The sequence below is a fragment of the Engystomops pustulosus genome, chromosome 6 (genome assembly GCF_040894005.1).
Source record: "Engystomops pustulosus chromosome 6, aEngPut4.maternal, whole genome shotgun sequence".
In the NCBI taxonomy this organism is placed as follows: Eukaryota; Metazoa; Chordata; class Amphibia; order Anura; family Leptodactylidae; genus Engystomops; species Engystomops pustulosus.
This window is the reverse complement of record NC_092416.1, coordinates 158,096,482-158,161,275: the sequence shown is the minus strand read 5'-3', so window position 1 is coordinate 158,161,275 and position 64,794 is coordinate 158,096,482. Positions and strand designations below refer to the sequence as shown.

Genomic DNA, 64,794 nt, shown 5'->3' with positions numbered 1-64,794 from the left:
ATCAATTGCACGCTCAGCGCACAAGGACCACAACCCCAGCTCCACTTTGCTGCCAACCTCCTAGTAAATGGCGAACGAAGATGTGGCCCTAGACCAGGGGTCAGGAACCTTTTTGGCTGAGAGCGCCATAAGCGCCAAATATTTTAAAACATAATTCTGCGAGAGCCGTACAATATGTTTAACGGGACACTGACAGAACAATGGCTCCAGCAGTCATTAGTGTAGCAAGGAGTGTCCCCTCCCCCCTGTAGTAAGCCGCCATTGGACCAAAACAATGGTAATTCCCAGTAAAATATAGGATAGATAATTTCCATTCGAGCTTGTCCCTATACAGACGCCAACCGCTGCAGAACATCCATATACAGACGCCAACCGCTGCAGAACATCCCCATACATGAGCCAACCGCTGCAGAACATCCATATACAGACGCCAACCGCTGCAGAACATCCCCATACATGAGCCAACCGCTGCAGAACATCCCCATACACATGCCAACCGCTGCAGAACATCCCCATACACATGCCAACCGCTGCAGAACATCCCTATACATGAGCCAACCGCTGCAGAACATCCCCATACACATGCCAACCGCTGCAGAACATCCCCATACACATGCCAACCGCTGCAGAACATCCCTATACATGAGCCAACCGCTGCAGAACATCCCTACACATGCCAACCGCTGCAGAACATCCCTATACATGAGCCAACCGCTGCAGAACATCCCTACACATGCCAACCGCTGCAGAACATCCCTACACATGCCAACCGCTGCAGAACATCCCTACACCTGCCAACCGCTGCAGAACATCCCTATACACATGCCAACCGCTGCATAACATCCCTATACACATGCCAACCGCTGCAGAACATCCCTATACATGCCAACCGCTGCAGAACATCCCCATACACATGCCAACCGCTGCAGAACATCCCCATACACATGCCAACCGCTGCAGAACATCCCTACACATGCCAACCGCTGCAGAACATCCCTATACACGAGTCAACCGCTGCATAACATCCCTATACACATGCCAACCGCTGCAGAACATCCCTATACACATGCCAACCGCTGCAGAACATCCCCATACACATGCCAACCGCTGCAGAACATCCCCATACACATGCCAACCGCTGCAGAACATCCCCATACACATGCCAACTGCTGCAGAACATCCCTACACATGCCAACTGCTGCAGAACATCCCTATACATGAGTCAACCGCTGCATAACATCCCTATACACATGCCAACCGCTGCAGAACATCCCTATACACATGCCAACCACTGCAGAACATCCCCATACACATGCCAACCGCTGCAGAACATCCCCATACACATACCAACCGCTGCAGAACATCCCCATACACATGCCAACCGCTGCAGAACATCCCTACACATGCCAACTGCTGCAGAACATCCCTATACATGAGTCAACCGCTGCATAACATCCCTATACACATGCCAACCGCTGCAGAACATCCCTATACACATGCCAACCTCTGCAGAACATCCCTATACATGCCAACCGCTGCAGAACATCCCTATACATGCCAACCGCTGCAGAACATCCCCATACACATGCCAACCGCTGCAGAACATCCCCATACACATGCCAACCACTGCAGAACATCCCTACACATGCCAACCGCTGCAGAACATCCCTATACATGAGCCAACCACTGCAGAACATCCCTATACACATGCCAACCGCTGCAGAACATCCCCATACACATGCCAACCGCTGCAGAACATCCCTACACATGCCAACTGCTGCAGAACATCCCCATACACATGCCAACCTCTGCAGAACATCCCTATACATGCCAACTGCTGCAGAACATCCCCATACACATGCCAACCGCTGCAGAACATCCCTACACATGCCAACCGCTGCAGAACATCCCTATACACATCCCAACCGCTGCAGAACATCCCCATACACATGCCAACTGCTCCAGAACATCCCTATACATGCCAACCGCTGCAGAACATCCCCATACACATGCCAACCGCTGCAGAACATCCCTATACACATGCCAACTGCTGCAGAACATCCCCATACACATGCCAACCGCTGCAGAACATCCCCATACACATGCCAACCGCTGCAGAACATCCCCATACACATGCCAACCGCTGCAGAACATCCCTATACAGACGCCAACCGCTGCAGAACATCCCCATACAGACGCCAACTGCTGCAGAACATCCCTATACACATGCCAACCGCTGCAGAACATCCCCATACAGACGCCAACCGCTGCAGAACATCCTCATACAGACGTCAACCGCTGCAGAACATCTCCATACATGAGCCAACCGCTGCAGAACATTATAATACACACTTATTAAAGTGTCTGTTCCACTTATCTGTGGCTGCTGACTCCTTCTCAGGTGCTGGATGTCTCCCGAGTATGCAGCTCTCTTGGTCTCCTCTGTCTGAATCTCCCGGGCTGCTACATCCAGCGCTGGGATTGGCTGCAGGCAGACAGTCTCCTCCCCTCCCTCTCTCACACATGGAGGAAGCTGCTGCAAGGAGGGAGACAGAGGTGCCGCCCCTGAATTAACCCCGCGTACCCCTGCGCTGCTCTGCCGAATACATCCAGGGGCATACGGCCCCTGGTCTTGGCAGGCATCTTAGCAGTTGCTGCGGCTGTAGTAATGCCCCTGGATAGGAGCCCTGGCTGTGAGCCACATGCGGCCATCAAAAGAGCAACATCTGGCTCGTGAGCCATAGGTTCCTGACCCCTGCCCTAGACCAACCAACTTGGAGACAATGGGGCAGATTTACTTACCCGGTCCTGTCGCAATCCCGCGGTGCTTTGTCAGACGAGGATTCGGGTCTGCCGTGATTCACTAAGGTCGTGTGTCCAAAAATCTATTTTTCTGGCCAGATTGAGGCCCTCCTCCCTGACAGTTGCCTAAATAGACTCTAACTCCACCCCCCAATTAAAATTCCCCCTATCCCTAACACTGTTATTCTCCTCCCCCAATCATAACCACCCACGTATTATCCGTCCCTCCCTGTCCAGCCTGTCTTGCCCGCTCTCCGCCCAGCTAAGCAGGCTCCGCTCTCCCATGACCAGGACAGGGCTGAGACCGAGGGGTGAAATGGCTGCAAGGCAGAAAAAGGGCCTCCTTACCAAACCATAACGAAATAAATACACATACAACTTCTGGTTGGAAAGGTGCTGGTCACTGCTTTATTGAATTCTAGTAACAAAGGTCTGTAAAATATAAACTTTAGTACATAATAAGTACATAATAAAATATACAACACAAAACTCTTTTAATACAGGTACATTTATGTAAAGGGAGGGTTCAAGTACTTGCCAACAGAGCTGAAATCACTTTTTTCTATTTGACAACATCTAAGTATAATAAGAAATCAAAATTGGGGAAAACACCGCTCATAAATAACGCTCAGCGTGCAAGCCACACTTACCATATCCACAAGCCGCTAACCTCCTGGCAAGTGGCAAGAGCAGATGTGGCCACCAACCAACTATATTAACCAAACCATCTGCTGAGGATCACCCCCTGAAGCAGTCTATGATGAACCTTTCTTAAATAAAACCTGACATTACCAAAATCATCACCACCAATTTACCTTATTGCCAAGTGCCTGCCCACCTTACAAAAAACATCCTCATCTCCCTCATTTAAACCTCCCTATGCAAAAGAATCTTAAAGGGAACCCGTCACCCTATTTTCACAAATACAGGTAGTGGCAGGTTCCTATAGAGCTCTAGTAACTATCTGACCTCCTGCTTGTAGCTAAAAGTAGTTCCCCTCAGATCCCCATAAAATCAGAGTTATAATCTTGCCTGGTATCTATGCATCTTTGGAGCGAGTCCACGGGTCGTGGCCTAATATCATGTGACCAGGGTGACATCATCAAAGGTCCTTGAGCTACTTAATATGAAAACTGTACCCCATGTACATATCTGACCACATAAAACAATCACAGCAGCCTCCATGGACTTCTACTCCTCTCCATGCAGCCTGCTGTGATTTCATGTGATAAAATATGCTGTGATTTCATAACATATATGCTTAGAGTACAGTTCCTAATGCAACAAAAGCTATAGGACCTGTGATGATGTCACCCTGGTCACATGACATTATAGCAGCATACAGATATAGGATGGGGAGGAGCTGCTGGATTCAGCCCGAGGAGGCCACGCCCACCTGGACTCGCTGTAGCCATGCTTAGTTACCAGATAAAACTATAAAGTTGAATATATGGGGATCTCAGGGGAATATTTTTTAGCTACAAGCAGGGTGTCAGATAGGTTCCTATAGAGCTCTAGTAACTGTCACTACCTGTATTTGTGAAAATAGTGGTGACGGGTTCCCTTTAAGCTAATTGTATTCCTCCTCCCCGGAAACCTCGACCTTGACCACAAAAGATGGCTGGCCCTTCCCCCTTAAAAAAAACCCTACTGGCTCCTCCCCCAAAATCAAATCCAACTATCATCTGCTACTAAACTCCAACCCGCAAAATTGCTCCTCTCGCCTTTTTTCCACCCTCCCAGCCGTCCTGTCATGACCATGTTCTGCCTACCTGTGGCCAGCTCCATGCTCACATGACTATTGTGAATTATTTTTCTAACAGTGTTGAACCTGATTGCACCACCCCCTCCGCAACTCTGCTCTGGTCCAGCAATAGTTAATCCGCTGTGACCGCTGTGAGTCCCAATCACCAGGAGCAGAGATTCAGCTTGCTCATAAATATCCTGCCACAGTTAATACATTGCTGGTCAAAGTCTCCATTCTAATAAGATTTCACTTAAGATACACTGAGGCAAGTAGGCAGGGCTTTTTGGGGGGTTGGAGTTTTAGGTCTCATTGTCTTTGTCCTCCATGAACTCAGTCTCTTCAGTGTCGGACTGGTGGACCAAGGGCCCACCAGAGAAATTGATTTTGGGGACCCACCTACTGCTACATGGGAATATTAAAAACTTGAGTATAAGTCGAGTTTTTCAGCACAAAGAATGTGCTGAAAAACCTACATCGGCTTATACTTGAGTCTTTAGAAAAACCCATGTAGGGCAGCAGCTACAGGTTAATTCTGGGGGGCAGGGGCTGCAGGCTATATACTGGGGGGCAGAGGCTGCAGGCCATATACTGGGGGGCAGGGGCTGCAGGCTATATACTGGGGGGCGGGGCTGTAGTATATATACTTGCAGGCAGGGGTTACAGGCTATATACTGGGGGGCAGTGGCTTTAGGCAATAGACTGGGGGGCAGGGGTTGCAGGCAGTAGGGACTGCAGGCTATATACTAAGGGGCAGGGTCTATATACTAAAAAATTGTGGGTCCCCTCTCATTTCCCCCCTTTTATTGTGGTCTTTCTCTTTTCCCCCTCTAATTATGGGCCCCTTGTATATATCCCTCTTATTGTGGAATCGCTTTATCCATCCCTCATTATGTATCCCCTTATCTCCCCCTCTCTTATTGTGCGCCCCCTGGCATCTCCCCCTCTCATTGTGGGCCCCCCTGATCTTCTGTACCCCCTTCTCACCCTTCCCTCATTTATGGCCCCTCTCACCTCCCTCCTCTTAATATTGTCCCCTTGTACCTCCCCTTCTTATTGTGGGACCCCTGGTATCTCCCTCTCTCATCTCCCCCTCTTTTTCTAACCCACTCACAACTCCACCTCTCATTTTGGGCTCCCCTATTTTGTTGGCTTCCCCATCTTCTAGGCCCCCTCAAATTTTAGCCTTTTATTGTGGCCCCTCTCATTTCCCTATTTTTAATGAGGCCCCCACTTTTCTCCCCATATTTTTGTGGGCCCACTTATCTACCCCATCATAGTGTATCCCCCTCTCCTCTTTGTTTTTTTTTAAACTATGTTACAAACACCACATACCTCACCTTTCCAGGTTCTCCAGCAGCCCTTCCTCTTCTCTGCTGCTGTGTACAACAGGCCAGCAGGTGATGACGTCATCATATCGCGCCTGCCGATATGGCAGGCATCATCATTGCTTTACACTCCATCGGGCACAGTTAAAGTCCCGAAATGGAAAAAGGGGCGGAGTCGGTGAGGTGAGGAGATGGAGTCGTCATGGAGAGGGGGCAGAGCCAGCAGGTGTCAGAGCCCACCGGGGCTTTCACTGCCACACCGGTGTGTCAGTCCGACCCTGACTATATACAGCTCCCCCAGCAATCACTGTATACAGCCCCCCCCCCTGGTAATCACTATAAAAAGCTCCCCCAGCAATCACTGTATACAGCTCTCTGTGTATAATATAGCCATGTGGGGCTGTGTATAATATAGCCATGTGGGGCTGTATATAAATAACCAGGAGTGGGTTTTGGGATGATAAACTAGGGATTATTTTAGGGTTTAATAGGAGGTAACTCTACAACATTTGAGGTGCCTTGCAAGGGCAGCATATTTTTTAGTGGCAGTTTATCAACATCCAAATTATGTCTAATCATTAACCCCTTCCTGCCGCAGCCCTTTTTCGTTTTTGTGTTTTCATTTTTCACTCCCCACATTCAAAAATCTGTAACTTTTTTATTTTTCCATGTACAGAGCTGTGTGACAGCTTATTTTCTGCGTAACAAATGACACTTCAAAATGGTGGTATTTAATATTCCATGACGTGTACTGGGAAGCGGGAAAAAAATTCCAAATGCAGTGAAATTGGTAAAATAACGCATTTGTGCCGTATTCTTGTGGGCTTGGATTTTACGGATTTCCCTGTACGCCCCAAATGACATGTCTACTTTATTCTTTGGGTCGGTACAATTACGGTGATAACACATTTATATAGGTTTTATAATGTTTTCATACATTTAAAAAAATTAAAACCTCCTGTACAAAAATTTTTGGGGGGATTTTGCCATCTTCTGGCGCTAATAACTTTTTTATTATTTGGTGTACGGAGCTGTGGATGATGTAATTTTTTGTGGATTTTGATGACGTTTACAATTATGTCATTTTTAGGACTGTACAACCTTTTGATCACTTTTTATAGATAAAAGTGCCATTTTCGACTTTGGGGGCGCGATTTTCCGTTATGAAGTTAAACGCAGTGAAAAAACGTTATCATATTTTGATAGATCGGGCATTTTCGGACGCGTTGATACCTAATGTGTTTATGATTTTTACTGTTTATTTATATTTATATCAGTTCTAGGGAAAGGGGGGTGATTAGAATTTTTTATTTTTTTATTATAATTTTTTTTAAACTTTTTTTTATTTTTATTTTTACTATTTTTCAGGCTCCCTAGGGTGCTTTATCCCTAGGGTGTCTGTACGATCCTATCATATACTGCCATACTACAGTATGGCAGTATATGTGGATTTTACTCCTCATTCATTACAATGTGCTGATAGCACATTGTAATGAAAGGGTTAATCCGAAGATGCGCCGCCATCTTTTTGAAACCGCCGGCGCCGATCATGGGTGTTACGGTAAGCCTTTGCTGCAATATGCAGCAAAGACTTACCGGCTATGGAGAGGGCTCGGCGCGTGACCCCTCTCCATGCATCGGGACCTGGCATGTGACGTACTATAACGTCACATGTCGGTGAGGGGTTAAAACTGAAAAGTATACCGAATCCGAGACACCTAGAAACAACCTACACCTAGAAATCACAAATAATAAAATAGCGCTGGACCTGCACTGGATTATTTGTCTGAAACTTTGTCTTACATCAAGACTACATGTGAATGGTAAGAGGTAACCTAGTGGGCAGTAATGTGCCTTACAATAGCTCTAATAATTGTAGAATCATCTCATACCATTAAATATTGTAAAATTGTGGAAATATATTATCCAAAGATATTCAGTGCAAAAAATTCCAATTTAATTATTAGCCTCTTCCTACCCTAAATTATTTAAAGAATAAAGTTTTGATGATCGTAGGATATTTACTGCCAATCCATATAGGGGCGGCTGTAATGACACACAACGTCTGTGGAATAATCATTTTTAGGAGCATCCTGATAAATCCCAGCAGCCCACAATGTTCAACTGCATGACGGCACTGCCCTTCCCCACCCAACTGGCGAATGGGTTGAGAAGTCGAAATTCCTGGATCTGCACCGAGAATTGCTACTTAATCCTGGGTTGTATGCATTTTTGCAGGCGTACAAGCCATGAAAATTATGGCCCATGGTGTATCAATCAATCGTCATCTATACACCATAGTAACAAGTGTACTGAATATTCTAGAACACCAATATGATGACTTCATGCTCTGTCATGGTAACCCATGGCATGGAACCTTTGCTCCGATCATCTCAAAATAAATATGTGATGTCATAGATGATTTGATGACATCACAGCCTCCTATATCCCACTGTCACCCCTTGAAGCAAACCATTACCTTACAGACTCCCAAGGGTGAGGTAATCACGATGCATTCTGCAGCAAAAACCGAAATACGGAGAAGAGCCCAAAGAGATCGGGTTCTATTACAGAGGAGAGGAATTGATGAAGAGCAGGAACCATTATTCAACTTATGGGTAATGGACTGTCCACCAACTGATGTGGACATTGATGATTCAAACATGGCATACAAAAGACTGGATCTGGAGAAGACCCGAAAGACCAAGAGACATGAAATCCTTACACAGAAAAGGAAAATGGAGAACCTGATGGAATCTCACTCTGCCAATGAAGACCTTAACAGGGCCATTCTCAACAGCATGAAAAAACTTGGAGAATTGGTCCCTGCATCAAGGAGGAGGAACAAATACTCAATCCTCAAGAAACTCCGAAATATCAGCTCAGAGTTTGAGATGGAAGAGGTTCTCCAAGTCACACCACAACATGTCTCTTTCACCAGATCCCACAGTCAAGAGACTCCAAACCTACAGAGAGAGGCAGCCAAGAGGAGAATCAGGAACAACAGAGATTGGGTTGTCCAAGGATTGAGAGGTCTCGTCTATGCCAAAGCCATAATTAATGGAAATGGAGCGTTAAGAAGATCCGGGTCACCAGCCATCAACATGTCCTTCAAAGAGAGCAAGAAAGGTTCAGAGATTGTCTCTGCACCCAATGGATCCTTGGAACCAGGTAAGATGGAAATCACTTAGTACAGGCAGTTCCCGGGTTACGTACATGATGGGTTCTGCAGGTTTGTTCTTAAGTTGAATTTGTATGCAAGTCGGAACTGTATACTTTATAATTGTAGCTCAAGGCAAAATTTTTTGGGGTCTGTATGACTATTGGATTTTAAAAATGTTGGGTTGTCATAAGAACCAGGATTAACAATAAATCTTCATTACAGACACCTGTGATAACTGTTATAGCTGTTTATTGTAGTCTAGGACTAAAGTACAATAAATTACCAACATCCAGAGGTCCGTTTGTAACTAGGGGTCGTCTGTAAGTCAGGTTTCTTAAGTAGGGGACCGCCGTGTACTATAAAACTTGGGGACAGAGGGGGGTAGTTTGTTTTATATTATGTATTAGGCCTTTATTAAATTCTAGAGATCTATTAAAAATGCCCTTGTTTCCAATAGCAACCACTCACAAATCAGATTCCATTATTCCAGAGAGTTCTAAATTCTAAAATGGAATCTTAGGTCTGATTTTTATCCTAGTTGCTAGGGGCAACAAGGTTTTGTTTTAACCCCTTAATGCTGAAGCCACTTTTCACCTTCCTGACACGGACCATTTTTAAAAATCTGCCCTGTGTTGCTATAAGTGGTTATAACTTCGAAACGTTTTAACATATCCAAGTGATTTTGAAATTTTTTCCTCATGAAAATCAGATTTTGTTGAAAATGTGGAAAAATTCGCGATTTTCGAAATTCAATATGTTCTACTTTTTCCGTACATAGTCATAACAGCAAAAAAACCTAATAACTAACATTTACCGAATGTCTACTTTATGTGGACATGATTTGTTACACATCCTCTCATTTTTGTAGGAGGTAATGGGGCTTTGAACTTTAGGTGCGATTTTTCACTCACATTTGCATAAAAAACGCAAAATCCTGCTATTGAGGGACCAGCTCAGGTTTCAAGTCACTTTAAGAGGCCAAAATAAAAGTAAAACCCCATAAATTACCCCATTATAGAAACTACACCCCTCAATGTATGTAAAACAACTTTGAAGTTTGTTAACCCTTTAATTGTTTTACAGGGGTTAAAACAAAATCGGATGCAATTTCGAAATTACATTATTTTTGGCTAAATGAATGTTTTTTTCATAAAATGTACAAATTCTCAATGGATAAAATACCAAAACGCTCCACAAAATTTGATTCCCAATTTCTCCTGAGTATAACAATCCCCCATATGTGGTGGTAACCTGCTGTATGGGCACACGCCAGGGCATCGAAGGGAAGCTGCGCCATTCAGAGCAGATTATGCATTGTCTGTAATTTACTGATGAGATTTTATTAACTCTTGAATGTACAGAGGAAAAGAAAATCGTCAATTTTGGTTTTCCTTTCTTTTTGTATCTTTTTGGGGGTTGTACACCGTACAGTAAAAACACGGTCGTCCCCGGTCACCTAGTTGTCCCAAGCTGCATGGATTTACACGGTGGTATCTCTTCCTGCACACAGGATGATTATCATCTACATACAAACTCTCTTCACGCATGCGCGGTCTTACTTCCCCCGATTGGGGATTGACACGGACTGAGAAGCCTGTAAGCCGCATAATCGATGTATTTTAAATAGTTAAAGAACTTAATAGATATGTATATCCTCTGTATACCCCAGACTCTCTTTACTTTATTTGTTTTGCACTTTATTGCACTTAAGCACTTTGCTCCAGGCTTGAGCGATCGGTCTGGGAGCATATGCGAAGCGTTACTGGTAACCATGACTACCATGTGGAGAGTGTGTTACCTCTTAACCTCTTTTCACTTTATATTATGCACTTTATTGATGTACCACTATCAGTACTTTGTATTGTATTGGTATGGAGACACATGTACTATTACTAATATATTCTATTGTAATGTTTTCACGTTGTTAACTTTGTACACACATGTGGAGGTAATTACCTGACAGCCATTTAAGGCGCCAGGCAGATACCTCACTATGCTTGAGAATGTCTTGATTGAATAGACGAAACGTCGCATCATGAAGGTGGAATAAATACACATTTACGGAGTGCTGCTTCAGTATTTTTTCTTTCTTGTACAGTAAAAACACTATATTATCCTTATTCTATAGATCATTACGATTACGGTGATACCTAATTTATATAGTTTTTATATATTTTTACTGGAAAAAAACTAATATAAAGAAAATCTCATTTGTTTTCGTATCGCCATCTTTTTGGAGATATAACTTTATATTTTTGGGTTGACAGAGCTGGTTTAGGGCTAATCTTTTACGAGTTGTCCTTTTCAGTGGTGCCATTTTAGCAAACATAACTATTTTTGATTACTGTTTGGAACATTATTGTGTAGGGATTTTATGAAAAATGCACATTTTTGATGAGTTTTTCGGGTTTCGTTTTTACGGCGTTCACCGAGTCCAATAAGGTTTCTGAGTTATTGTACAGTTTGTTACGGATGCGGCTATACCAAATATGTGGGGTTTTTTGGTAATTTTGAGGGTTTTTTACTTTAGTGTATAGGGAATGTTTGTGTTTAGGGGACTTTTACTTTATTTAATTAATTCTTGTTATTAGAAAAACTTGCCAACTTTCTAACAGGTTGGCTTGAACAAGCGATGCTCTGATAGCTTGTTCAAGCTCTTCTTCACCTAATACAGTGTAATACAAATGTATTTATGTATGTACTGTATGTTATGTGTTACAGCCAGGTCCTGTTACAGCTAGGAGGCAGGACCCAGCTCTGGGAGATGGATCGCGCAGCCACGGGGCACTGGTAGACCCCGGGGCTGCGACCGGAGGATCAGAGCCCCCCTGGTAAGCGTCGAGGGGGGCATCCGATTTACCCGAAATGCCCCTTGCACGCCGCGCTCAAGTGTGACCGTGGCATGTAATGGGTTAACACCCGCAAGCGGTTGAATCTCCGATCGCTGGTGTAAGAGGCGGTTGTCAGCTATAATATACAGCTGACACGCACAGCTTCTGGCGCCGGCTCCGATCAGGATTCGTAATAGTACTTCAAAATGCGGGAGCGCACCTACCGCCAAGCAGTACTATTACGTCAAATGTCGGGAAGGGGTTAAAGTTATTATTAATGTAGTTTCACTATAAGAAGCCTATATGTAAGAATAGATTTTCAGCTTCTTATATAAAAATAAATTGAAGGTGACTTGTGTAATCATAAGGAATCATATTTTATCTCAGCAGATGGAAGCGTTCAGCCAGACTCTGACATAGCGGCCATCCCAGCGGAAGACCTTGCCAGTGCCCGTGCCCAAACCCCAACACAACTTGTTAACAGCATAAGACCTTTCGATGTTAACAATCTTGAGTTTCAGAAAGACCTTGGAAAGGGGGCATATGGAAAGGTAAGTGGCCAAAACATGAATCTACTTTTATTCATCGCACACATCTTTATCAAAAATCAAGTATTTTTCCTTATAATTCTCAATCTGATCTGTTATCATTCTCCTTCAGGTTGTCCTGGCATCAGATCCCATCACTGATGAACTGCTGGCCGTAAAGATCATGTCCAAGAGTAAAATGAAGGACACCATCTCCACAGAACTGGAAGTCCTTAGAATTGGAGCTGAATGTCGCTTCCTGACATCTTTGCGGGGATCTATGGAGACGACCAACAAATACATCATAGCGATGGACTATATGGCCGGAGGAGACCTGTTCGGCCTGATGATGGAATGGATGCCCTTTGACATGCAGACAACAAGGTACATTTCTTATATTGCAGTTAAATTGTTAAAAAAACATCCTAAAAAATCTGGTCTTTGTGGTCCTAGAGAATGGGGCCCAGGAAGGACTACAAAGACATGAGTAGACAATGTCACTGATCTATCATCTACTTTCTTCTCCACAGACCCTTCGCGGCAGAGATGTTCTGCGGACTCCGATATCTTCATGACCACGGCGTCATACACCGGTAAGTCAGACATAAATCTATCCTCTATGATTCCTTATATTACTTACATTATGGGTGATGTTCATTTTTATAAATTCTTTCTTTCCGCAGTGACCTGAAGCCTGAAAATATTCTCCTTGATGACATCGGACACATTAAAATTGCTGACTTCGGCATCTCGGCAATAAATGTGTTTAGGGAAGACACCACCACAGGCGTTGCAGGCAGCACTGGATATATAGCCCCAGAGGTAAGGAACATCATATAACTACTAAGCCATTTTCTATCACAGACCGATCCTCTTAGGGCTGTGCGTGTAGACCCTGCCTTATCTCTCGACTGATGTCTTACAGGTGCTGGATGGGGAGCCGTATAATCATCTTGTGGACTCATTTGCATTTGGCGTCATCCTCTATATGATGAGCGTAGGAGATGAACCATTCTACGGCCAAGGCTCACTGGAGGATTACTACTGGTCACTGCAGGAAGATGTCCCTGATTTTCTCCCGGGAACATGCCCTGATGCCATCGATTTCATCCAAGGGGTGAGTAGTAAGATGAAGAAGGATAACAGTGGGTGTATTATATAGAAATCATACTTTATATTATATCTAATTATTTCTCTAATTTTCCAGCTATTGTGCAAATCTCCATGTGACCGTATAGCAATGACATCGTCCACCAGATCCCACCCGTTCTTTAACACAATTGACTGGGACGACGTGGAGTCCGGCAACGGCCGCCCACCATTCCAATGGGACTTTGTAAGTATCAGACGCATTCAAAGTCTGTTATCAGTTACATATAGACACATGTTTTTAAACATTCAAACCATTATTATTACCTCCACCATATACACAATTATACAGATAAGAAGAAGAAGATACTTAGATATTATTTGTTTTGTGTTTTTACAGGAGTAAATGGCTGATAAAATCCAGCCCGCTCCAGTAACATCCAGGAAGAATCTAATTTATGGCTTCTCTACCGATTGTGACTTTTCAACTGATTGTGACCAGTCTGCCACCATATACTGTAACATTCACATAGATTCGAGCACCAATATTCCAGGGATATATTCCGATCGCCATATATGGGGTCAGGAAGGAATTTTTTCCTCTCATGTGAGGACATGCCAACCAAATGTCCTCAGAGGTTTTTTTCGCCTTCCTCTGGATCGACATAGCAAGTCATTATTAGGTTAAAACTGAAGAACTTCTTTTAACCATACTTGCTATGTAACCATCTACACAGCTCATCTATGATCATGGTGGCAATGACTTTACCTACCGATTGTGACAGAAAGCAGCTACGGCTACTTCACTTACCGGATATGGATTTAAAGAAGAAAGTCAATAAGACCAGACTTCCACCACATAACATTCACATAGATTTGAGCACCAATATTCCAGGGAAATATTCCGATCGCCATATATGGGGTCAGGAAGGAATTTTTTCCTCTCATGTGAGGACATGCCAACCAAATGTCCGCAGAGGTTTTTTTCGCCTTCCTCTGGATCGACATAGCAAGCCATTATTAGGTTAAAACTGAAGAACTTCTTTTAACCATACTTGCTATGTAACCATCTACACAGCTCATCTATGAACATGGTGGCAATGACTTTACCTACAGATTGTGACAGAAGGAAGCTACGGCTACTTCACTTACCTGATATGGGCTTAAAGAAGAAAGTGGATGCTACTTCATCTACCAAATATGGACTCATAGAAAGAAGCGTCTACTACTTCAACCGTCGGTCATGGAACGACTGGAGGAATCTGCTGTTCCTTCACTTGCAGCCATGATAGACACAAGAAAGGGTTCTCTCCCCTTCTTCACCTAACGGTCCTGGACTGACAGAAGGTTGCATCAGCACCTTCATCCAACAGCCATGGCAGACACAAGAAAGGGTTCAATACCCTCCTTCACCTGACGGTCATGGACTGACAGAAGGTTGCATCAGCACCTTCATCCAACAGCCATGGCAGACACAATGGAAGGGTTCAATTCCCTCCTTTACCTACCGGCCATGGACCGAAAGAAGGCAGCATCTGCTCCTTCTGCTACCGGCCATGTGCAGACACTGTGATGGGGTTCCATCCTCACCTGCAGGTTATGGACCAGGAGAAGGATGCAGATGCTCTTTCAACTACTGGCCATAGCAGACACAACGAAGGGGATAATCCCCACATACCGGCCATGGACCAATTGAAGGATGCGGCTTGCTCCTTCATCTACTGGCCATGTGCAGACTTAAAGAAGCGGCTATCCCGCTGATTCACCAAACATTCATGGGCCCACAGAAGGATGCGGCTGCTCCTTCATCTACTGGCCATGGATAGACAGACAAAAGGCCACATGGATCTACATGGTGTTGAAGAAAGAATCCAGGGAAATTTCCATCTAGACAAGTCACACTTAAGATTCCTGCTCTTCTCCTCTCCTTCATGTGTGATCTAGACCTGGATTTCCGAAGCAACTCCAAAGTACAAGCCAAGGCCTCCAGAGAAGAATCCCATCTGCCCTTCTCTATCACTGTGCATAAAATCACAACTTTCTTGCACAAATAAAATACTTTATAACATCTATAAAAGTTTTTGCTCAACTCTTTATATACAAACCTTATTAAATATCCAGATTCCTCCGGGTTGGGGGAGGGGTGTATGACATCAGGATGAAACTATAGAGACATAGAAATGTGGAGCGTGTGGTGCACCGTATAATCTGCTGCCCTTATGGATTTTTATAGAAGACCGACCCACCTTACAGCGTGTGATTCAGAGATAATACATAGGACCACGTTAGGCATCACCCAAAATTAAGACAGAGTCCCAACTTATAATGATTTCCTGCCTGATGGAGACCAAAATGAAACATTCTATTGGACAACAGGAGAATGTAAGACTCTGAAAGACTCTGGACTGTCATATGTAATAGGGTTGTAGGTTATTGCGACATATGAATGGGGTCTCTTATAATGGTGTATTACACAAGAAGCACATGTTTCTTACACTAGATATAACAAAAATAAAGCGTCGTGCATATAATATATAAGTGAGTACAGTATATAATAGAAGAGTGGACACTCACTGTATTTTATTAAATGGATAAGCAATAAAGATGAGCGAGCACTAAAATGCTCGAGTGCTCATTATTCAAGACAAACTTTTCCCGAAGCTCGAGTGCTCGTCTCGAATAACGAGCCCCATTGAAGTCAATGGGAGACTCGAGCATTTTTCACTGAAAGAACAGATTGAAAGAACACAGTGAAGAACACATTGCAGATGTTTCCATACATCTGCAATGTGTTCTTCGCACATTGTTCTTCACATACTATTGTGAAGAACACCCTTGGCCCGCGTGTCTTCCGATAAGTTAGCAGATGTTTGGAACATCTGCAATCTGTTCTTCACTGTGTTCTTTCTGTGCTGTTGGTCCTGCTCCAGCCCCGCTCCGCTCCAGCCTCCGCTTCAGCCCCCGCTCCACTCCTCCATGCCCGCTCCAGCCCCGCTCTGATCCTCCATGCCCGCTCCAGCCCCGATCCGATCCTCCATGCCCGCTCCAGCCCCGCTCTGATCCTCCATGCCCGCTCCAGCCCCGCTCCGATGCTCCGTGATGCCCGCTCCAGCCCCGATGCTCCGTGATGCCCGCTCCAGCCCCGATGCTCCGTGATGCCCACTCCAGCCCCAATGCTCCGTGATGCCCGCTCCAGCCCCGATGCTCCGTGATGCCCGCTCCAGCCCCGATGCTCCGTGATGCCCACTCCAGCTCCAATGCTCCGTGATGCCCGCTCCAGCCCCAATGCTCCGTGATGCCCGCTCCAGCCCCGATGCTCCGTGATTCCCGCTCCAGCCCCGATGCTCCGTGATGACCGCTCCAGCCCCGATGCTCCGTGATGCCCTCTCCAGCCCTGCTCCGTAATGCCCGCTCCTGCCCTGCTCCGTGATGCCCGCTTCAGCCCCACTCCGTGATGCCCGCTCCAGCCCCGCTTCGTGATGCCCGCTCCAGCCCCGCTCTGTGATGCCCACTCCAGCCCCGCTCCTTGATGCCCGCTCTAGCCCTGCTCCGTGATGTCCACTTCACCCCCGCTCCGTGATGCCTGCTCCAGCCCCGCTCCGATCCTCCATGCCCGCTCCGATCCTCCATGTCTGCTCCAGCCCTACTCCGATCCTCCATGCCCGCTCCGATCCTCCATGTCTGCTCCAGCCCCGCTCGGCTCCTCCATGCACACTCCGATCCTCCATGCCTGCTCCAGCTCCGCTCCGCGATGCCCACTCCTCCATGCCCGCTCCAATCCTCCATGCCCGCTCCAGCCCCGCTCCACTTCAGCCTCCGCTCCTGCATGCCTGATCCAGCGTTGGCGCTCGTGTCTTCGGCTAAGTGAGCAGATGTTCTGAACATCTGCAATCTGTTCTTCACTGTATTTTTCACTATTCATCACTTAAATGATCCAGTGTTCACTGTTTTAATTGTATTCTTCACTGTTCTTCACTGCCTTTTCTTAATTAAATGCTCGATCTCGAGCAGGGGAAATACTTGTCCGAGCAATGAGCCGTTCCAAGTACTCTAATACTCGAATGAGCATCAAGCTCGGACGAGTATACTCGCTCATCTCTAATAAGCACCATATATAAGTGAGGACACAATAGAAAAAGAAAAAATGCTGTGTATATAAGAACAATGGGGGGGGGGGGGCAGAGAAGGCACATGAATCTTCCCCCTGCATGCCAATTTTTGGCTTTCTATATCCCACACCTCAGAGAACAGGCGGGGTGCAGGGCTCACGGAGGGCGTACTGGGGCATGAACGCCTTGTCCTCCACATTTAGTGAATATAGGCAAAGGGCCGACAGCAGGGAGGATTTTAAGACTGGAGTTAAAAAAAACGCCACCTCCCTCCCCCATTGTGTTTTGGACCTTTTTTTACCTCCTGACCAGTTTGGCTTTGGGCTAATCCCAAGGTTGCTACCCAGGTGTAATAATAGCTGTGTAAATAGTTATTTCACTACCACTTTTAATTCCCCAGTCTACAGCCCTTGAGATTTCCATGTTTTCATGAAAGAATTACTATACTGTGTTCTATTCAGTTGTGATTCATGAGATTCAGAAGAAAAAAAATCAGAATAATTTATTCATATATTATTATGTGGAAGTGGCTCATCGGAGTCCGATTTTTGTTTTCTGAATCTCATGAACCCCTACTGGACAGTACTATCCAGGTTACAGGACAGTGTGCAGCCATCACCACTATAGGCGTACCATCTAGCCCAGTGGTGGCGAACCTATGGCCCTGGTGCCAGAGATGGCACTCGGAGGCATCTCTGTGGGCACACGGGCTGTCTCCCAGGCACAGAGTTTGCCAGACATGGTATCTTCCTGCAGTCTCAGGCACTCCAAGTAGGGCCCTGCTATTTTAAAGTGACCCATCCTGTGCTGCTTGGTCCTTTTCAAAGAGTGAGGAGGTGTGGACAGGGTGGGATTGGAGCTCAAAGATTCTGGTAGCAATAAGTTTGTTACTGTCTAAATTGCCGTGTTGGCACTTTGGGAAAAGCGAGTGGTTTTTGGGTCTCATTTTGGGCACTCGATCTCTAAAAGGTTTGCCATCACTGATCTAGCCTATCTCAGGTAATTCCCCACCAATTGGGACCCGGGACACCTGTGGGATAGTCCACCTGATTTGACTCCTCTTACTACTCTATGGGAGCGCGATCTCTCTTTTTTGAGTAATTCCTTCCTACATAGTATAATACCCCCATTAGTGCCTCCCCCCCACATTGTGATAGCAGCTCTGTGTCTAGGCTCGCTGTAGCATGTGCATTACATGTGCTGTACTGTGCAGGCTGCAGAGCCATGTCCTGCTTTCTGAGGCTGCTTTTAATCCACAAATATTAGCATAACTGAGGTTGGGGTCTCCTACAATATAAAGATTATACCTGCAGCTAAGTTTGTCAGCTTCTCTCATTTCAGCAGACCGAGTATTTTTTTTTTTTCACTAGAAAGACTGAAGGCATGAACTACCCGTATCTTTAAGTAAACGCATTGGCACCTTAATGCCGCAGTAAACCCCTTACCAACCAACTTATGAATAAAACAGATTACAACTCTTGCTGGGTGTAAAAAGGTTGCAGCTTTATTATCTCCATACAACAAAGCCAAAGGCTTAAGACACTTGAAATTTTAATTGTTGTCCTTGAGCTCGGCCACTGTATGCCAGCTGCACTCCCAGCTGGCAAGTCAGCCAGCCGAGCCTTTCCAACACATTTCTCCCTTTCCGCCAGATGCGACTTAAGAGATAAACAAGAAAACATTGTAAATTCACATAAACAACAATAAATATAACACAGGGAGGGAGGGAGGGTGGGCCGCTTCGATGCCGACTCTGCCAAGAGGTAGGAAACAGGGGCTTATAATACCCCACGTAAACTAGGCGGGGGGAACAGGGTGAGGTAGCAGAGGGGGAAGGATGGTACCCCAAAATAAGCCCGCCTCCCTCACCCTTAGCATTAAGGTAGGAACGGCCAATATAAACTCTTATTCCCCAAAAATAGCCACAGCCTTCGTTCCCAGGGCACCTTCCTTAATTAGTCAGGGGTACCCTCCAATACGGAAGCTGCCTTGTATACAGCACATACCTATTACACACAAATATAATATGTACTTGCATAGATGTAGCTTATACCTATTACACACTTATATAATATACACTCACATACATATATTACATACAGCACATTCCTAATACACACCCATATAATATATACTCACATAGATGCAGCATATACCTATTACACATGTATATAATATATATATATACACTCACCGGCCACATTATTAGGTACACCATGCTAGTAACGGGTTGGACCCCCTTTTGCCTTCAGAACTGCCTCAATTCTTCGTGGCATAGATTCAACAAGGTGCTGGAAGCATTCCTCAGAGATTTTGGTCCATATTGACATGATGGCATCACACAGTTGCCGCAGATTTGTCGGCTGCACATCCATGATGCGAATCTCCCGTTCCACCACATCCCAAAGATGCTCTATTGGATTGAGATCTGGTGACTGTGGAGGCCATTTGAGTACAGTGACCTCATTGTCATGTTCAAGAAACCAGTCTGAGATGATTCCAGCTTTATGACATGGCGCATTATCCTGCTGAAAGTAGCCATCAGATGTTACAGGGTACATTGTGCTCATAAAGGGATGGACATGGTCAGCAACAATACTCAGGTTGGCTTTGGCGTTGCAACGATGCTCAATTGGTAACAAGGGGCCCAAAGAGTGCCAAGAAAATATTCCCCACACCATGACACCACCACCACCAGCCTGAACCGTTGATACAAGGCAGGATGGATCCATGCTTTCATGTTGTTGACGCCAAATTCTGACCCTACCATCCGAATGTCGCAGCAGAAATCGAGACTCATCAGACCAGGCAACGTTTTTCCAATCTTCTACTGTCCAATTTCGATGAGCTTGTGCAAATTGAAGCCTCAGTTTCCTGTTCTTAGCTGAAAGGAGTGGCACCTGGTGTGGTCTTCTGCTGCTGTAGCCCATCTGCCTCAAAGTTCGACGTACTGTTCGACATGTTTCACCAGCAAGCTGGCTTCATCAGCTTGCTGGCCAGCCCTACCCCTGATGAAGCCAGCTTGCTGGTGAAACATGTCGGGGGGCTAAAGTGCAACTTTTTAACTAGCAGCTAGGTTAGGCTCTGAGCTAGTTTATACATTAACAACTACGAATAGTGACCTATCAGGGACAGTGTAGCATTCTATCTAGACACTTAATCAGTATCGTCTTTCTACAGTGTAGAGCTCAGGTCTCAACATATGACCAACCAATATCTATCTCTAGAGGACTAACAACTATAGTCATACTTTGCAATCTAATAATACTCCTCCAAGATACTCTGATGGTATAAACATGTAGTACTGTAGTGTCTGGCAGCAGATACACACTTACTACCATACCTCAGTAGGAGCTCTCACAGAGATATAAATATACTGCCAATATAGCAGGGATATCTGTTCTTTGAGCACTACAACACTGATATCCCAGTCATTGTTCATACTCTATTTGCCGTTCATAAGAGTTTGACCTACAACTCATGAACGCTCCATTTATGACTCAATGAGCCTACCCTACTGTGTTTTTAACACATCTTCCTTTTGAGCACTTGGTAGCAACGCTACTAAACAATATATTCTCTTAATCCTGAGACTAATAAACGCTAAGTTTTATTATGTGTTAATAATATATTTTTTGTCCGGATATGGGTATCTTTGTCTGCCAATAGCAGTATTGTATTCTTCCGATTACCCATAAGAGATTCATAAGAACTGAACTAATTAAAATAGGCATCAAAGCAAACATAGAAAGAAACAAAGAGATCAATAATACCTGTAAAAAAATAGCAACCTTAGAAGCCCAACACAAAAGAACTTACCTTTATGGAACCTACAAGGAGTTATTAGCAGCTAGAGATCACCTGCGTAATTTATACCTCAACACGTATTCACACTCCCTAAAAAGAATGAAAATAAAGTTCTACTCACAAGACCAAAAAGCTGGAGCAGTGTTAGCCAAAAAACTTAAAAAAGAGCCCTAAAATCCAAAATCCCGTTAATATCCCATCCCCATACTAGGGAAACAATAATGGGGCAGATTTACTTACCCGGCCCATTCGCGATCCAGCGGTGCGTTCTCTGCGCTGGATTCGGGTCCGGCCAGGATTTATGAAGGTAGTTCCTCCGCCGTCCACCAGGTGGCGCTGCTGCGCTGAAAAGCATCTCAACGCGCCGGAATACACCGAGCTGGACCAAGTGAAGGTAAGCGCTTCCCAAGCGACACATTTTCGGTTTTTAAATGCGGCGGGTTTTCCGAATACGTCGGGTTTTCGTTCGGCCACGCCCCCCAATTTCCGTCGCGCGCATGCCGGCGCCGATCCCAATCCGATCGCGTGCGCCAAAATCCCGGGGCAATTCAGGTACAATCGGTGCAAAATAGGAAATATTCGGGTAACACGTCGGGAAACCGCGAATCGGGCCCTTAGTAAATGACCCCCAATGTCTCCAAGAGGTATTTCCGAAGCTTTTGCGGCATACTATAAGAATTTATACAATCTAAAAGAAGATCCCACCAATCCCATTCCCACTAAAGAAACCATCTCCAACTTCCTCCAAAAAATCTCCCTACCAAACATATCAGCAGAACAACTTTAAGTCTCTAAACAAACCCTTTACACCAGAAGAGATACTAAAAACAATAAAATCATTTCCCTCGGCTAAAACACCTGGCCCGGATGGCCGTCCAGGAGAATATTATAAAAAATTTGCCCCCTCCTTACTTCCCCAATTAACGAACCTGTTTGGACTCGCTTTAGACAAAGGAGAATTCCCTAGCGAAATGTTATCGGCCCTGATTGTTACCATCCCCAAAGAAGGGAAATCCCCCGACAAGACAACCAATTACAGACCGATTTCATTATTAAACCATGATATCAAAATATATGCCAAAATGATATCTAACAGATTAAAACCTATCATCCCATCCTTGATCCATCCCGACCAGGCCGGATTCACACACGGCAGACAAGTACCTGACAATACAAGGAGGATAATCAATGCCCTTCAGCACTGCGAAATTAACAAAACACAAGCCCTATTACTTACTGTCGACGCCGAAAGGGCGTTCGACAGAGTAAACTGGGACTACGCTTTGTTGTATTGGACAAGTTTGGTAGTAAGGGTAATATATATAATGCAATAAAAGCAATCTATTCAAATCCCATAGCCCAAGTTTTCACAAATGGAATACTTTCCTCTTCCTTCAAGTTATCAAATGGAACTCGTCAGGGATGCCCCTTCTCACCTTTACTTTTTATTTTAACCTTTGAACCCTTGGCGGAATATATAAGGCAAAACCAGGAGATAAAGGGGATAAAAATGGGACAACTAGATAATGTAATCTCACTATTCGCAGACGATATTATCTTAGCTAAAACTGACCCTTCCATTTCGTTACCCAATACCGTACAAGCTCTAGAAGAATTCGGAAGAGTCTCTTTCTATAAAATTAACAAGACAAAATCCCAGGCCCTTCCCTTTAACCTACCCAGGGCCGGCTCCAGGTATCAGTAGGCCCATGGGCGAAAGAGCCTCAGGGGGCCCCTTTGCAGTGAACTCACGTGCCAGCATTAAAAATTCAAAAACTAAAAAACAGTCTCTTGTTCCCTGAAATATTCCCCAGTTTATTATCCAAAACAGCCGTGTCACGGTCAGGGCAGTTTTGAGGTCATTTAACCAACAGGGCGAACCTAAAAAAGTGTGCCCCTCCACTCTGCCAAGTAATAAAACTGAAACTTCAACTCAGCTGCTGCAGAACCTCATAATACACACCTCAGCTGCAGCAGAACCTTATATACACACCTCAGTTGCAGCAGAACCTCATATACACACTTCAGCTGCTGCACAACCTCATAATATACATCACTGCTGCTGCAGAACCTCATAATACACACCTCAGCTGCAGCAGAACCTTATATACACACCTCAGTTGCAGCAGAACCTCATATACACACTTCAGCTGTTGCACAACCTCATAATACACATCACTGCTGCTGCAGAACCTCATAATACACACCTCAGCTGCTGCGGAACCTCATAATACACACCTCAGCTTCTGCGGAACCTCATAATACACACCTCAACTGCTGCAGAACCTCATAATACACACCTCAGCTGCTGGGGAACCTCATAATACACACCAGAACTACTGCGGAACCTCATAATACACAACTGAGCTGCTGCGGAACCTCATAATACACACCTGAGCTGCTGCGGAACCTCATAATACACACCTGAGCTGCTGCGGAACCTATAATACATAATACACATCGCTGCTTACACAGAACCCTCTCTGCTTCTCATGTACATTTGAGATGATTAATATCATTCACACATCCACACATGCAGCAAGACATATATACATGCAGACAGCTACAGAGACATGCATACAGCTACATGTACATGCAGATAGATACAGAGACATGCATACAGCTACAGGTACATGCAGATAGATACAGAGACATGCATACAGCTTCAGGTGCATGCAGATAAATACAGAGACATGCATAAAGATGGAGGCAAACACACACACACTGACAGACAGATACATGCAGACAGATACAGATACACATGCAGGCAAACACATCATTACACATATAATACACTCACTATATACACATCCATACATGTCACATACCATCACACCCTGTGGTGTCTGCAGCAGCCCTGGCATCACACAGAGGAGTCTTCAGGCTTCTCCTCCTCCTCCACCTCTTCCTCCCGATTATTTCAGCTTTACTGCAGCAGAAGAGGTGATGGGGGGAGGGTTTAACCCATAATGTGCTGCACCACACAGGCAGCTCTGCAGCCTCTGCCTGTGCTGTGTCTTGTCTGAGTGGGGGAGGAACAGTGCAGGACAAAGCTCAATGACAGGAAGTAATGATTGAAGATGTGCACAGCGTGTGTGGGCCCCCGGCAGCTCTCTGGGCCCCGGCACTTGCCCAGGTATGCCGGGTGCTGGAGCCGGGCCTGAACCTACCTCAACCAATCCTAGCCCAATTAAAACAATCTCTTACTTAGGGGTAAACATCACATTTCCAACTTCTCAGCTTTTCCAACATAACTACGTCCCCCTACTAACCACTATTGACAAGGTATTGGAAGCATACTCCAAAAATATACTCTCATGGTGTGGAAGAATAGCGACATACAAAATGATGATTCTGCCCCGTTACCTTTTTATATTTAGAGTACTCAACATCCCTATCCCAAAATCCTTTTTTCAAAAAGTACATGCACAATTAGCTAAATTCATATGGCAGGGCAAAAAAAACAGAATTGCCCGGAAAATTATGTCCAGGGAAAAATTAGCAGGAGGACTGGGCCTCGCTGACATGGAAAAATATTATTTTGCCGTTCTTCTAGACCAGACATATTATTGGTGGGGTGATGCTTCCAGAAATTGGTGTCAACAAGAATCATTTCTCAACAATAACTACCCACTTGCTTTTAGACTATATAATGGTCTATGGGGTCTAAACACACCTAATACCAAGATCCTCACTATCAAAGCAACAGATAAAGCGTGGCAGGAGTTGTTACAAAAAAAGATAGTGGGGGTCATTTACTAAGGGCCCGATTCACGTTTTCCCGCCGTGTTACCCGAATATTTCCGATTTACGCCGATTTCTCCTAAATTGGCCCGGGTTTTTTGGTGCGCGATCGGATTGGGGCGCATCGGCGCTGCCATGCGCGCGACGGAAATCGGGGGCGTGGCCGAACGAAAACCCGACGTATTCAGAAAAACTGCCGCATTTAAAAACGGGTAATGTGTCGCTTGGGACGCACTTATCTTCACTTGGTCCGGCTCAGTGAATTTCAGGGCATTCGGATGCTTTTCAGCGCAACAGCGCCACCTGGTGGACGGCGGAGGAACTACCTTAATAAATCCAGGCCGGACCCGAATCTCGCGCCGCTGGATCGCGAATGGGCCGGGTAAGTAAATCTGCCCCAGTGTCAGCCACACCCTCCCTCTCAGCAGAATCCCTCTGGAGTATATCGGCTCTAAAGCCCATAACCTAAACCTGACTAGCTGGACAAACAAAGGCATACACTCCCTTCAAGATCTATGGGGACACAAAAGCATCATGTCTTTCCAAGAACTCTCAGTAAGATATGGCCTTACAGGGACGGAAACACATTCATACCTAAGGATACGTAGTATTCTAAAAGAGGCTAGCTCTATCACGCCAAACTTTACTAAACTACCTGGACAACAGGTCTTCCAAAAACAAAGGAATCTCCTTTTTCTACAAACTTCTACAAGAAGAAGACAAGCAGGAGAAAATTGCACCCAAGATCAAATGGGAAAGAGACTGTCGAGCTTCAATCTACTCTTCGTTCAGATGCATCTCACATCAGGAAACGGCAATTGAAACATTACTGAGATGGTACTTCACACCTTCCCGACTGAGTACCATCTACCCGAATTCATCTCCGCTGTGTTGGCGTGGATGTGGGTGTAGGAGAACCTTACTCCACGTGCTGTGGGATTGCCCCTATATTTCACCACTATGGGATGCAATGACAGTGGTGAAATATACAAAAAAGCTACCACATTATCCCCGCAACAAGCGTTACTCATGATCAACTTACATGAGATCGACAAAAAACATCAAACACTTCCAGCTGTCAACTAAATTGATAATAACTAGACATTGGAAGGATCCTGTATGTCCAACAGTAGACGAAGTGATTAGGCAAATCAAAACCACGTGTGCTTATGAAAAGGCCTTGGCTATTCAACACAACACATTGGGGCAGATTGAGGCCCCTTCTCCACTGGCGTTTTTCACGCGCGAGTTCTGCGCGTGCATTTGACGCTCAGAACTCGCATTGCACTCTGTCCCATTGTATTCAATGGGTCTTTCTCCATTAGCGTTGTTTTTGACGCGCGTGCTTGCGTTCGTTTGCACGCGCGTCAAAATCGCAGCATGCTCTATTTTTGCGAGTCACGCGCAATTTTCACGCCCCATTCAAGTCTATGGAGATGCATCAAGAACGCATTGCACTCGCAATCATTGCAAGTGCAATGCGAGTGCAATGCGTTTTAAACGTAAGGGTTGCTAGGTGACCAGAATAACAGTATTTCCCCTGCTCGCGAACGATCATTTAATTAAAAAAACACAGTGAAGAACAGTGAAGAATAGAATAAAAACAGTGAACACAGTGAACACAGTGAACACAGGATCATTTAAGATAAAAACACAGTGCAGAACACAGTGCAGAATAGATTACAGATGTTCGGCACATCTGCTTACTTGTCGGGAGATACGCGCGGAACGGCGCGAACAAAATAGCATGTGAAGAACAATATATATGTGTGAAGAACACATTGCAGATGTATTTAAACATCTGCAATGTGTTCTTCACACACATATATATTGTTCTTCACATGCTATTTTGTTCGCGCCGTTCCGCGCGTATCTCCCGACAAGTAAGCAGATGTGCCGAACATCTGTAATCTATTCTGCACTGTGTTCTGCACTGTGTTTTTATCTTAAATGATCCTGTGTTCACTGTGTTCACTGTGTTCACTGTTTTTATTCTATTCTTCACTGTTCTTCACATCTGCTAAATTGTCGGGAGATAATATACGCGCGGAACAGTGAAGAATAGATCGCAGATGTTTGCAAATTATCAGAAGACATTATTTTTCAATTAAATAACACATTTTAATCCCAAACCATGGTCCCTTTGAAAAATGCTCGAGTCTCCCATTGAATCGCGCCTCAAAAATGCGCCGAAAACGCAAAAAAAACGCAAATTACTCCAAGGAAAAATGGAACAAAAACGCAGCCAAAACGTCAGTTTTTCACGCATTGCACCCTGACGTGAAACGCAACGCTAGTGTGCAAGAGGCCTTACTTACTCGGTCCATTCGCGATCCAGGTGCGCGTTCTCTGCGGTGGATTCGGGTCCGGACGGGATTCATCAAGGTAGTTCCTCCGCCGTCCACCAGGTGGCGCTGTTGCGCTGAAGAGCATCGGAATGCACTGGAATACACCGGCCTATCCTGGATGAAGGTGAGTGCAAGCTCCGCAACACTTTCGGTTTTTTAAATGCGGCGGTTTTTCCGAATCCGTCGGGTTTTCGTTCGGCCAGACCCCTCGTTTTCCGTCGCGTGCATGCCAGCGCCAATGCGGCAAAATCCGATCGCGTGCGCCAAAAACCCGGGGCAATACAGGGAAATCGGCGCAAATCGGAAATATCCGGGTAACACGTCGGGAAAACGCGAATCGGGCCCTTAGTAAATGACCCCCATTATGTTGGTGGTGGAATAGTATTGCTTCTTTAACTGCTTTATTTTGGGGAATTTTTGGGATAATTCATGAAATTGTGATATGATGGTGAAATATTCAACATTTCTTAGTCCTTACGATGTACAAGGGCATTGCATACATCCAAGCATGGCCAGCGCCAGCACTGGGTGTACCTGGGCAAGAGTCGGGGCGCCGGGCTCATGGGGGGCCCACATAAGGCTGTACATAAGGAATCCATAGGGGTGAGGGGGCTTGATCTAAGGAATCCTAAGGGGCTGACGGGGGCTGTATATAAAATAACCTAAGGGGGCTGTATATAAAATAACCATGAGGGGGGCTATTTGGTATGATAAATTAGGGAATATTTTAAGGAATCGGAGACTGTTTTAGTTTTTAATGCCACCACATGAGTTCACTGCAAAAGGGCCCACTGATGCCCTGACGCCCAGGGGCCTACGGAGACCTGGAGCTGACCCTGCATCTAAGGTAAACCCGGCCAACACACAGTATTTCTTAAAGTTGGCTAAATGTTCGATCTCAAGGACCCAGAGCTGAGAAGATTTACTAGGTAACTTTGTGATGGATTTAGGGCAGTAAAAATTTTGTGTTGCATCTTCATCCCACTCCAAAAGGAATGGCATTAACTTTCGGCAGGACTTTTAAAAGCTCCTTCAACTGGAACTCATAGAGCTCTTTACTTAGGAATAAAATAGTGTCACTTAGTTTAGTTGATCAGGTGTTAGTGTTATCTTAAAGTTAGGTAACCCAAATTTTTCTAAAAGTCTCATTTTGCAATCTTTACTGAGATGTGTAATGGTAAAGGATTTGCCATTTCCTTGTTTCTGGAGGCCACCACCCACCCAGAGGTCACCACTGCCTATATAATAGCCTGGCACTGCCAGTATACACCACATCTACCATACCTACTACATCATAGAGATGAAGATGAGCCCCATTCAGGCCTCCTTCCTCGGGGTCTTCCTCTGCCTTGTTGCCCTCAGAATAACATCAGGTGGTAAGTCATAAAGACTAAACGCTAGATCTAATGCCATCATATAGATATTATATATAATGTATATTACTGAGTATGTTCACTACGACCATGACCTAAAGACACAATGCTAGACTCAATAGGAAGAGTCACAATGATAGACAAAGGTGAAGCAGAGCTTAGATCTTTCCACACCTAAAACTGCAGACAGTGATAGGAGGCTATCCTCGAGAGTTGTTTAACAACCTGCAGGGTCGGAATGAACCACAAAGAACCAGAGGATGCTCAAGGTGGTTTGGGCCCTGGTAATGGTCCCCAGAGTTCCAGTATAAAACAAGGAAATTTAGAGACTACAGGTTCTACTTGCTAGAAGTTATTGATTGGATGACACCTAAGCCATTTCACCTTCTGGGCCTAAGGAAACCCAGGCAGACACTCATGATCAGAGTTGTAGGATGCTGTAGGATTCAACCAGAAGCCTGCTACAACTTTATAAAGAGGGGAGTGGCGGTGGAGCTGCTCAGTTCACATAGCTAAGAGTACAGTAGTGTTGCACAATTAGTCTAATTTTGACAATACTGCACAAAAAATGATTAAACAGATATCCAGGGTTGTTCGTGTAACTCTATCAACTCTATTGGAGTGGGAATTATCTTTGAATACTACAATATAACTTTAAGAAGACTGAAGAACAGAGATTCCTCATTATCATATGATGCCGGATGGGATGCCAACGGCCCACCATTAACATCCGAGCTTGGGGCCCACCACTGTACATGTACTGTTACATAATTACTCCATACAAAAAGCAGGATTGTATGAACACAGGATATATAGGATGGTTGAGATGCTGTATGCTGAATATCTGTATAAAGTCAGGGTATCCTGTCCCGCACTATTAATGCCAAACCCGGGGCCAGCCTATCTCAAGGGTCCACCGGTGAATCCACCTGTTCACCTGGGTCTCAGAATGAGCCTGATATTATGTGAGAACAGAGTTTGCTGCGAATTATAGAGGGAAGCTGACACAAGTCGGCAGTAATCAAGTAGAATTTTAATATACAAATGCTAATAAAACAAACATAAAAAAATATAGTATAAAAACCATGGGGGTCTTTTACTGAGGACCCGAATCGTTTTTTTTCATCGGGTTTCCCAAATTTTTCCGATTTGCGCCAAATTGCCCCAGGTTTTTGGCGCACGCGATCGGATTGTAGCGCTTCAGCCACGGAAATCAGGGGGGGGGGGGTGTTTCGGAAAACCCAACAGATTCAGAACAATCGTGGTATTCAAAAGAAAATTGTCGCTTGATGGGCGCTTACCTGCACCAAGAAATAGAAGGTGAACTCCGGCGGACATCAGTGCAGCAGCGACACCTAGTGGATATCGGCGCACGGACCTTAGTGAATCACGGCCAGACCTGAATCAGCGTCGGAGAAACCACTGCTGGTTCGCGACTGGACCGGGTAAGTAAATCTGCCCCCATATGTTTAAAAGAATATATATAAACAACACCCATAAATCTCTATATGTCACTAATATAAAATAATGTTATAACCAACATTCCACCATTATGGAGCAGTGTTACAACAAATTAAATTACATGAATGTTTTGGGGGAAAGAGCTATAACCAATCAGGTGTTCTGGGAGTTCAAGATCCCTGCCCGCCCTCTGTCCACCCCACTCCCCCTCTCTGACACACCCAAACCAGAATGGGGTGGGGGAAACAGAAAAACTGACGGTAAGAGAGAGATTTATGTGCTTTCTCCGCCAGAAAAATAGTTATGGGTCGATTTACTTTTGTAACAGTTTTTGAAAATTGTGATTTTCAATCAAGTACATTTTTCTTTTTAACCATTTTTTTTAGCAACTGAGAAGGATGGAGTCTGTCCTCCAGAAAGGTTCTATAAAAAAATAAATCCAAACGAGGTTTCGCCTCCTCCCTGTAAAAACGATGCTGGATGCCCCGAAAACCAAAAATGCTGTTCAGACAATGGTGCCAGATTCTGCAAGCCGCCTGCTAGAGGTCAGTGTATGTGTGTGATATACAGCCAGAGGTCTACATTGTTATGTTAATAAAATATTAACAGGGCCGAAATAATATAGATTCATTATGTATCATATGTATTCATATGTATTCATTATAGATTCTTCTTCTTCTTTTTTTAATGATTTATCCATGATTTTGTATGTTTGCAGAAAGAGATGGGTCATGCCCCACGAGCCCCACTGTCACCCCAACTTCTGAACGCTCTTCTGACATGTGCACTTCGGACAGTAAGTGCGCTCCCGGGGCTTTGTGTTGCTTTGTGGACAGTGGAAAAAGATGTACACCTGATCTTGGTGGTAGGTTATCATATACAAAAATATTTTACTACCTTTTTCCCACAGTGGTTATTATATACATGATTTTGTTTCCCCATCTGTTAATTATAACAATATTCAAATCAATTATTATGCCGAAAATGCACCAGTGTCTTGAGTGATGACTTCATCAACACTCAAACACTCTCTGGGTGCTGGTGCAAACTATTCCATTTAATAAAAGTAAAAAAAGAGAGACACAGAGGGTGACACTTAGGATAGCCTAGAACAGTGAGAGAGAGTAGGTTGCACATAAAAGAAGAGGGCAGCAGGGTGAGAACAGGGAAAAGCAGAAGCTCTCAAAGAAGGCAAAGGCACAAGTAAACATACTGTACATGCAGTGAAATGTCTAATGAAACATATTTATTGAAAAGAGGCCAACCCCTTTAAGTCCTTTAGGGTTTACTATAAGTGATCACTTTGGGTCTCACTTCTGGGACCCCAGGTATTCACAAAAACAGGGCCTAATGTCAATGAAGTTGGTAGCATTGTGTATTAGTTATCATATTTGATTTGTAGTGGGAAAAATGGGGTCATACAGTAATTTAAAAGTCCTTCCTTCAAAAATGTTTCATCGTCACGGAGGCAACTGAGCAGTGTCCACTGTGAAAGTCATATCAGACACCATCTCTCTCAGATGACCATTGGTAGTTGCCCTGTCATGTGGTATTTCTGATATGGGGCTGATATGGGGCTGCAGTCTAAGCATAGTAATTAATTGACCTGTATCCGTAACTTCTGCACGATGGTGAGGATACAGACGGACAGGTTCTGCTTTCCGAATGTCAAAGTAAGGTCTCAGTACCTGTCTGTGGTCTCAGATCACTAGAACAGAGATGGGCAAAGTGTCCCAATATATCACACCCTTTTACCAACTACCAGCTCCTACTAGGATACATTATATTGGTGGGAATTTGTCTCTTTCATACTGGTCTGATTTAACTATTTTCTTTTTTTCAGAAAAAAAAGGCTCTTGTGTATCGGCCAGTCGATTGTTCTGTTCTAGGCCACAACGTTCACTCTGTTTGAATGACACTGGATGCTCAGGGACATCAAAATGTTGCCGGGTTATGTGCGGTATGATGTGCAAGGTGCCAGCGTAAGGTGAATATTGACAAGATTTAAGACTGTTACTATAAAAAAAGTTTCAAAAAATTACCCTAAGAGTAGCAACAATTTATGCCCAGCTAGAAAGTAAAGAAGCAATTGTCTTTTACAAGTCTCCAAAAATGAGCATAAATGAGGGGATGGAAGTGATAGTTACACTGAGCTGGTAGTGGAAGTCCTCTAGGCGTGGTGGTGGATTCCTGCACTGTATGTAAAGAGCACCCTTGCTGGTGAGGTGGAAATATGGAACACATGGGTGCAGTGTGAACTAGAGCTTAGTTCAAGATGGTGGGTTATTAATCCCCACCTACTAGGAGTAAGTCTTCAAAGACAGTGCGGGGAATTCATTAAGATTGGCATTTAAAACGCCAGTCTTAAAATTCCCCACCACTGGCACTCCAGCGCCTCTATTCACAAATAGGCTCTGCCTCTAGCCTTTTAGTGAATATGGGCACAAACTCCGCCAGTTCCAACCTGTAGACCAGATTGGAACTGGCTGAGTTTTTTGCTCTCTCCCCGAACTATAGTAAATGTGAAGGACCTGGCATTCACGCCCTGACCAGACCTCCACCTACCAAGCTCCTCGCCCATTCTATACCCCACCACACCCAAAGTGGCAAGCGGGTCGTAAACTGGAGGGGAGAGTGAGATTCATATGGTTTTCTGACAGAGAAGCCATAATGAATCTTTCCCAGTGTGTTCTGGCCATAAGAGGAGACAAACTCCTCCTTTAGCAAGCAGAGGATGTATGGAAGTTGTTAAATGTACCACAAAATAATAAAAAATAAAAAATAATCTCATCCTCAAAAAACAAGCCCTCATGTAGATATTGTGATGAAAAAATGGAAAAGTCATGGCTCTCGTATGATGCATGAAAGAAAGACACTTCCGGGCGCCTCTTGTGATTTATCTCCCCCGTAAAGAAAATGGACGACCCACATCCTTGACATCTTCCTTCAGGAAAGAGCCCAGAGATCCGAATGCACATCAGTTAGATAGTCCTACAAAAATTAGCTGGTTCTGTTATACATTTGTCTACTGTATGTGGTAAGTGTGATCCCAGTGTGCAGATAGGGATTAGACCCTGGATTATGATACCCCACAAATTTTATAATTAGATTAAAATTTGTGTTCTGATGGAATACAAAACATAATGGGGGTCATTTACTAAGGGCCCGATTCGTGTTTTCCCGACGTGTTACCCGAATATTTCCGATTTGCGCCGATTTTCCCTGTATTGCCCCGGGATTTTGGCACACGCGATCGGATTGTGGCACATCGGCAACGGCATGCACGCGACGGAAATCGGGGGGCGTGGTCGAACAAAAACCCAACGGATTCGGAAAAGCCGACGCATTTAAAAAATAAAAATTGTTGCGGGACTCGCGCTTACCTTCACCAGGAATAGGCTCATGCATTGCAGCGGACCTCGGGGAACTTCAGCGCAGCAGCGACACCTGGTGGATGTCTAAGGAACTGCCTTAGTGAATACTGGCCGGACCCGAATCCACCGCACAGAACGCGCCGCTGGATTGCGAATGGACCGGGTAAGTAAATATTTTAGATGATGTAGATATTGGGCCATAAATTGCAATGTCTAATCCCCACAAAGCCCTATATAGAAATGTTGGGTATTGTATGCTGGGCTACGTGTGCTTGTAAGCATATAACAATGGCTTCTAAGTTATCTGGTAACTTGTATATTATGTTTTGTGTATTATACTTAATACTCAGTTTTCATTTTTAATTTTTGTTTCTCTTTTTTGATCTAGATAAATCCCTGGACAATGAACAAATATGAATCTGCCTTATTTTACCCAGACCTATGAGTGCCATTTTTATTATTATGATTCTAACTATGTGTTCCCATATGAATCTCTTACCTCTAGTATAACGCATTGTCACGCACCATATTGTAAAATGCTAGATCATTGTGCACCTCCATCCCAATCTAAATATAGAACAACTTCACAGACTGTTACCCACTCTGGACCCTTGTTCTGACATTACATCAATGGACTGTGCTATACCTATGCATTTACATTTGATCCCGGGGGGAACTAAGCAATAGGATTTCTCTCTGAAGCTTTAACATCCAATTGTAACATCCGTGCCAGCGTCTTCCTCTATCCGCAGAATGTGACTTATGATGAGATGATTTTGACTTTGTCATTGCCTGGGCATGTCAAGGTAGAACACAGAGTTCGGTGAACAGGAATAGACCCACAATACCCCTAGCCTGGCCACCACCTAACTAGAAATAAAACACAGACACATTTTATTGATTGGAAAGGTGAATGGTCACAGCTCTTTATTACTAATTTGTAAAACAAGAAACATTCATTAAAACAGCCTGAAGCAGTCTATGATGAATCTTTCTTAAATAAAACCAGACATTACCAAAATCATCACCAACAATTTACCTTATTTCCAGTCTGGTGCCAAGTTCCCGCCCACCTTACAAAAAACATCCTCATCTCCCTAATGTAAATAGCCCTACACAAAAGAATCTTAAGCTAATTGTATTCCTCCTCCCCGGAAACACACAATGTGACCCTAATACAGAGTTAACGAATGGGGAGGGTGGGTGGTTCAATTTTGCTCGTCCACAAAAGATGGCGGGCGCTTCCTGTTCCCCCTTAAAAAACCCCTACTGGCTGCTGCACAAAAATCAAACCCAACTATCATCTGCTACTAAACTCCACCCTCCAAAATTGCTCCTCCCGCCTTTTTTCCATCCTCCCAGCCATCTGTGGGGCAGGGGCTGCATGTTATATACTGGGGGTCAGGGTCTGCAGGCTATATACTGGGGGGCAGGGTCTGCAGGCTAAATACTGGGGGGCAGGGGCTGCTGGCTATATACTGGGGGCAGTGGTTACAGGCTATATAGTGGGGAGCAGTGACTACTGGCTATATACTGGGGACAGGGGCTGCAGGCTATATACTGGGGGGACAGGGGCTGCTGGCTATATACTGGGGGCAGGGGTTACAAGCTATATAGTGGGGAGCAGAGGCTGCTGGCTATATACTGGGGGCAGGGGCTGTAGGCCATATACTGGGGGACAGGGGCTGCTGGCTATATACTGGGGGTAGTGGTTATAGGCTATATAGTGGGGAGCAGTGACTACTGGCTATATACTGGGGACAGGGGCTGCAGGCTATATACTGGGGGGACAGGGGCTGCTGGCTATATACTGGGGGCAGGGGTTACAGGCTATATAGTGGGGAGCAGAGGCTGCTGGCTATATACTGGGGGCAGGGGCTGTAGGCCATATACTGGGGGACAGGGGCTGCAGGCTATATACTGGGGGGCAGGGGCTGTAGGATATATACTTGCAGACAGGGGCTACAGGCTATATACTGGGGGGCAGTGGCTTTAGGCAATATACTGGGGGCTGGGGTTGCAGGCAGTATACTGGGGGGCAGGGGCTGCAGGCTATATACTATACTTCCACCATGACCCCCATGTTATTCCTAAGAGGGCCCACACTCTGCCTTTTTAGTTTCTTATCATTTATATACTAGAAGAATAATTGGGATTATTATTGCTCTCCTTGGCAATATTTCTCTCAATCTCTATTTTTGCGGCCTTTATCTGCTTTTTACAGGATTTATTTTTCTCTCTATAATCCTGGAACGCCTCATCGCTACCTTCACATTTTAGCACCTTGAATGCCTTATCTTTCTCGCTTATTGCTTTCCTTACAAGTTAGCCACATAGGCTTTTTCTTGTTCCTCTTATGCTTTTTCCCATAAGGTATGTGTTTCTCACAGGTCTTTTTTTAGAATATTTGTGAAAAAGTCCCATTTTTGGGGGGGCTTTTGTCTTTGAGAACATTGTCCAAGTTTATGCCTATAAGGTCTTCCCTTAGTTGCTGAAAATTTGCCCTCCTGAAGTTTAGAGTGTTCGTTGCCCCTCCAATAACGCTCTTAGTAAAGCGTAATACAAAATCAATGATATTATGATCACTATTCCCCAGGTTCCCCCCAACCTGTAGTTTTGATACCCTATCAGGTCTGTTGGTTAGGATAAGGTCCAGCAGTGCCCCCCCTCTTGTTGGCTCCAGGACAAGCTGCGACAGGTAATTGTCTTTTGTTGTTGACAAGAACCTGCTACCTTTGAATGACCTGCAGGTTTCTGCCCCCAGTCAATATCTGGGTAATTGAAGTCCCCCATGATAATTACTTCACCATGCTTTGAAGCCACATCCATTTCACTTATTAACATTTCCTCTGCTGCCTCCATTATATTTGGAGCCTTAAAACAAACCCCTAGTAATATTTTATTATACTTTTTCGCCCTTTTATCTCCACTCATAGGGACTCCACATTTGCATTAGTGTCAGCAATGTCATCTTGCAGGACGGGCTTCAGGCAAGAATTCACATATAAACAAACCGCTCCACCTTTTTTATTTATACGATCCTTTCTAAAAAGACTATAACCATCTATAGTAACAGCCCAGTCATAGCTACTGTCCAGCCATGTCTCGCTGATACCCACTATATCATATTTGCGCTCCAACATTAAGAGTTCCAGTTCCTCCAATTTGTTTGTGAGGCTTCTGGCATTTGTGTACATGCACTTTATATGGTTTGCCCTGTCCATATTCCTTTTGTTCTTATTCCCCAATCTCATTCCAGCCCCCCTTCCTCCCCCATGGACTATGACTCTTCTCAGTTCCCTATCTACACTGTCTTTTTGCCCTGCACAAGTGTAGTTGCCCTCCCCCCAGGTCTCTAGTTTAAACACTCCTCCAACCTTCTGGCCATTTTTCCCCCAAAACAGCTGCACCCTCCCCATTGAGGTGCAGCCCATCCCTACTGTAGAGCCTGTAGCCGACAGCAAAGTCAGCCCCGTTCTCCATGAACCCAAAACCCTCCTTCTTACACCAACTTTTGAGCCACTTATTTACCTCCCTGATCTCCTGCTGGCTCTCTGGTGTGGCACGTGGTACAGGTAGTATTTCGGAACAAAAATACATTTGAGGTCCTTGCCCTGAGCTTATGGGCTAAATCCCTGAAATCATTTCTTAAGGACCTTCCACCTACCTCTTACTTTGTCATTGGTGCCAATGTGGACCATGACCGCTGGTTCCTCACCAGCCCCTCCCAGTAATCTGTCAACCCGATCCGCAACATGCCGAACCCGAGCACCCGGCAAACAACACACTGTTCGGTATGCACGGTCTTTGTGCCCCTAATAATCGAATCTCCCACTACCAGTACCTGTCTGACCTTGCCTGTACTCCCACGTCTTGCTGCAGCATTGCTACCCGAGAGCTGATATCCCCCTCATCCGCCAGCCTGGCAAACTTATTGGGGTGCACCAGATCAGGACTAGACTCCCTACAACTCTTCCCTCTACCCCGCCTTCTACATGTTACCCAACTTGCTGCCCCCTCACTCTGCACCTCCATACTTCCCTCCCCACACCCATCTTCCCCAAAGAGTTTGTGCTCCAGGAGCAGCAAACTTCGCTCCATATTGTCAATTGCCTGCAGCCTTGACACTTGCTCATTTAGATTCGGATTGATCTTCAAAAGTTTATTTGTCACACTAAGCAGCAAGATCTGGCTGCAAAATCCTTTTGGGTCAATGGAACCTAAAAATTCCCAGCCAGTGTTCCATGTTGGCACTTGCCAAGCCTTAAGCTGCATTGCTGCTGCAATCTGACGCAAGCAGGGGCATTGAGCTTAAAATGGCCATTGACAAGCTTAGAATGGCCGTTGTGGGACTGTGTATGATATAACCATGTGATGCAGTGTATAATATAGCAATTTGGGGCTGTATATAATTTAACCATTTGGAGCTGTACATAATATAACCATTTGGGCAATATATAATATGACCATATAGGGCTGTATATAATATAGCCCTGTGGGGCAGTGAATAATATAGCCCTGTGGGGCAACGTATAATATAACCATTTGGGGCTGTGTGTAATATAGCCATGTGGGGCTGTGTGTAATATAGCCATGTGGGGCTGTGTGTAATATAGCCATGTGGGGCAACGTATAATATAACCATTTGGGGTTGTGTATAATATGGCCATGTGGGGCTGTAACCAGCAGTGGGTTTTAGGATGATAAACTAGGGAATATTTTAGGGTTTAATAGGAAGTAACTTTACAACATTTGGGGTGCCTTGCAAGGGCAGCGTATTTTTTAGGGGCAGTTTATTAACATCCAATTTATGTCTAATCATTAAAACTAAAAAACAAAGTATACAGAATCCGAGACACCTAGGAACAACCCCCACCTAGAAATCACCAAGAATAAAATAGCGCTGGACCTGCACTGTATCTGGATTAATTGTCTGAAACTTTGCCTTACATCATGACTACATGTGAATGGTAAGCGGTAACCTAGTGGGCAGTAATGTGCCTTACAATAGCTCTAATAATTGTAGAATCATCTCATACCATTAAATATTGTAAAATTGTAGAAATATATTATCCAAAGATATTCAGAAGTGCAAAACCCTCCTTCCTTTTAGGCCTGCTAAAAATTCCAATTTAATTATTATTATTTTCCTACCCTAAATTATTTAAAGAATAAAGTTTTGATGATCCTTGGATATTTACTGCCAATCCATATAGGGGCGGCTGTAATGACACACAATGGGGCACATTTACTTACCCGATCCTGTCGCAATCCCGCGTTGCGTTGTTCGATGAGGATTTGGGTCTGACACGATTCACTAAGGTAGTGCGCCCAATATCCTGCATCCGTCGCTTCCGTGCTGAGGTCCGCCGAAGTTCACCTTCTTCTTCCTGGTGCATGTGAGTGATGATCTTGCGACACAATCCCCTTTTTAGATTCCGCGGCTTGTCTGAATCCGTCAGGTTGTCTGACAGCCACGCCCCCCAGATTTCTGTCGTATGCAATCTGTTCGCGTGCACCAAAAACCCGGGGCAATTCGGCACAAAGTGTAAATAATCACAAAACCTGACGAAAGTGTGGCGTTCGGACCCTTAGTAAATGTGCCCCAATGTCTGTGGAATAATCATTTTTAGGAGCATCCTGATAAATCCCAGCAGCCAAAAGCACAGCCAGCACTTTGATCTGGCGTAGAACTGCACCATACCAGGCGCGGGGCATCCCTTCCCCACCCAACTGGCGAATGGGTTGAGAAATTCCTGCTACTTAATCCTGGGTTGTATGCCTTTTTGCAGGCGTACAAGCCATGAAAATTATGACCCATCAATCGTCATCTACACTATATATAATATTAGACAAAGTACAGAACTTACTTTTAAAATTTATATGGGCGGGGAAAAAAATCTAGGGTAAGTAAAAAAGTATTATTTGTCCCCATAAAAAAGGGAGGTGTAGGAATGCCAAACTTGAAGTTATCCCATAAGGCCGCTATCTTAGATATGCTAGGTGAATGCTGGGCCCCTTCGGTAGCACATAAGTGGACACAGATTGAAAGTACAGCTACACCAGCAGGTTCTATAAGATTCCTTATGGAAATCTGGGAAGAGGTAACACAGAAAAAAGGTAGAATATCTCTCGAATTAATATTATTTAAAAGTTTGGAAGCAATCATACCAAACTTGAACCTAGTCAAGTGGGTAAATAAAGGATTCAGTGATATAGAGGCATATTTATAATACACTGGCGCTCGTGCGTAGCCCCGCCGCTGCATGTTCACAGCCCGATACATCAAGAGGCTTCCGCACATATGAAAAGTCGCCGGCAGCAGCAAGTGCGCAGGCGCGGGGACAGTAACGCCCGTGCCGACCCTCTCGGGCGCGCCCTCTGCTCGGCTGGCCGCGCCCCCCTTCACGCCCCTTCACGCCCCACTAGCGTGAAGGTGGCGGATCAGGACAAATAATCGCAAAGCTAGCAATAAGCTAGCATTTGCGATTATTTCAGGGCTGGCGTGGCGCAGAGGTCCTGATAAATATGCCCCATAGACTCTATAATGAAGGGGTGGGAAATGAAATCATTTGAGGAGTTGCAAAATGAATGCGGATTAACAAATGATTCCTTTTTTCAATATTTACAGATACAGAATGTGCTAAGGGATATAATAGGGAGACATAGAAGGAGGGGACAGAGGGAACTAGATATATTGAACACGCAAAGCGTGAAGAGGAAAAACTTATCGTATGCATACAATTTTTTAAATGGGGAGACAGAGGAAGAAAATTTGGGATATATGAAAAAATGGGAACAAGATTTAAGAACAGAAATATCCCCAGCACAATGGTATCAATCAAGTATGGAGGTGATAAGACTCCTGCATCAATCACCTAGAACAGTGATGGCGAACCTTTTAGATATAGAGCGCCCAAACTACTACCAAAACCCACTTATATGTTGCAAAATGCCAACCTGACAATTTAAGCAGTAACTTATTGATCCCTGCTGTATCACAGGTTTGAATCGAATTTGTGCCCACAGAAAGGGCTCTGAGTGCCACCTCTGGCACCCGTGCCATAGGTACGCCACCACTGACCTAAAACAACTGGTATCAATAGAAATGGAAATCGATAGAATTACCAAATATTATAGAAGTTATAGAAAGGGTGAATACGCAAATGCACTATGAGATAGTCCTAGCAAATGGATTAAAACAATGGAAAGCTAGGAAAAAGATCGGGTACCCATGGGAGATGAAGACGAATGCTACTCCAATTATTGAATAAAAGAGGGGGAGGGGTTGAAGTATCGATATTAGAATAAGAAACCCCAGGATTGGACCTGATACGTTGCCGGTTCTACACCACAAAAGAATGTACAGGCAGTCCCTGGGTCTGTAGGTTTGTTCTTAAGTTGAATTAGTATGTAAGTCGGAACTGTATACTTTATCATTGTAACCCCAGCCAAATTTTTTTTTGGTCTCTGTGACAACTGGATTTTAAAATTGTTGGATTGTCATTAGAACCAGGATTAACAATAAATCTTCATTACAGACACCTGTGATAACTATTATAGCTAATTATTATAGCCTAAGGCTAAAGTACAGTAAATTGCCAACATCCAGAGGTCCGTTTGTAACTAGGGGTCGTATGTAAGTCAGGTGTTCTTAAGTACCACCTGTATATGTTATGAGTAAATGTAATGTTGTATATATGGAATTTTTGTAAGATGTAAGATCTTGTAAGTCGTAAAAAGGATAATAAAATAAAATAAATAAATACATAAAAATCGTCATCTATACACCATAGTAACACGTGTACTGAATATTCTAGAACACCAATACTATGACCTCATGGTCTGTCATGGTAACCCATGGCATGGAACCTTAGCTCCGAGCATCATAAAATAAATATGTGATGCCATAGATGATTTGATGACATCACCACCTTCTATATCCCACTGTCACCCCTTGAAGCAAACCATTACCTTACAGACTCCCAAGGGTGAGGTAATCACTATGCATTCTGCAGCAAAAACCGAAATACGGAGAAGAGCCCAAAGAGATCGGGTTCTATTACAGAGGAGAGGAATTGATGAAGAGCAGGAACCATTATTCAACTTATGGGTAATGGACTGTCCACCAACTGATGTGGACATTGATGATTCAAACATGGCATACAAAAGACTGGATCTGGAGAAGACCCGAAAGACCAAGAGACATGAAATCCTTACAAAGAAAAGGAAAATGGAGAACCTGATGGAATCTCACTCTGCCAATGAAGACCTTAACAGGGCCATTCTCAACAGCATGAAAAAACTTGGAGAATTGGTCCCTGCTTCAAGGAGGAGGAACAAATACTCAATCCTCAAGAAACTCCGAAATATCAGCTCAGAGTTAGAGATGGAAGAGGTTCTCCAAGTAACACCACAACATGTCTCTTTCACCAGATCCCGCAGTCAAGAGACTCCAAACCTACAGAGAGAGGCAGCCAAGAGGAGAATCAGGAACAACAGAGATTGGGTTGTCCAAGGATTGAGAGGTCTCATCTATGCCAAAGCCATAATTAATGGAAATGGAGCGTTAAGAAGATCCGGGTCACCGGCCATCAACATGTCCTTCAAAGAGAGCAAGAAAGGCTCAGAGATTGTCTCTGCACCCAATGGATCCTTGGAACCAGGTAAGATGGAAATCACTTAGTACAGGCAGTCCCCGGGTTACGCACATGATGGGTTCTGCAGGTTTGTTCTTAAGTTGAATTTGTATGCAACTGTATACTTTATAAATGTAGCTCAAGGCAAATTTTTTTTGGGTATGACTGTATGACTATTGGATTTTAAAAATGTTGGGTTGTCATAAGAACCAGGATTAACAATAAAGCTTAATTACAGACACCTGTGATAACTGTTACAGCTGTTTATTGTAGCCTAAGGCTAAAGTACAGTAAATTACCAATATCCAGAGGTCCGTTTGTAACTAGGGGTCGTCTGTAAGTCAGGTGTTCTTAAGTAGGGGGCCGCCTGTACTATAAAACTAGGGGACAGAGGGGAATAGTTTGTTTTATATTATGTATTAGGCCTTTATTAAATTCTAGAGATCTATTAAAAATTCCCTTGTTTCCAATAGCAACCACTCACAAATCAGATTCCATTATTCCAGAGAGTTCTAAATTCTAAAATGGAATCTTAGGTCTGATTCTTATCCTAGTTGCTAGGGGCAACAAGGTTTTGCTTTAACGCAGAAGCCACTTTTCACCTTCCTGACACGGCCCATTTTTTCAAATCTGCCCTGTGTGACTATAAATGGTTATAACTTCGGAACGCTTTAACTTATCCAAGTGATTTTGAAATTGTTTTCTCGTGACACTTTGTACTTCATGTTAATTGAAAAATTTTTGTGGCATGTGTTGTTTTTATGAGAAAATCAGATATCTGGGGAAAATTTGGAAAAATTAGCGATTTTCGAAATTCAATATGTTCTTTTTTCCGAACATAGTCATAACAGCAAAAAAAACTTAATAACTAACATTCACCGAATGTCTACTTTATGTGGACATGGTTTTTTATGCATCCTCTTATTTTTTGTAGGATGTAATGGGGCTTTGAACGTTAGGTGCGATTTTTCACTCACATTTTCATAAAAAAACGCAAAATCCTGCTTTTGAGGGACCAGCTAAGGTTTCAAGTCACTTTAACAGACCTAAATAAAAGTAAAACCCCATAAATTACTCCATTATAGAAACTACACCCCTTAACGTATGTAAAACAACTTTTATGAAGTCTGTTAACCATTTAACTGTTTTACAGGGGTTAAAACAAAATCAATATCGAAATTAAATTTTCATAAAATGTACAAATTCTCAGTGGATAAAATACCAAAATGCTCCACAAAATACTGTAATATAAAGAAAATCTCATTTGTTTTCGTATCTCCATCTGTTTGGAGACGTAACTTTAATATTTTTTGGTTGACAGAGCTAGTTTAGGGCTAATCTTTTACATGTTGAGTTGTCCTTTTCAGTGGTACCATTTTGGCACACATAACTTTTTTTTATCACTTTTTGGAACATTTTTGTGTAGGGATTTTATGAAAAATTTACATTTTTGACGAGTTTTTCAGGTTTCGTTTTTACAGCGTTCACCGAGCAGGTTCAATAATGATTCTGAGTTATTGAACAGATTGTGACGGATGTGGCGATACCAAATATCTGGGGGTTTTTTGTAATTTTGAGGGTCTGTTTACTTTATTAGGCGTGTATAGGGAATGTTTGTGTTTAGGGGACTTTCTTTTATTAATTCTTTTTATTAGTTTTACTACTTTCTAACAGGTTGGCTTGAACAAGCGATGCTCTGATCGGTTGTTTAAGCTCTTCTTCACCTAATACAGTGTAATACAGATGTATTACACTGTGTTATATGTTATCCTGCACATGCTCAGTGTGTTACAGCCGGGTCCTGTTACAGCTAGGAGGCAGGACCCGGCTCTGGGAGACGGATCGCGCAGCCACGGGGCACTAGCAGACCCCCGGGCTGTGATTGGAGGAGCTTCTGGCACCGGCTACATTCAGGATTGGTAATAGTACTGCAAAATGCGGGAACGCACCTACCGCCATGCAGTACTATTACGTCAAATGTCGGGAAGGGGTTAAAGTTATTATTAATGTAGTTTCACTATAAGAAGCCTATAAGTAATAACAGATTTTCAGCTTATTATATAAAAATAAATTGAAAGTGACTTTAGTGTAATCATAAGGAATCATATTTTATCTCAGCAGATGGAAGCGTTCAGCCAGACTCTGACATAGCGGCCATCCCAGCGGAAGACCTTGCCAGTGCCCGTGCCCAAACCCCAACACAACTTGTTAACAGCATAAGACCTTTCGATGTTAACAATCTTGAGTTTCAGAAAGACCTTGGAAAGGGGGCATATGGAAAGGTAAGTGGCCAAAACATGAATCTACTTTTATTCATCGCACACATCTTTATCAAAAATCAAGTATTTTTCCTTATAATTCTCAATCTGATCTGTTATCATTCTCCTTCAGGTTGTCCTGGCATCAGATCCCATCACTGATGAACTGCTGGCCGTAAAGATCATGTCCAAGAGTAAAATGAAGGACACCATCTCCACAGAACTGGAAGTCCTTAGAATTGGAGCTGAATGCCGCTTCCTGACATCTTTGCGGGGATCTATGGAGACGACCAACAAATACATCATAGCGATGGACTATATGGCCGGAGGAGACCTGTTCGGCCTGATGATGGAATGGATGCCCTTTGACATGCAGACAACAAGGTACATTTCTTATATTGCAGTTAAATTGTTAAAAAAACATCCTAAAAAATCTGGTCTTTGTGGTCCTAGAGAATGGGGCCCAGGAAGGACTACAAAGACATGAGTAGACAATGTCACTGATCTATCATCTACTTTCTTCTCCACAGACCCTTCGCGGCAGAGATGTTCTGCGGACTCCGATATCTTCATGACCACGGCGTCATACACCGGTAAGTAAAACATAAATCTATCTCCTGTGATTCCTTATATTACTTACATTATGGGTGATGTTCATTTTTATAAATTCTTTCTTTCCGCAGTGACCTGAAGCCTGAAAATATTCTCCTTGATGACATCGGACACATTAAAATTGCTGACTTCGGCATCTCGGCAATAAATGTGTTTAGGGAAGACACCACCACAGGCGTTGCAGGCAGCACAGGATATATAGCCCCAGAGGTAAGGAACATCATATAAACTACTAAGCCATTTTCTACCACAGACCGATCCTCATAGGGCTGTGCGTGTAGACCCTGCCTTATCTCCCGACTGATGTCTTACAGGTGCTGGACGGGGAGCCGTATAATCATCTTGTGGACTCATTTGCATTTGGCGTCATCCTCTATATGATGAGCGTAGGAGATGAACCATTCTACGGCCAAGGCTCACTGGAGGATTACTACTGGTCACTGCAGGAAGATGTCCCTGATTTTCTCCCGGGAACATGCCCTGATGCCATCGATTTCATCCAAGGGGTGAGTAGTAAGATGAAGAAGGATAACAGTGGGTGTATTATACAGAAATCATACATTATATCATATCTAATTATTTCTCTCATTTTCCAGCTATTGTGCAAGTCTCCAAGTGACCGTATAGCAATGACATCGTCCACCAGATCCCACCCGTTCTTTAACACAATTGACTGGGATGACGTGGAGTCCGGCAACGGCCGCCCACCATTCCAATGGGACTTTGTAAGTATCAGACACATTCAAAGTGTGTTCATAACAGTTACATATAGACACGTTTTTAAACATTCAAACCATTATTATCTCCCCCTACACCATACACACAATTATACAGATAATAATAAGAAGATACTTAGATATTATTTGTTTTGTGTTTTTACAGGAGTAAATGGCTGATAAAATCCAGCCCGCTCCAGTAACATCCAGGAAGAATCTAATTTATGGCTTATCTACTGATTGTGACTTTTCAACTGACTGTGACCAGTCTTCCACCATATAACATTCACATAGATTCGAGCACCAATATTCCAGGGATATATTCCGATCGCCATATATGGGGTCAGGAAGGAATTTTTTCCTCTCATGTGAGGACATGCCAACCAAATGTCCTCAGAGGTTTTTTTCGCCTTCCTCTGGATCGACATAGCAAGTCATTATTAGGTTAAAACTGAAGAACTTCTTTTAACCATACTTGCTATGTAACCATCTACACAGCTCATCTATGATCATGGTGGCAATGACTTTACCTACAGATTGTGACAGAAGGAAGCTACGGCTACTTCACTTACCTGATATGGACTTAAAGAAGAAAGTGGATGCTACTTCATCTACCAAATATGGACTCATAGAAAGAAGCGTCTACTACTTCAACCGTCGGTCATGGAACGACTGGAGGAATCTGCTGTTCCTTCACTTGCAGCCATGATAGACACAAGAAAGGGTTCTCTCCCCTTCTTCACCTAACGGTCCTGGACTGACAGAAGGTTGCATCAGCACCTTCATCCAACAGCCATGGCAGACACAAGAAAGGGTTCAATACCCTCCTTCACCTGACGGTCATGGACTGACAGAAGGTTGCATCAGCACCTTCATCCAACAGCCATGACAGACACAATGGAAGGGTTCAATTCCCTCCTTTACCTACCGGCCATGGACCGAAAGAAGGCAGCATCTGCTCCTTCTGCTACAGGCCATGTGCAGACACTGTGATGGGGTTCCATCCTCACCTGCAGGTTATGGACCAGGAGAAGGATGCAGATGCTCCTTCAACTACTGGCCATAGCAGACACAACGAAGGGGATAATCCCCACATACCGGCCATGGACCAAGTGAAGGATGCGGCTTGCTCCTTCATCTACTGGCCATGTGCAGACTTAAAGAAGCGGCTATCCCGCTGATTCACCAAACATTCATGGGCCCACAGAAGGATGCGGCTGCTCCTTCATCTACTGGCCATGGATAGACAGACAGAAGGCCACATGGATCTACATGGTGTTGAAGAAAGAATCCAGGGAAATTTATATCTAGACAAGTCACACTTAAGATTCCTGCTCTTCTCCTCTCCTTCATGTGTGATCTAGACCTGGATTTCCGAAGCAACTCCAAAGTACAAGCCAAGGCCTCCAGAGAAGAATCCCATCTGCCCTTCTCTATTACTGTGCATAAAATCACAACTTTCTTGCACAAATAAAATACTTTATAACATCTATAAAAGTTTTTGCTCAACTCTTTATATACAGACCTTATTAAATATCCGGATTCCTCTGGGTTGGGGGAAGGGTGTGTGACATCAGGATGAAACTATAGAGACATAGAAATGTGGAGTGTGTGGTGCACCGTATAATCTGCTGCCCTTATGGATTTTTATAGAAGACCGACCCACCTTACAGCATGTGATTCAGAGATAATACATAGGACCACGTTAGGCATCACCCAAAATTAAGACAGAGTCACAACTTATAATGAATTCCTGCCTGATGGAGACCAAAATTAAACACTCTATTGGACTTCAACAGGGGAATGTAAGACTATAGAAAGACTCTGGACTGTCATATGTAATAGAGAAAATCAAATAGTTACCCCTAGGGTTGTAGGTTATTGGGACATATAAATTGGGTCTCTTATAATGGTGTATTACACAAGAAGCACATGTTTCTTACACTAGATATAACAAAAATAAAGCGTCGTGCATATAATATATGGGTGAGTACAGTATATAATAGAAGAGTGGACACTCACTGTATTTTATTATATGGATAAGCAACATATATAAGTAAGGACACAATAGAAAAAGAAAAAATGCTGCGTACATAAGAACAATGGAGGGGGGGGGGGGTTGGCAGAGAAGGCACATGAATCTTCGCCCTGCATACCAATCTTTGGCTTTGACTCAAAGGCGCCACTTCCACATAGACAGAATAAGACAGAAAAGCCCTACTGGACAGTACTATCCAGGTTACAGGACAGTGTGCAGCCATCACCACTATAGACGTACCATCTAGCCCAGTGGTTCTCAACCTGTGGTTTGCGACCCCGGCGGGGGTTGAACGACCAAAACACAGGCGATACTATTACGTTTTTGTTGCGATTTGCGGCAAAAACGGAATAAAACGTGTGTAATAAGCACTCACTGCTCCAGGACCTGTCGGCTGCAGGGGAAGTTTGAGGACCTGTGGTGATGTCATCATCACATGACCCTCCACCTTCTCTTCTATACAGTCTCCCGCGGAACAGGACTGCTCTGCTCACAGTGAGAAGAAACTACAACTTGAAGCAGCAGGAGGGGACACCAAAACTGGGGGCAGAAAGGGGGGAACTAGAACTGGGGCAACAAATGGAGGAACCAAAACTGGGGGCAGGAAGGGGAATGAAAACTGGGGGCAGGAAGGGGTGACCAGAACTGGGGGCAGCAGGGGGTGACCAGAACTGGGGGCAGCAGGGGGGGACCAAAACTGGGGGCAGCAGGGGGGGACCAAAACTGGGGGCAGCAAGGGGGGACCAGAACTGGGGGCAGCAGGGGGGGACCAGAACTGGGGGCAGCAGGGGGGGACCAGAACTGGGGGCAGCAGGGGGGGACCAGAACTGGGGGCAGCAGGGGGGGACCAGAACTGGGGGCAGAAAGGGGGGACCAGAACTGGGGGCAGCAGGGGGGGACCAGAACTGGGGGCAGCAGGGGGGGACCAGAACTGGGGGCAGCAGGGGGGGACCAGAACTGGGGGCAGCAGGGGGGGCAGAACTGGGGGCAGCAGGGGGGGCAGAACTGGGGGCAGCAGGGGGGGGCAGAACTGGGGGCAGCAGGGGAGGGCCAGAACTGGGGGCAGCAGGGGAGGGCTAGAACTTGGGGCAGAACTGGGGGCAGCAGGGGAGGACTAGAACTAGGGGCAACAGGGAAGGGCTAGAACTGGGGGCAGTACTGGGGGCAGCAGGGGAGGGCTAGAACTGGGGGGAAGTAGGGAAGGGCTAGAACTGGGGGGGAAGCAGGGAAGGGCTAGAACTGGGGGCAGCAGGGGGGACCAGAACTGGGGGCAGCAGGGGGGGACCAGAACTGGGGGCAGCGGGGGGGGGCAGAACTGGGGGCAGCAGGGGGGGGCAGAACTGGGGGCAGCAGGGGGGGGGCAGAACTGGGGGCAGCAGGGGGGGGGCAGAACTGGGGGCAGCAGGGGGGGGGCAGAACTGGGGGCAGCAGGAGGGGACCAGAACTGGGGGCAGCAGGAGGGGACCAGAACTGGGGGCAGCAGGGGGGGCCAGAACTGGGGGCAGCAGGGGAGGGCCAGAACTGGGGGGGAAGCAGGGAAGGGCTAAATCTGGGGGCAGCAGGGGAGGGCTAGATCTGGGGGCAGCAGGGGAGGGCTAGAACTGGGGGGAAGCAGGGGAGGGCTAGAACTGGGTGCAGCAGGGGAGGGTTAGAACTGGGGGCAGGAGGGAGGGGGAACTAGAACTAGGGGGCAGTATTATATTCTTGTACATAGGGGGCAGTATTATAGTAGTTATATTCCTGTACATAGGAGGCAGTATTTTAGTAGTTATATTATTGTATATAGGGGCAGTATTATAGTAGTTATATTCTTGTACATAGGGGGCAGTATTATAGTAGTTATATTCCTGTACATAGGGGCAGTATTATAGTAGTTATATTCTTGTACGTAGGGGGCAGTATTATAGTAGTTATATTTCTGTACATAGGGGCAGTATTATAGTAGTTATATTCTTGTACATAGGGGGCAGTATTATAGTAGTTATATTCTTGTACATAGGGGGCAGTATTATAGTAGTTATATTCCTGTACATAGGGGCAGTATTATAGTAGTTATATTCCTGTACATAGGGGGCAGTATTATAGTAGTTATATTCTTGTACATAGGGGGCAGTATTATAGTAGTTATGTTCCTGTACATAGGGGCAGTATTATAGTAGTTATATTCCTGTACATAGGGGCAGTATTATAGTAGTTATATTCTTGTACATAGGGGGCAGTATTATAGTAGTTATATTCTTGTACATAGGGGACAGTATTATAGTAGTTATATTCTTGTACAAAGGGGGAAGTATTATAGTAGTTATATTCCTGTACATAGGGGGGCAGTATTATAGTAGTTATATTCTTGTACGTAGGGGGCAGTATTATAGTAGTTATATTCTTGTACATAGGGGGCAGTATTATAGTAGTTATATTCCTGTACATAGGGGGCAGTATTATAGTAGTTATATTCTTGTACATAGGGGGCAGTATTATAGTAGTTATATTCTTGTACGTAGGGGGCAGTATTATAGTTGTTATATTCTTGTACATAGGGGGCAGTATTATAGTAGTTATATTCTTGTACATAGGGGGCAGTATTATAGTAGTTATATTCTTGTACATAGGGGACAGTATTATAGTGGTTATATTCCTGTACATAGGGGGCAGTATTATAGTGGTTATATTCTTGTACATAGGGGGCAATTTTTATTGTAAAAACCAACAAAATACAATTAAACAAAATCATAAATACATTCTTCTGTATACACAATTAGGAATCAAACAAATATAAACTCAGAGTAAATGTAACTTAGAGTCCATAGCTGCTGCTGCTGGAAAGGAAAAAGAAAAATGCAAAATCAATATATATAGAAAATTAAACACCAGATACATTCCTCCATAATTTCCTATTTCTCTGGTCTTTTCTGACTTCCAGTGATTTTATCCACCTTAGCTCAGACAATATTTGGGATACCACAGCCGTGTAGTTATAGTCCTTACTGTGCAGGGACACCCGGGTTCTGGCATGCCAGTAGTAATACTTTATCACTGTTATTATGAGATACATGGTTCCCGGATCTATATCACCATCTGGAGATGGGACGCCATAGATGATGTCCGGGTACTGGAGGAATTGCAGCCTCGGGATGTTCAGCAGGTCAGATACTTCCTTCCAGATCTTCCTCCCTCCCCAGCACTCAGAGATGAAATGCTCCATCGTCTCCTCCTGCTGACACCCCAGAGGACACTTCCTATCTGCCACACTCACAAACTTTAGGTTCCCTCTCACAAATAACCTCCCATGTAGTGACAACCAAGAAATATCAAACAACTTGGGGGGATGTCGCTTCCCATTGAGGAACCTGAGACTTTTCTGCAAGGTGGTGGTCACACAGTCTCTGAGAGCGAGTGGTGAGTGGTAGAAAGCCCCACATATCCTAGTATATAGATCTCTCCTGGTGTTACTGACAATGAAGGACTTCTCCAGCTTCCACATCCTGACACACTTCAGACCATACACCAGATACTGGGGGAGGAAGCCAGGAGTCCATCGGCCCCTCTTGAGACTGCCGCCTCGCACCCAAGACTCTGCAAAAGGCAATATGCAGTCCCTGACACTACTTACCCACAGGAGACCATTGTTTGAGTCCAGGCTACCGAAATTGACTTTCAGAAACATGGAGTCAAAAAAAACCCTTGGATTTAACATATCCAGCCCACCCTCTCTCCTCTGCAGGTAGGTGATCCCTCTTTTAACCGGGTTCAACCTGTTCCCCCATAAAAGCTGGAAGAACAGGCTAAAGAGCCTAGCGGAGAAAGATTCTGGCAAAGGAAAGACGACAGAGACGTAGAGGAAGACAGGGACCAGGTAAGTCTTCATCAGAGTAACCCTTTCTCTATAGGTCAGCCTCCAGTTCTTCCATCGCTGAACCTTTGTATTTCCGGTATCCAACTTCTCTTCCCAATTTAGTTTGGCATTGTCTTCCCTCCCGAATTTAACCCCAAGGATCTTAATATGGGTGGAGGCCTTGGCGAATTGTGGCAGGTCAAAGCCAGGAGCAGTATCCAATGTCCAGAAAGCTTGACTCTTCTCAAGGTTGACCAAAGACCCGGAGGCCTCTGAGTAACTTCTGATGGCTGCAGACAACACCTCCACCTCACGAGGCTCAGATATCACCACAGTCACATCATCCGCGTAGGCGACTACCTTCAAAGGCAAGCAATGGGGGACCGGCGCCCCCTGAAAATCACACCGCTGCAGTGATCGCAGAAACAAGTCTATGGCAAACACATACAGCAGTGGACTCAGGGGGCAGCCCTGTCGCACCCCGGCCTCTACTTCAAAAGTGTCCCCCTGCCAACCATTGATCAGAGGAAAGCTCTTCGCCTCTCTGTACAAAGTTCTCAGCCAATCTATAAATTGTCCCGGAATACCGTACTTTGACAAAGTGGCCCATAGATAATCGTGATCAACCCTGTCAAAGGCTTTAGCCTGGTCCAGACCTACAACATATCTCCCACACCTCAGAGCTTTACATCTCTCAAACATCTCCCTTATCGAGATGACTGCTCCAGAGATGTTCCGCCCTCTTACTGTGCCGTACTGAGAGCCTGCCAACAGTGCCGGGGACAAACAGACTAACCTAGAAAACAGAATTTTTGCCAGAATTTTCCTGTCGACATTCAAGAGGGCGATCGGCCTCCAGTTCTTGATGTCGCTAGGCTCCTTACCTTTGGACAGCAGAATAAGGGAGGACACTCTCATGGATGGAGGCATCAGGTGATTTTCTAGACAATTGGTAAACACATCCACAAGGATCGGGGCTAAGAGGTCTCTGAACTTCTTATAGAATTCACATGTTATACCATCAGGACCTGGTGCCTTCTTCAGATGTAACTTATCAATGGCCTCTTTAACCTCCTCCTCTGTTATTCCTGCTGTCAAAGGAGAAAAGTCCAAATCTCTAGTGTCAGGACCTGGAGTTGCCTCCAAGAATTGAGCCATTTTGTCTTTGTCCAAAACCTTCTTCTGAAATAATTCAGCATAGTACGATCTCACCACCCCCAGGATACCCTCCCGAGATTCCTGTAAAACTCCCTGGGAGTCAGTGAGACCTGTGATCGATTTCTTAGCCACACGTTCCCGGCAACTCTCATATGGATCAGGCGTGACTAAGTTTCCATAGTCACGCTCCACAACCAGGGACGTGTAGCGGCTGTACTGATACTGCTTTATTTCAGATTTCAGTCGGTCTATCTTTTGTTTTTCATCCCCACCCACCGAATAGAGTGACTCCAATTCTTTCCGCAGCTTGAGATACTGGCTGTACTTACTCTTCCCTCTCTTTACTGACAGTCTCTTTAAGAGGGACCGGATCTCCTCCTTGACATCCTCCCACCAGTCAGATGCATGATTATAGAAATACACTCTCTCCAATTCACCCTGTATAAGAGAGTGGACTTGTTCCTGGACAAAAACCTCTTCTAATAGGGCAGAATTTAGTCTCCACAAGCCTCTTCCTATATCTGGCCGTTCAGTATTACCCAAGTAGAAGTATAGGGCCAGGTGATCCGAGTATGGGACAGACTTCTCACTTCTATCCCCAATGACCTCCGTGGGACTCACCAGCGCCAGGTCTATTCTGCTATACCTCCCAGCACAGGAGTAGGTAAATTTGGGTTTTCTACCACCCTGCACAAAGACATCAGATAAACCTGACTGTGTGATCATATCATTTAAGACCTTAGAGTCCCTGGCAAGAGGTCTACCAGTGGGTCTGTCACTCAATGTCCTAGTGGCGTTGAAATCACCCGCCATGATGACTGGGAGAGATGTAAATAAATATGGTTTCACGTCATTAAATAGATTGACTCTGTCAGTCACTGTCTGTGGACCATAGATGTTGATAAGCCGGAGCCTTCTACCTCGGATAGTAACCTCCAACACCAAACATCTTCCCATCGACACCTCGGTTAGTCTGTGAATGGTGACATCGTGGGTATTAAACAGTATGGAGACCTCGGCACATGGCTCCACAGACAGTGACCAGATGGACGGCCCGGAGCCGTCTCTCTGCTTCTTTTAACAAACTAAGACTATTAAGATGAGTCTCCTGTAGGAAAAAGACATCGGCATCGAGATAATGTAGATGTTCATACACCGCATGTCTTGTCCTTCTTGCCCTAATGCTGTTGACATTGCTAGATATTATTTTCAGATTAAAGTTCGCCATTAGAGCTATAACAAGAAGCAGAGAGAGTGTCCCCATCATCATAAATCTGGATCAGATCCCTCCTCTTCACCACCTGTCTCCATGTCTGATTCAGACTCTGGCCCCACCCTATGGGGTCTACGTTTTGAGGGGGGGTCACCATCGGCATCCTCATCATACTCTGCCACCATCCTCTGTAATTCCTTCTCTAGTTCCTCCTCTGCGTCTGACTCTGAGAGGACACTGAATCTATTCACAGTCATGGTCATGTCTGTTCCACTGTCCACTCTGATCTTAGATGACTTGTGAACTGTGGTCCACTCACCCTCAGGCTTCCGGGTGGACCTATCTTTTTTCCTCCTCTTATTAGCAGATGTTGTGGCTGGAGAGGGAATGAGCACTGAGGGTGGTGCAACCTGCTGGACAACTTCCATATCTCCCTCTGTGGTTTGGGTCTGAGGCTGGTCTGGTGTTGGTATAGCATCACTTGACTCTTGGACCTGCTGAGGTTCTGGCGTAGCCTGATCTGACCCTAATAGCAATGCCTCCTCCTCCCCCAGGTCATCTGCCCCTGCCAATAGGTCTTCATCAGGGAAGCTCTTACATATGTTGTGCCAGGCATTGGGACAATCCCTGTGGGCATGCCCGATCTCTCCACACAGGTTACACCTGATGTTTTGGCAGTCCGCACTCACATGGCCGATATCCCCACACAGGCTGCACTTGACCACAGAGCAGTTACTGGCGATGTGACCGACTCTACCACATTTGAAGCATCTACGGGGCTGACCCGGATAGAAACATACTCCCTTCTCCCGGCCAATGAAGAAGGAGTTGGGCAGGTGCTGGGTTATGTTGTTGTACTGTCTTAATTTTACCAGGACCTTCCACCCTCCTGTCCAGATCCCGTCCTCATCCCGGGTCTTGGTGAGCTCTGACATGATGTCACAGTGCCTCTTGAGCCAAATGACAATATCCTGCTGGGGAACAGACTCATTCCAGAAGATGACTGTGACTGTGACTGTACCAAGTTTAGAGATGGGGATGAAGCTGAAATTATTCCACCCCTCTGCATCTCTAAACCTGGGGAAGATGGCCCAAAACCGGTCCAGGTTGCACATCAGCTTAAAGCTCACATCATATCCCTGGCGATCGGGGAGGTTAATTACTGCCAAAATGTCACTTGGCGAGAAACCCATTTGTTCACACAATAGCGATCTGACCACAAACCGCCTGTCAGGTAGGTCCTCCTTGGCCCCTCTGTGCCTAAATCTCACCACATTCCTCCTTTTAAACGCCTGACCGGTGTAATGAGAGCCAGATGAAAATGATGGTGCACCCCGGCTCCAGGCGTTGCCAGAAGAAGACTGGTGAGGGCCCGTACCCTGCTGTGTCTGGGGGCGCTGCGGGGGCTGCTTGGCTCCTGCACTCTGAGGGTCTGCTACCTCAGCAACTAGAGGGGGGAAGTCCTGAGCATCAGACTGTACTACCCCCTCCCCACCATCAGCCTCCATACACTGCTCTGCCTGCTCTATGGCAACATCCCACACAGACTGCGCTTCCCCTGTTGGAACATTATCACACACAATGGTATCAACATTGGTAACAGGAACAGACGCAAATAAATCAGCATTATCACCAACATTGGGGGCAGCAGTATCACAGACAATAGGGGGAGCAGTATCACAGACAGTAGGGTCAAAGGCATTAGGCACTGATGTATGAGCAGTATCAGGCACTGAAGTCCCATCAATGTCAGTACCATCAGTCCCAGCAGAGTCCTGATGATCCTGCTCAGATGCCACAGCGTTACCTTCAGGATCAGGTGCACAGTCCTGCTGCAGTGAGCCGTCATCTGGGACTTGTGGTGCTTTTCCTCCACCACTAGCATCAGGCAGATGTCCACGTTGCACGCTGAATGCTGGGACATGTGGTGTTTCCACTGCTCTAGTGGCATCAGAGGGACGGCTGTGATCCTTTTGCAGATTGCAGGTTGCTGGGACTTGTGGTGCCTCTGCTGTGGGTGGTTGCTGTTTCATGGCTTCATCTCTCTTGTAGAGATCCCTTTGTTGGTACGGGAAAGTCGCAGGCTGGAGTATAGGTTTCCCCTGGGTCTGCTGGACACCACCAGCGCAGGTCTCAGTTGCCGGATTAGATGCTCCTCCATGATGTCTCTGAGCCTGGAAGCGCTCCTGGTTCCTGTAGGTCTCTGCCAGGGGACCCATCTGCTCCAGGACAGCCTCAGTCTGGGCGACATTGTGAGCGAGCTGCTTGGCCAAGGTGGTGAGCTTCTTGTCTAACAGCTCATGTCTCTCCGGGTTTGCTGCCTTCAGCTTGTAGGCACAGTCAATGTTTTTTTGTAGCAGCAGTTTTTGTTCCTTCAGGTTTCCCAGTCTCTTTACCAGTGTTGGGATCTGATCAGCCAGGAGGAGCTCAGGTGCACGCTCAGCCGCTGCATATGGAGTTGCTGCAGGTGCACGCTCAGCCGCTGCATAGGGAGTTGCTGCAGGTGCACGCTCAGCCGCTGCATAGGGAGTTGCTGCAGGTGCACGCTCAGCCGCTGCATAGGGAGTTGCTGCAGGTGCACGCTCAGCCGCTGTACATGGAGGTGCTGCAGGTTGCTTACTGGTGGTAGGTACTGGCACTCTGCTGGGTCCGGGCCTCTGCGCCACTGTTGGGTTCTGGCGCGCTGCCGCTCTTACTGCTGGGGGATGACACTGTCCAGTAGCAGCACTTGTGGCAGCCTGAGGCCTCCCTGCTAATTTGGTCTCGGCCTTGCTGCCTCCACTCCCTTACCTTGTGCGCTCAGAGCGGATCAGTACAGGCTGCTGCAGGTTCTCCAGCAAGGTCTGCTTCTCCAGAGATGTCCTCCTCTGCCTGGCTGATGGAGGTGTACAAGGCACAGGTGAGGCCTGGGCTGGAGGCTTCCTCTGCTCCTGCACAACCTGCTTGCTCCTCTGTCCTGGATGACCCAACATTGTGTTCCCACTCACTGGCTTCTGCTGCACATTCACACTGGTAGGTGACTTCACCAAACTGGAACTTACTACTGCTGCTTCTTTCTTCACAAAATCTTCATTCTTTACTCCACTACTTCTGGCTGAACTGCAGCCGCTGACATGACTTACTGTACCGGAGACTATAGGATTTTCATCCATTAGTTTTGGTGTCTGGGAGTTATTTCCCAGAGAAGGCCTTGGAGCCTGGGCCTTGCATGGGGAAGATCCCCACCCAGGGTGGCCCCGCCCTGGGCTAGCTCCAGACATGAGGAGACCTCAGGAGCTCACACTGCACACAACCTCTCAGCAAGGGGGCAGTATTATAGTGGTTATATTCTTGTACATAGGGGGCAGTATTATAGTAGTTATATTCCTGTACATAGGGGACAGTATTATAGTGGTTATATTCCTGTACATAGGGGGCAGTATTATAGTGGTTATATTCTTGTACATAGGGGGCAGTATTATAGTAGTTATATTCTTGTACATAGGGGGCAGTATTATAGTGGTTATATTCTTGTACATAGGGGGCAGTATTATAGTAGTTATATTCCTGTACATAGGGGACAGTATTATAGTGGTTATATTCCTGTACATAGGGGGCAGTTTTATAGTGGTTATATTCCTGTACATAGGGGGCAGTATTATAGTGGTTATATTCTTGTACATAGGGGGCAGTATTATAGTAGTTATATTCTTGTACATAGGGGGCAGTATTATAGTGGTTATATTCTTGTACATAGGGGGCAGTATTATAGTAGTTATATTCCTGTACATAGGGGACAGTATTATAGTGGTTATATTCCTGTACATAGGGGACAGTATTATAGTGGTTATATTCCTGTACATAGGGGGCAGTATTATAGTGGTTATATTCTTGTACATAGGGGGCAGTATTATAGTAGTTATATTCCTGTACATAGGGGGCAGTATTATAGTAGTTATATTCTTGTACATAGGGGGCAGTATTATAGTAGTTATATTCTTGTACATAGGGGGCAGTATTATAGTAGTTATATTCCTGTACATAGGGGACAGTATTATAGTGGTTATATTCTTGTACATAGGGGGCAGTATTATAGTAGTTATATTCTTGTACATAGGGGGCAGTATTATAGTGGTTATATTCTTGTACATAGGGGGCAGTATTATAGTAGTTATATTCCTGTACATAGGGGACAGTATTATAGTAGTTATATTCTTGTACATAGGGGGCAGTATTATAGTAGTTATATTCTTGTACATAGGGGGCAGTATTATAGTAGTTATATTCTTGTACATAGGGGGCAGTATTATAGTAGTTATATTCCTGTACATAGGGGACAGTATTATAGTGGTTATATTCTTGTACATAGGGGGCAGTATTATAGTAGTTATATTCTTGTACATAGGGGGCAGTATTATAGTGGTTATATTCTTGTACATAGGGGGCAGTATTATAGTAGTTATATTCCTGTACATAGGGGGCAGTATTATAGTAGTTATATTATTGTATATAGGGGCAGTATTATAGTAGTTATATTCTTGTACATAGGGAGCAGTATTATAGTAGTTATATTCTTGTACATAGGGGCAGTATTATAGTCGTTATAGTCTTGTACATGGTTTAAGGTCACCGCAACATGACGAACTGTATTGCGGGGTCACAGCATTAGAAAGGTTGAGAACCATTGATCTAGCCTATCTCAGGTAATCCCCCCCCCCCCTATTGGGACCCGGGACACCTGTGGGATAGAGAGGGAACAGCAATCGCTATATACTGTCCCCCAGCAATAACTATATACAACTCCAGGCTTAAGGAGGCCCTTGGGCAAGTCTCAGCGGGCCCCTGTGCTCCTTACCTCCGAAATTTGCGGCAGAGTAATTCCTTCATACATACTATAATACCCCCATTAGTGCCTCCCCCTCCCCTCACATTGTGATACCAGCTCTGTGTCTAGGCTCGCTGTAGCATGTGCTGTACATGTGCTGTACTGTGCAGGCTGCAGAGCCATGTCCTGCTTTCTGAGGCTGCTTTCCACAAATATTAGCATAACTGAGGTTGGGGTCTCCTACAATATAAAGATTACACCTGCAGTTAAATTTGTCAGCTTCTGTCATGTCAGCAGTCCAAGTAGTTTTTTCCACTATAAAATACAGAAGCTGCCCTGCATACAGCACATACCTATTACACACAAATATAATATATACTCACATAAATACATTACATACAGCATATACCTATTACACATAATATAGACACACTTACATAGTACAGGTAGCAAACAGGTACAGGTTACAGATATCTATCACTCACACGCTTATCCCCTTCACACAAACACTGTATATACACACATACAGATAAAATGTAGGACCTGTAACACCTCCAGACAGTGGGCTCCTGGTGTCACATTGCAGGCACAGGACCTGTAACACCTCCAGACAGTGGGCTCCTGTTGTCACATTGCAGGCACAGGACCTGTAACACCTCCAGACAGTCGGCTCCTGGTGTCACATTGCAGGCACAGGACCTGTAACACCTCCAGACAGTGGGCTCCTGGTGTCACATTGCAGGCACAGGACCTGTCACACCTCCAGACAGTGGGCTCCTGGTGTCACATTGCAGGCACAGGACCTGTAACACCTCTAGACAGTCAGCTCCTGGTGTCATATTGCAGGCACAGGACCTGTAACACCTCTAGACAGTCGGCTCCTGGTGTCACATTGCAGGCACAGGACCTGTAACACCTCCAAACAGTCAGCTCATGGTGTCACATTGCAGGCACAGTACCTGTAACACCTCCAGACAGTCGGCTCCTGGTGTCACATTGCAGGCACAGGACCTGTCACACCTCCAGACAGTGGGCTCCTGGTGTCACATTGCAGGCACAGGACCTGTAACACCTCCAAACAGTTGGCTCATGGTGTCACATTGCAGGCACAGGGCCTGTAACACCTCCAGACAGTCAGCTCCTGGTGTCATATTGCAGGCACAGGACCTGTAACACCTCTAGACAGTCGGCTCCTGGTGTCACATTGCAGGCACAGGACCTGTAACACCTCCAAACAGTCAGCTCATGGTGTCACATTGCAGGCACAGTACCTGTAACACCTCCAGACAGTCGGCTCCTGGTGTCACATTGCAGGCACAGGACCTGTCACACCTCCAGACAGTGGGCTCCTGGTGTCACATTGCAGGCACAGGACCTGTAACACCTCCAAACAGTTGGCTCATGGTGTCACATTGCAGGCACAGGGCCTGTAACACCTCCAGACAGTCAGCTCCTGGTGTCATATTGCAGGCACAGGACCTGTAACACCTCTAGACAGTCGGCTCCTGGTGTCACATTGCAGGCACAGGGCCTGTCACACGTGTTCCAGGCTCCTGGGGTCTTATGGTGCCAGAAAGAGCAGAGTACAGGCCACTTCTTGGCAGCGGCACAGACGGCCCGGGCTGGTGGGCGCAGCCTCCATCGTGAAAGAAGGAAGCAGCTAAAGGGAGGGGATACCAGCAGGTGGAACTTTCCAACGCTGCAGCACAGGTACTGCTCCCTGCAGAATTATTACATTCAACTCCCCCTCCTCGAGTGGGCCCTCCCAGCAGCTGTGGGTCCCGGCACTTGCCCGTGTATGCCGGGTGCTGGCGCCGGGCCTGATACAACCTCCCCAGTAATCACTATATACAGCGGTCCCCACAGTAGTCACTAAATACAGCGCCCTCAGCAATCACTATATACAGTGATAGGGATATTTTATGCAGGGCCCCAACAGCCCTCTTGACTTTTGTAAGTCCTAATTAACCCATGGTTGTCCTGGTACCAGGAACTTTAACACAAACTAAGACATGTCAATCTCTCTCTTAGTGTATGTAAAAATCTTCCCTCGTTTAATAATCAAAATGCATAATATATAACAGACAGAAGAATCATCAAAGGGGCGTGAATAGTATACTGCAAACCTATTGGTCATCAGCACATTCTGGGAAAAAAAGTTAATTAATTGTGCTCAGTTCTCAGAGACCTTGTACACAGATATTGTTTATACTAATTTCCTCTGCCAGAAGGTGATAAGTGGCTCCAGAATCAAAATATCATGCAGCATCGAGGACAGACTGGCTTCTCATTACATGTCAAAGGGTATTAGCTGACAGGCGAGCAAACAGGTTACATAAAATGAAGTTTGAATCATGACATTAACTTGACAATGGTCAGGGAACATGGCCGCTGTATCTAAGATGGCGGACAGTAGTCAAGATGGCGTCCGAAACCAGTGCGACCTCCTTAACAACAGCGACCCCAGCAATCACTATATACAGCCCGCCCCAGCAGTCACTATATACAGCCCCCCCAGCAATCACTATATACTGTGATCTGCCCTTTTTGGAAGAGGTACAAGAAGGAGCCATCCAGGGTCGGACTGGAGGACCAAGGGCCCACCAGTGAAATTGATTTTGGGGGTCCACCTACTGCTACATGGGAATGTTAACCATAAAAACTCGAGTATAAGCCGAGTTTTTCAGCAAAAAGAATGTATAAAACCTTTTGGATTTGGTATCCCTGTAATCGCCCACAAGATCCATGCCCACAAGAATACGGGACAAATGCGTTTTTTCACCAATTTCACTGCATTTGGAATTTTTTTCCCGCTTCCCAGTACACGGCATGGAATATTAAATATCACCATTTTGATGTGTAATTTGTTACGCAGAAAATAAAGCCATTACACAGCTCTGTACATGGAAAAATAAAAAAGTTACAGATTTTTGAAGGGAGTGGGGAGTGAAAAATGAAAACGCAAAAACGAAAAAGGGTATCGGTGGGAAGGGGTTAAAATCTTCCTTGATGTACATTTAATTTGACAAAAAAAAAATCAGTCTTTACATGGAGTAATCTGGCTTTGCTATGATTGGCTTGATTGACAGCGCTTTCTCAATTACGGAACAAAGCAGATCTGTGAATCAAGTTGACTCAGTCGTAGAGAATCCAGTGAGGAGACACCCTGAAGACAATTCTCCATTTTTTCCGTGAGTCCATTCTTAAACTTTATATGACACGGCATAGCTGTTTTAGGAGAGAGTTTTTTTCCCTCTATATGCATATTAACACAAACAATGAAAACGTTTTTTTGGTATTATTGTAGAGCTCATGGGAGTCGATCTTTTGGTTGCATATTGTATATCCTCACCCTAAAAGCCATTGACTCACAGTATGACCAGGTAAAGCTCCTTCACCTGGGCCCACGACAACTCCCACCCATTGTTGATGAGCTGTTCTGAAAAGGAAGGGGAGTAATAGTAGATCAGCAGGTAATTTTGAAATCTTTATTTGACTGTGTAATTGTACAAGACAAAAATAAAACTCATTCATTATTTGTCACTTCCCTGTTCCCCTCGGCCACCCCCTACACGCAGTATATAAGAGCCTGATACTAGAAAGATGCATCTACCATACCTAACACATCACAGAGATGAGGATGAACTGCATTCAGGCCTCCTTCCTGGGGGTCTTCCTCTGTTTTGTTGCCCTGAGTATAACATCAGCTGGTAAGTCATAAAGAATAAACTCTATATATAGTGGGGTCATAGACAGATAATGGGGGAGATTTATCAGAAGTGTCTGAGAGCAGAACTGTTCAAGTTGGCCACAGCAACCAATCAGAGCTCAGCTCTCATTTTCCCACAGCTGTTTTTACACTTAAAGCTGAGCTCTCATTGGTTGCCATGGGCAACTAGTACAGTTTTACCTCAGAAACATCTGATAAATCTCCCCAATAGTACAGTTTTACCTCAGAAACATCTGATAAATCTCCCCAATTATAATGTATATATTACATGCAGTTTGTACATTAGGACCCACTTCTGAGGGTCATTATACTTTTTGGGACCCTTTTTTTTAATTGGCTCGATATGGCCAATGATGCCACTCAATTTAAAGGAAATCAACCATCAAAATACATTATGATAAACCAGGGACACTTGCTCATAGATGCAGGCACTGTGACTGTGGTAATCTACTTATATTTGTTATCCATCGCCTCCTTCCTTCTAATATCAACTTTTAAAATTATGCTAATGAGGCAGAATGGCTCTACCAGAGTATCTTCATGCTGTGGCTTCCCAGGCTGTTACATTGTGTAGACTGTACACTTACTCCTCTCCCTGTGTGCTTTAACTTCCTTCTGCTGTAAGATTACATCAGACAGAGGCAGGGAGGAAGTGCTGAGGGTGCAGAGGGGAGGGGGAGACAACGTAACAGCCTGTGAAGCTGCAGCATGGATTTGCTCTAGTAACATCCCCAGAGTCCTTCTTGCTCATTAGAATAATTTTTAAAGTTGCTTTTGTAAGGAAGGAGGCCATGAATAACCTATCTAACAATATTACCACAGGAGACTGAGACACAGGCACACACAGGCTGCAGCCACCATCTCTCAGGGGAGTCACCACATGCTGCTGGCAGAGAGCCGGATAATGTGAATTAAACTCTTATAAAGTACTGAAATGATTCAGAATACTGACAGAGGCATTCTTAAAATCATCATAGCATGAGTTATGGGAACCTGTTAAAACGGCTAAAAAACAGCTAAAAACAATTATGATTCGCTTTGAGTTGATGTTGGAACTAATCTAAAATTACTTCAATATTGTAAAACCCTGCCACTTTTAATTTTATTTTAGTGATTATAAAGCCTGGAGTTTGCCCCCCAGAAAGGTTCTATAATTCAACCCTGTTTCCACCTCCATCCTGTGAAAGTGACGGTGAATGTCCTGGAGACAAAAAGTGCTGTTTAGACAATAATGCCAGATTCTGCAAGACGCCTGCTAAAGGTCAGTATGTGCTCACATTATTGTACAACCACTAATGGCATCAATCTTAGGTTGGATAGTGTCATGTACAGGAGCATGTGTACGTGGCTAACTGCTGGCATCTGTGTGGACTTCTTAGATATCCACCAACTGAATGGTTGCTACACCGATATTTATTAGTCATAAAAGGAGAACAAGTTTCCGTTCCCCCGTGGACAGTGTACCATTCATATACTAAGGGCAGAGATAGTCATATTGACCTAGAGCAGTGATGGCGAACCTATGGCACGGGTGCCAGAGGTAGCACTCGGAGCCCTTTCTGTGGGCATCTGCGCTATCACCCCAATGCAGAGTTCGCCAGACAGGACTCAAGGCCTCCTGCAGTCCCAGGCAGCCCAACACCCTAGAAGGAAGCTACAATGATAATCCGAAACTTCTTCTCCTTATTTCTACTGTATTGGGGTCCTCAGGTGCCTAAACAATTTAAACATTAACAGAGCATGGAGTCAAAAGTTACTGTTTAAATTGTTGAATCGGCACTTTGCAAAAGATGTTTGGGTTTTGGTCTTAGTTTGGGCACTCGGCATCTAAAAGGTTTGCCATCACTGACCTAGAGCAAGCTCCAACTGGGGTAACAAAATGAGTAGAGTTACAGTCTCCAGACCCCCACCAATTCCGAGTCAGACCTTTTCCAACCTGAGCAATTTTTTGTTTTTGTCTTTTGGTTTTGAATTCCGCTTTTTTTGGCTGTTATAGGAATCCAATCCCTGCTCATCCCTATGAGATTCTAAGAAGATCAGTTTTCCCGACTTAAAGGGATGTCCAAGAGATATAGATAACCATTGATGATGGAC

The 64,794-nt window shown here is 45.0% G+C and overlaps 2 protein-coding genes across 2 annotated transcripts; both read left to right on the top strand.

The window, feature by feature from the left end:
- Nucleotides 1-8,218: 8,218 nt before the first annotated feature.
- Nucleotides 8,219-32,238, top strand: LOC140065225 (RAC serine/threonine-protein kinase-like). Its single transcript, XM_072112827.1, has 9 exons — nucleotides 8,219-9,045; nucleotides 12,256-12,419; nucleotides 12,529-12,779; nucleotides 12,926-12,988; nucleotides 13,079-13,217; nucleotides 13,321-13,512; nucleotides 13,603-13,731; nucleotides 31,045-31,122; nucleotides 32,170-32,238. The coding sequence occupies exons 1-9, from the start codon at nucleotides 8,301-8,303 to the stop codon at nucleotides 32,236-32,238; spliced, it is 1,830 nt and encodes a 609-aa protein (XP_071968928.1). The 5' UTR covers nucleotides 8,219-8,300.
- Nucleotides 32,239-41,705: 9,467 nt separating this feature from the next.
- Nucleotides 41,706-47,106, top strand: LOC140065224 (protein kinase C delta type-like). The gene is made up of 8 exons (XM_072112826.1): nucleotides 41,706-42,366; nucleotides 44,458-44,621; nucleotides 44,731-44,981; nucleotides 45,128-45,190; nucleotides 45,281-45,419; nucleotides 45,524-45,715; nucleotides 45,806-45,934; nucleotides 46,942-47,106. The coding sequence occupies exons 1-8, from the start codon at nucleotides 41,706-41,708 to the stop codon at nucleotides 47,104-47,106; spliced, it is 1,764 nt and encodes a 587-aa protein (XP_071968927.1).
- Nucleotides 47,107-64,794: the final 17,688 nt, after the last annotated feature.

Coding starts and splice junctions, on each gene's coding strand:
- LOC140065224 (XM_072112826.1), top strand. CDS start 41,706: ATGCATTCTGCAGCAAAAACCGAAATACGGAGAAGAGCCCAAAGAGAT. Junction 44,622..44,730: donor GAAAGGGGGCATATGGAAAG/GTAAGTGGCCAA, acceptor ATTCTCCTTCAG/GTTGTCCTGGCATCAGATCC. Junction 45,935..46,941: donor CACCATTCCAATGGGACTTT/GTAAGTATCAGA, acceptor CCTCACCTGCAG/GTTATGGACCAGGAGAAGGA.
- LOC140065225 (XM_072112827.1), top strand. CDS start 8,301: ATGACATCACAGCCTCCTATATCCCACTGTCACCCCTTGAAGCAAACC. Junction 12,420..12,528: donor GAAAGGGGGCATATGGAAAG/GTAAGTGGCCAA, acceptor ATTCTCCTTCAG/GTTGTCCTGGCATCAGATCC. Junction 31,123..32,169: donor TGACATGTGCACTTCGGACA/GTAAGTGCGCTC, acceptor TCTTTTTTTCAG/AAAAAAAAGGCTCTTGTGTA.